The 72,089-nt window shown below is 32.0% G+C and overlaps 1 protein-coding gene and 5 long non-coding RNA genes across 9 annotated transcripts; 2 read left to right on the top strand and 4 right to left on the bottom strand.

The window, feature by feature from the left end:
• Positions 1 to 1,288: 1,288 nt before the first annotated feature.
• Positions 1,289 to 26,628, bottom strand: LOC139429782 (uncharacterized). 3 transcript variants are annotated; one of them, XR_011640364.1, is made up of 3 exons: positions 26,519 to 26,628; positions 26,127 to 26,448; positions 1,289 to 1,460 (listed from the first exon to the last, which is right to left on the bottom strand). It is a non-coding gene; the product is annotated as an uncharacterized lncRNA (long non-coding RNA). The 3 variants fall into 3 exon arrangements; XR_011640365.1 differs by lacking the exon at positions 1,289 to 1,460 and adding an exon at positions 15,456 to 15,580; XR_011640366.1 differs by lacking the exon at positions 1,289 to 1,460 and adding an exon at positions 15,456 to 15,586.
• A 10,821-nt stretch (positions 26,629 to 37,449) lies between these two features.
• Positions 37,450 to 37,798, top strand: LOC139429874 (uncharacterized). Its single transcript, XR_011640458.1, has 2 exons — positions 37,450 to 37,626; positions 37,726 to 37,798. It is a non-coding gene; the product is annotated as an uncharacterized lncRNA (long non-coding RNA).
• A 16,401-nt stretch (positions 37,799 to 54,199) lies between these two features.
• On the bottom strand, positions 54,200 to 54,908 carry LOC139429862 (uncharacterized). The gene is made up of 3 exons (XR_011640446.1): positions 54,690 to 54,908; positions 54,508 to 54,630; positions 54,200 to 54,338 (listed from the first exon to the last, which is right to left on the bottom strand). It is a non-coding gene; the product is annotated as an uncharacterized lncRNA (long non-coding RNA).
• Positions 54,909 to 59,514: 4,606 nt separating this feature from the next.
• On the bottom strand, positions 59,515 to 60,679 carry LOC139429866 (uncharacterized). Of its 2 annotated transcripts, XM_071196143.1 has the most exons (4): positions 60,533 to 60,679; positions 60,265 to 60,472; positions 60,077 to 60,214; positions 59,950 to 60,012 (listed from the first exon to the last, which is right to left on the bottom strand). In XM_071196143.1, the coding sequence occupies exons 1-4, from the start codon at positions 60,538 to 60,540 to the stop codon at positions 59,959 to 59,961; spliced, it is 408 nt and encodes a 135-aa protein (XP_071052244.1). In that variant the 5' UTR covers positions 60,541 to 60,679; the 3' UTR covers positions 59,950 to 59,958. The 2 variants fall into 2 exon arrangements, with proteins under 2 accessions (XP_071052243.1, XP_071052244.1); XM_071196142.1 differs by having other exon boundaries at positions 59,515 to 60,214.
• A 4,953-nt stretch (positions 60,680 to 65,632) lies between these two features.
• LOC111427645 (uncharacterized) lies at positions 65,633 to 66,141 on the top strand. Its single transcript, XR_002707965.2, has 3 exons — positions 65,633 to 65,787; positions 65,849 to 65,899; positions 65,954 to 66,141. It is a non-coding gene; the product is annotated as an uncharacterized lncRNA (long non-coding RNA).
• Positions 66,142 to 66,569: 428 nt separating this feature from the next.
• Positions 66,570 to 67,287, bottom strand: LOC111427085 (uncharacterized). The gene is made up of 3 exons (XR_011640406.1): positions 67,088 to 67,287; positions 66,800 to 67,037; positions 66,570 to 66,742 (listed from the first exon to the last, which is right to left on the bottom strand). It is a non-coding gene; the product is annotated as an uncharacterized lncRNA (long non-coding RNA).
• Between the last annotated feature and the right edge of the window lie 4,802 nt (positions 67,288 to 72,089).

Below are 72,089 nucleotides of genomic sequence, written 5' to 3' on the forward strand. Positions count from 1 at the left end.
AGTGCAAAAATGATTTTCATTTGTGTGAAATCCAATTTCGTAAGTTTGCAATTGAATTTCATAACTGCGAAATTGATCTGGAAATGGTATAGACGTTATTCTCTTACAAAATCTGTGTGTGATTCCAGTGCTATTGAGAACGTTACTAATATCCTGATCAGGAATTTCTAAGTCGACCGATAACAAAACAGCTGAATAAGAGGCCGAAGGATTTTTTTTGATATATTGTGGATATATTGAAGTCTTTAATAATATTTTTTTGACGTAGGTTTGAAAGGATTACCTTTTTGTTTTCAGATTTTACAATGAATCCGTTTTTTGTTTTAAAAATTCAGAGACATTCAGATATCAGACATTTGAATTCTTGACAAGGGTTCACAGGTATTAAAGGAGAATACAGTATTGTATAATTTTGTTTGTTTAAAACGTTCAGGAACTTTTGGTTTTTTATTAGTTCGTATAGTTACGGTACAGTATGAGGTTGTGAATTTAACGGGTTTTGTGGAATTTTAAATCCTTTATTTGTTTCGCTCAATATTTGTTTCTTTGCCGGCCTATTTTTGGTTGGCGAGTTTTTTTTGGGTCGACTACGTTTTCGTTGTGACCTGAATTCATCCTTTTCCGATTCGGACCGGGATGAAAAAGTTTTTTGGGAAGACATTTCTAAAACGAATAACGCAAATATCTCACTTATTACCAAAGATAATTATAGTAGAATTAAAACATTGTATGGGCTACTTTTTATTAAGAATTCAGTGGCGTGGTACAATTTTTTTCCCATCTTTTATTTTCGAGATTTTGGATACAAAAAATTACATAAAGTAATTAATTAAAAATAATTAAACATTAAAAATAAAATTATTAGTTTCTTGGTTATTTTATGTTTTGAACGCTTCGAATTTCCTAAAATAATATTGAAAATTCATTAAATTATTATACAGAGTGGTCCGTTACTAATGGGACACAGCTACAATGAATTCCTTATATTAAATTATTACGATTTAACCCAATTTATGTTAGTCCAATAATACAGAAGATACAGATGGGTAAAGTTTATACTTTATTTTAGTTTTTCTTTAATAATCTTGCTATTGCTTAAATTAATACTACAGTATTAATACTAGAGTAATTGACAGTGAAAATTATTAAAGAAAACTTGTAAGTTATTATAAGTTAATAATTTATTATTATATAAGTTATTATTAACTTTTCATAGGGATTATAAAGGTATTTTGAAATTAACTAATTAACAAAACTGACTAAAACACTCCAATTAAACTCATTTAAATGTTTGTGAAAATTTATTAACATTTTTCAAGAATACAATTTTTCAGGAATTTTTTCAAGCTAGTTCAACAAACGGCAAAGCTTCCTAATTAAGTTTAATAATTTATATTACAAAACGGGTTTATTTAATAATAGCCGACAATTAGCCGTTTTCCAAATCCAGATCATATCGTCTAAAATGTATTAAAATGCAATTAAAAACTAGAAATTATATCTACTATCCGTGCCCAAAAGGAAAGGTAAAGTTTTTTATTTTTTACGTCTTCGTGATTTTTTTTCTAAAAAAGCTATCTGACAAAAAACATTCAACTTATTTCTTGATATTTGACATAGTTTCGCGGAAATTCGCGGTTTAATAGGTCGAAAACGACTCACAGTAGTCAATTTCACGAATTTAGGACAATATTTACACCTCGAAAACCCAACAAGCTACGGCAATGAATTTCGTATGTAGCTGTTAGTAACAAAACTTAAGATTTGTATCAAGTTCGAGTCATATTCGTCAACAGGAGGTGGTACTTTATTTGAAACTAGTACTATTAAACTTGTTGTTTAAAGCGAGTTAAACAAATAAAATATTGTGTAAGCTATTAAAATAATGAGAAAGATTCATATCATAAATTTCACTCGAACTGTGTAACCAAAAGTGGTTCCTTATCTGACCACCATCTATCATTTTTTATATAAACTAGCATTTTTACTAGATACTAGATATTTATTTTATAACGTAGAATGTTGTGCTGATTCTGAAACTGTCTTCAGTTTTTCTCTATCACGTGCAGTTTTCGAAATATACCCAAAAATGTGGAAAATCGTAAATTTAAAAAAATAGTAACGGTTCATGTTCAGTATATTTTTTATTTTGCATAGTGTGCTTCTGTAGCTATATAAACATGAAAGTAGAGATCCAGACGAACATTTTGAGGTATTGATGGCATAAATTGGACTCTCCGTTATTTTGCTACATTTTTTTATCACTTAGGCCCACTACTACCACTCATAGTTAAAGTCTCTGATAGCGTTATCTATCAGATAGCTTAAAAATTGGTTACTACCATTGTATATATCTTATAGATACCGCTATCCAAGGGATAACTTTTGAAATATCTGTAACCCGTGGATTGGGTGTCGGATAAGTTGCTATCTAAGGGATAACTGAGGATACCTAACCTCAAATAGGATTTATACTGACGTATAAAATTCGAGCATTTTACTATTTCAGTTAAAATAAGAAAAATAATGTAAACTTAAATAACAAACTATTAATAATTAACATTAGATAAAATCATCATGGATAATTTCTTCAACATTGGAGATGAAGAACAAATTTTTGAAGAAATCAAAAGCGAAAGGATAATAAGGAGTAGAGTTGACCATTTAAATATTCATTCAGATGTTCTATAATAAAACCTTCATCCATGACGTAAGTAATTTGTTGATTCCTATTATTTAATGTAAATTCATCATAATTTTAGTAATAATGCTGTACAGTCGTGTTCACGGGAAATGCGCAGTCAAGGTCAAGCGCTGTTATGAGATCCGACATGCCGCTGGCTAACCTGGACCGCCACAAGTCCCTTCTCCACGAGCTTCGTGTGCGCTCGGCTTAGCCCGTTTAGCCAGCGGCATGTCGGATCTCACAACAGCGCTTGACCTTAAGTGCGCATTTCCAGTGAACACGACTGTACCTTCTTCAAACCGTTTGTTGCTGACTCTTCGGTTTTATGCAATAGGTAACATGTTGCTATCCATAGCAGATTTTGCAGGAATGAGTGTACTATTGGCATCAAAAATTTTTATGACGCGAGGTCATGTACCGATTGATAAGATTTACATCGGGTGCAATAGCAGGAATAGAATCGACAAAATGATTATTAATATCATTAACGCGTTTGAGGTAATCGGGGACACTGTTAGTTTTGGATTTCGAGTGGATATTCAGAGTTTTAAACACTTTCCAAAGTTCATTCCGATTAGTTGCCCGAATTCTTGTATTAATGTACGACTTCTTTTCATTAATAACTGCCGTATTAGTGAGGTTACGCAATTGCTTATAATAATTAAAATGTTCAGGATTACGGGTACGTTTGAATCGTCTCTTAGCAGAATCTCTCATACTCATCATAAGCTTTAGATTATCCGTCAACCACGGAGCAGAAGGCTTTGAGAAACACCTATGCGAAGTTAACCCCCAATTTTTCTAGCCCCAAATTAGATAGGATTTTGCATGTATAGTATTTTGATTATAACAAGAGAACCAGTCAACCGATTTCGATAAACAATGTCTCATTCGAAAGCTCAATCCTTGGCCAATACGAAAGTGTAATTGCCTGATTCGAAATCTCTTTCAACTCGAATAAAACGTCAAAATAATGCGAAGGTACACGAAAATAACACAAAAATGACCTTTTTTAAGTGGTGATAACTCGTAAACGATGTACCCGATGATCAAGATCTATACGTCATTCGATTCGTCATAGTTTCTTCTATCGAAATCACAAAATGCCCGATTTCCATCAACATCTCGATCGAAAGTATGATCTACAATGAATACGAAGGTGGAAATGCCCGATTTCAAAATTTACTAATTACCTGCGTACGGCTATTGAAATGATTCCGTGAATCTGCCGACTGGAAGTCTAGCTCCCAAAGTCGATTGAGATATACACTTAGTCACAAAAGTCTTCGTACAGGTGAAAAAACAACAAAATAATCGATTATTTATAAATTTTGCTACATTTCGTTATCGAAATGTATAATATAAAACAGTTAATAACGTTTTATGGACAAAATAAAGTATATTCTATTTAAATAAATAAATAAGTTAAAAAAATATCGTTTTTTGATGTCATGAAAATGTTCGTACACTGATACGACACTGATCTTGCTTCATTATGATGATTTGCCGATTGTTAATTTTCGGTTCACTTCGTTTAACTTTGGTATATCGTAAATTTTGACTTGTTAAGACGTGTTCAGTGCGACAATTGCATCACATTTACAACATCAATTTACAATGAGCGCCCATAGAAAAGAAACTAGTGAAGAATTAAGAAATTTAATTGTTAAATTCAAAAACGAAGGGAAATCGTTGAGCACAATCTCAAAACATGTTAATAAACCACGATCTACAGTGCAATATATCATAAAAAACTTCAAAACTAATAATAATGTGAGTAATAAACAGGCAGGTCGCCCTTCGAAGTTAAACTCACCGGACAAACGAAATATTATTCGTAAAGTATTAAAAGAACCAACTTTGAGTGGTCCAATATTTTTTAATTTTTGTTATTTATCTATATTTAAAAAATACAGATTTATTTTTGGATTCAAACCATTAGCTATAACACTTAAATTAAATAAATAAAAAGTGAGTAATAATATTACTATTTTTATATTATAAAAAATGAGTATTGAGGTATAACGAATATCTGCGTATTTAAGATATTATCATACAAATGTTGTAGCACTTCGAATTTCAATTCTTATCCCTTCTATGACTTTAATTCCGAATAACTCACTAGTATACATGATGTTTCTAAATTGATGCGAAACACCCTGTATACTAGTGAGTATACAAATTGAAATAGTATACAAATTTAAATTGATGCGAAATTGATGCGTTAAAGAAAACAGGAAACACGAAAGGATATCCACCCAGAATGTATTCGTCGGCTGTTACGGAAGCATGGTTTTAATGGAAAACATATGCGGAAACACGGTATTGTTTAGTGATGAATCTAAATTTAATATTTTTGGATCGGATGGACGGGGTAAAATATGGAGAAAACCGAATACTGACTTCAAACTCGAGCATCTCTTACCTACACAGGAAAAAATATAGAGTAAAAATCAACTCTAAAACATGGTTCAGATCGGTCCAATTTATTTAGAGTTATTTTTTTGCACTATACAGGATGGTCCGTTACTAATGGGACACAGAGCAACAGTGAATTCCTTACATTAAATTATTACGATTTAACCCAATTTATGTTAGTCCAATTGTTAATAACAACGAAGATACAGATGGTTAAAGTTAATACTTTATTTTCGTTTTTCTTTAATAATTTCGTTGTCTCTTACATTATGAACATGAAAATTGGTACATTATCATTTTTTAATACAATAAATAATAATTTGGTGTTAGTTTTGATTTATCTTTCAGATGGCGCTGTCTACCTTAAAAAACCACCCTTAAAGTAGTCATATCTTTTTCATCGTTAAAATTTTTACAACTCACATAACATAAAACAGTTTCTCAGACATTTTTACATAAATTTGGTATACCTATCAATATTCTCTAAAGTTCTCCGTTCCCGAGATAATCACTGTTTAAGGGCACTTTGCAAAATTTAATATCTCAGTAACATCAGTTGGCGTTGACAAAGTTTTTATTTAGTCAAACACTAGACAATCAGTTTGACATTCAGTTTCATTTTACGCTCAGTATTATTGTAATCAATGTATTTGTTACTTTGAAATAATGCCCCGGCATAATTTTTTTTCTAACACGGAAATGCGTGATATGGTGTGCATATACGCTCAAGAAAAGTTTAATGGAAGGGAAGCGTGCAGAAGATATTTATTAAAATACCCCAACAGAAGACAACCAAATCACAAGTTATTTAAAAATTTGTATGACCGCTTAGGTGAGACTGGTTCATTTCGTCCTAAATGAAATACAGGTCGTCCAAAAAAGATTTCCGTTGATGAAGAAGATGAAGTTTTAGTACGAGTTAGTAACAACCCAAAAGTTAGCTCTAGACTATTAGAATTTGCTAATTTTATCAAAAATCGGCAAAATTCTGACCCATCGTTTATTGCCAACATTTTATTTACTGACGAGGCGACATTCACTCGTAGTGGGGTTTTTAATTTTAAAAATTATCATGTTTGGGAAACTGAAAACCCACACATGACACGGCAACGGCATTTTCAACATAAATTTAAAATAAATGTTTGGTGTGGGTCCGCGGGAATTACCAAATAATTTGAACGGCCACAATTATTTACAGTTTTTGCAAAACCAAGTAGACGATATGTTGGCTGAGTTACCATTAAATATTTGGACTGTCATGTGGTTTATGCAAGATGGAGCACCACCCCATTTTTCCAGGCAAGTGCGAGATTATCTCGATATGAATTTTTCACGAAGATGGATTGGCCGAGGTAGTCATTACACTTGGCCACCACGAAGTCCCGATTGTAATCCTATGGATTTTTGCGTATGGGGATTTGTAAAATCCCTTGTTTACAAAGGCAATCCTGAAACTCGTGAGGAACTGTGGCAAAAAATTGTAAAGGCAGTGGATATCATTAGGAATGAACAAATATTATTTAACATAAGAAGATCATTTTCTAAACGGATTGGAAAATGCATTGAAGCTAACGGTGGTCACTTTGAACACTTACTCTAATGCAGTTCATTTTAATTGTTATTATTGTTTCCTCTTTTTGTTCGATGTTATTATTATTAAAATGTTTAAATAAATTATAGTCGTTATTAAAATCGATTTTTAATATAGTAATTATGTTAATATTTTTGTAACATCAACTTATGTTTGTGGATAGTTAAATTATATCTGAAAGATAGATCAGAACTATACTAATTTATCATTTATCATCTTAAAAAGTAATAATATAAAAATTTTAATGTTCATAATTTAAGAAAAAGCGAAATTATTAAAAAAACAACGAAATTAAAGTATTAACTTTAACCAACTCTATCTTCGTTATTATTAACAATTGGACTAAGATAAATTGAATTAAATCGTAATAATTTTACGATTTAACCCAATTTATCTTAGTCCAATTGTAAATAAAGACTTTTTCACCGCCAACTAATGTTTATTGAGCATAGTGAAATTTTGCAATGTGCGCTTAAACAGTGATTATCTCGGGAACGGAGAACTTTAGAGAATATTGATAGGTATACCAAATTTATGTAAAAATGTCTGAGAAACTGTTTTATGTTATGTGAGTTGTAAAAATTTTAACGATGAAAAAGATATGAGTGCTTTAAGGGTGGTTTTTTAAGGTCGACAGCGCCATCTGAAAAAGAAATCAAAACTAATACCAATTTATTATTTATCGTCTAAAAAAATACTAATGTACCAATTTTCATGTTCATAATGTAAGAGACAACGAAATTATTAAAGAAAAACGAAAATAAAGTATTAACTTTAACCATCTGTATCTTCGTTATTATTAACAATTGGACTAAGATAAATTGGGTTAAATCGTAATAATTATATGTAAGGAATTCACTGTTGCTCTGTGTCCCATTAGTAACGGACCATCCTGTATAGTGTAGGTGAATAGATTAAAAATTCACACTAAATAGTGAGAAGATGGTGTTTATTAAATAGTGTAAAATCGTTACTCTATAACAGTGTATTATATGTAATCTAACTAGATATTGTCGTGACTCTAATTAGATACATTTCTAATCTAATCAGTGTAAATTATTAAAAATTCGCTCTAATTTTACTCTATTAATTGACAAAATATCACTAAATAGTGTGTATCTTTCACTTATTAGTGTTAATTTTTAATAGGAAGTGGAATATTTTTAGGGAAGTTTTACGTTTGTAATAAAAATCAAAATTATAAAATATTTCTTTTTATTTTTACTTGTAATACAGGGTGATTCATTAGCTCTATGACAAACTTTGGCAAATGAAAGGTGATGCGATTCTAAGGAAAAAATGTTATATGAATATGGGTCCGATTCATTTTGGTTAAAGAGTTACAAGCCTTTGAAAATTTTACACAGTTTAATATTCAAATGAAAATGTAACATAAAAAATAAGTTTAAAAATTACAAAAATTGTTCGAAATGTCCGCCTTCAGCTTGAATGCACGCCTCACATCGACGAAGTAAAGATTCTATCACACGACGTATGATATTTGGATTATTCCGTATGCTATTAGCTGCATCTTGAATTCTGTCCGTAGTTGCTGACGGGTAGTAATTTCTACATGCTACACAAGCTGCTTCATGTGTCCCCAGAAATAATAATCCAGCGGATTTAGATCTGGGGATCGTGGTGGCCAGACTACTGGACCTCCATTGCCAATCCATTTGTTTGGAAAATGTTCATGTAACCAAGCGATGACTTCTCTTCCTCGATGTGGTGGTGCACCATCGTGCTGATACCACATATTTTGAACGATGTTAAGTGGTACGTCGTCGATAAAATCGAAAAGGTTATGTCCCAAGAAATTTCTGTACATATTTGCATTTAAGCGTTCATTTATCACCCTTACAGGTAGCAAAGAATTGTTAAAAATGCCACCCCAAACGTTTACACTAAACCGTTGCTGAAATCTTCCTGGTCTAATTGCATGTGGATTTTGCAAGGACCACACATGTTCGTTATGATAATTATTTATGCCGTCCCTAGTGAAACACGCTCCATCAGACCACAGAACTTGGGAAATGAAGTTATTATTTTGAGCATGTTGCTGAATAATCCAGTGGCAAAATGCTAAGCGTTGCTCAGTATCTCCAGGTAATGCTTGAACATTTTGGCGATGAAACGGATGTAACATTTCTCGATTCAATACACGCCATACAAAACTTCGGCTATACGTCGAGTACTAATTGAAGGGTCGTCAAGTACTAAATCAATAACACGTTCTTCATTTTGTACATTCACATCATGGGGACGAACGGAATGTAGTGGAGCGGGGTTACTTGTTTCTCTCAGTCTGCGAAATGATGCACTAAACACTGTATGGGCAGGTTGATGTCTATTTGGAAACCTACGAAGGTATTCTCTTGCTGCTTGCCGAGCGTTTCCGTTACAAAGCCCGTATACAAAAATAATATCTGCATATTCTTCAGTCGTAAATACATGCATTTTCGTTTTCGATCAAAACTCTGACAATTATAAACTTTGAAACACACAGAATAGAGTAAATTGAAATGTTTGACATAAAGAACTCAGTTTTGTTATCACAGCCAACTCTGTATTTGTGTTTCATAATTATTGTTGCGATTGTTGCAAATCTTTACTTCGTCGATGTGAGGCGTGCATTCAAGCTGAAGGCGAACATTTCGAACAATTTTTGTAATTTTTAAACTTATTTTTTATGTTACATTTTCATTTGCCTATTAAACTGTGTAAAATTTTCTAAGGCTTGTAACTCTTTAACCAAAATGAATCGGACCCATATTCATATAACATTTTTTCCTTAGAATCGCATCACCTTTCACCTGCCAAAGTTTGTCATAGAGCTAATGAATCACCCTGTATATTGTTATAACTTAAATTTAAAAAAATTAAATTCTGTTTATATACATATACAGGGTGGTTCACTTTTTAATCGGGAAACTTTACTAGGATGTAGTACTTGCCAAAATAACATAAATTTTTTATATAAACATAGGGTCGCAACTCATTTATTTTCGAGCTATGAGCGATCAAAGTTGAGAAAAAAATTTACATTTTGTTTTGTATTTCGGCTGTAAGTAAACCGTAGAATTTGAAACTTTGTACGTATGTATTACTGGTTAAGACCTTATTTTCAAGCATACCTTAAACTTCCGCAGCGCCCTCTAAGGGGATGAAATTCATCACCCCCTTGATTTTTTTTATAATAACTTTTTAACGTTGTGGAATATTAACATAAAAAAATATGGGTTGTAAAGCTCATTCTTTTGTGGTACTTTTTTGTCTCTTTAGTATTTTCCTTAAAGTTAATAGTTTCCGTGTAAAAAAATAAAATACCGTGCCATGTACCGCTATGTGCCGTCATGTTTAGCTAAAATTATTCTAAAAGTTGGCTCTGAGAACTTGTAAGTTTCATTTACAGTGAATCCTCATAATTATTGCTGGTTATTAATAATTTTTGACGGTTATTGAGCAAGAGTATCAATTTTTAATATTGTTTAAAACAACGTAGTTTGTACCTTATTTATGGTTTTTCTTATGAAAATCTCAATTAATTGGTGGTATTTAGTTAGTACTAGATCCTAGTAAGTGCACAACTTCCATAGCCACCTACAAAGAAAAAAAAAATTTTATAATAGCAGCAAATTTCAAATTCTATTTTTGGTTTAACTTTGAAAAGCTCGAAAACAAAAGAGTTGCGACCCTATGTTTATATCAAAAACTTTTATTATTTTGGCAAGTACTACGTCCTAGTAAAGTTTCCCGATTAAAAACTGAACCACCCTGTATAACATATATAATACTTAATTCATTTTAAAGTTTCCACCGAGTCACCATCAAAACTGCATCTAATGACTCTTCTCTAAGTTTCCTATATGTATAGTTGCACATACTTACCAATCTTCACAAGGAACTCGTATGTAAAATCTTCCGGAAGTTCCACTAATTTCACATCATGAATGTTTTATTTTGGCAAACATAATTAAAATTAAAATAATCGTTCTTTCTTTTTATATCGCGTAAATCAGGTCTCGAGACGCTATCGAGTTCCGACTCGTTTAGTAGATGATCGTTAAATTTTAGCTGTATCACACCACATGTTGATCACGTGGTACCGACGAGTAATCCCGAGCAAAATAGTGCGGTGCCTACGAAGTACCCGAAGGAAAAGTACATGTCTATATAGTGTAAAATTTAATGTTTTATATATTACATAACTTCACTAACATAAGTAAAAAAGAACTCTCCTTTAGAGAAATGTAAAAACTACTCTATTAAGTGAATAATATATCGTCGGTATACAAGAGAATGTGACCAAGTCCAAAATTTTAGATTTTTAGGTTTCAATGCTCATGTACCGGAAATTCAATATTATTTTTCTGGAAAAAATGAACAAGTCCAAAAATGCCATAATAATGCTTATAATTTCAAATTCCATAATGACCAAGTCCATTTTGTAAAAACCTGTACAGGAGAAAATGACTAAGTGGACTTAGTCATGTTTTCTTGTCAATATTTTTATCTCTAGGATTTGTCTTAAATTAAGATAGCCATACATTATGCTTAACGAAAAAAAAACGAGAGAAAAGCTACAGAAATATGATGTGACAGACAGGGAAAACAGAGTGACGTTTGAAGTTTAAACAGTTTATCATAACAATAATTATTACTTAAATCAAAATAAAATTGTGTTCTATGTTATTAGACTTAATCTTTGGTAACTATCTACACGTATTACAATAATTTTGTTTTTCGGATATTTAGTTTTAAAAAATAATAAGCTAATGTAATAATACCTTATTTTAGTGGCAAAATGAGTTGTTCGAAAAATTATTATAACAACGCACAAGAAATTATTAATGATCTTAGGGATGTTCCGGTAGAATTTGCTACTAATTCTAGTAATACAAGCCCTACGACTTTAATAATAAATGAACCGCTAGTAAATCCTACGCAAGTTATAGCAAAACGCAGATGGGTAATAAAAAATCCTCAAGGAACAAAACGTGAGAACAACAAGTTATTAAAAAAATCGTGTTTAGCGTATATTAATACTAAAGGCAAACAAATGCCTGCAAAGTCCCCTAGAAATGTAAATTGTGACAATTGCCGCTACAAATGTACAGAAGTATTTCCTGCAGATCGTCGACAAGATATCTGTAAACAGTATCACAGTCTATCCTATGACAGACAAAAGGACTTTATAATTAATACCGTTGCAACTTCTGAATGCCGAAGAAAACGAACGAGGGACTCTAGTAGACCTGCAAAAAATGTCTCTAAAATGTATACATTTGTTAAAAACGGAGAAAAGAAAAGAATTTGTAAAAATTTTTACTTAATAACCTTGTCGATAAGTCATGGACCGGTTGATTCTGCTATAATGAACATAGACACAAATGGAATAAATCATTCAATTCAAGATCGACGAGGAAAAAGTTTCCCAGGAAATAAGACTAAACCTGTCATTTTGAATGAGGTGAAGAGACATATAGAATCATTTCCTGTGATGGAATCACACTATTGTAGACGTGGAACTACACGGAAGTATCTTGACTCTACCTTATCCAGTCTTAAAAAGTATGAATTGTACAAAGATTTACAGATCAGCAATCAAAAGGATTTTGTTTCTCCAATAACATATAGGAGGGTGTTTTGTACGCAGTATAACTTATCTTTCTTCAATCCAAAGAAAGATCAATGTTTGCTGTGTGTTAAAGAAGCTAAATCTATTGAAAAATCAGAAGAATTTCTTTCTCACATAAAGCGAAGGGATGATGCTAATAGAGCAAAAGATTTAGATAAACAAAGAGCAATTCATGACAAAACTTTTGTATCAGTAAGTTTTGACTTACAGAGTGTCCTGCAAATTCCATGCTCCGATGTATCACCTCTTTACTACAGTCGAAAGCTATGTGCATACAATTTAGCAATTTATGAAGCAGCTCCACCAAATAAGGGATATTGTTACCTTTGGTCCGAAGTTGATGGCCAACGAGGAAGTTGTGAAATAGGTACAGCTTTATTGAAGTGGTTTAAAACTTTACCTGATACTGTCAAAGAAGTGTCACTTTAGCGACACGTGTGGCGGCCAAAACCGAAATAAATACATTGCGGCTCTTTTGTTGTTTGTAGTCAACCAGTTACCTATAGAGATTATTACTCACAACTTTTTAGAAAAAGGTCACTCGCACATGGAGGCCGATTCGATGCATTGAAAGTGCAAAAAAATACATTCCTGTATTTTGTCTTAATGATTGGAAGACAATTATGACACTAGCAAGATCCAAGAGAGGCAAAATTAAAACTTCTGGTGCCTACATTGTAGAGCAAATGACTTACCGTGACATTATTGACTTGAAAGCACTCAATACATCTGTACTACAAAATACAATTCGGGATGAAGGAGGAGAAAAAATAGAATGGTTAAAGATCAAACAATTAAGGTACGAAAAAGAGAAAAAAAAGTTTATAATGTTCCGATACAACATACAACTATGATGAAGAGTATAAAATATTTAACATTAAAGGCAAAGCAAAAGGTAGGCCTAGTAATAATATTCCAAAAGAAACTGAGTTAAAGAAATGTTATACTGAACCCTTGCCTATATCGATCAAGAAGAAAAACGATTTAATTCAACTTTGCCGTAAGGGGGTAATTCCGATCGAATACCATGAAAGACAAGTGTCCAGAACCCTCACACAATGAATATAGTGATGAAGACCTATGAAGTTGAAACTAGTTACTACTACTTGTTTAATTATAGTCTTTTTTAAGTTTAAATACATATTCTAGAATCTGCATTGTTCATAGAAACCATTACAAACCTATGCAGTAGACTTTTTTAATTTAAAATACATATTCTAAAAACTATATTATTTATAAAAATCATTATAAACTAATCTCACGTAAAATAATTGATTTTATAATAAGAAGCAAAAATTAGAATACTAATAACTCAAAACCACTATCTGTGGACTTAGTCACTTTCTCTTGTATACTGCCGATATGAACTCTATATTAATATTAAATATAGTGTACATTAGAGTTATTTTTACCATGTGATATTACAATTTTTACTCTAATTCTTTTTACCAACTACTCTAAAATTTTTACACGACACAATTTTTTCCTGTGTACTGTGAAACACGATGGTGGATCAATTATGGTTTGGGGATGCATGGCGGCGGCTGGGGTAGGGAATTTGGTTTTTATTGATGGAATTATGGACCATTTTTATTATCTTAACGTATTAAAGGAAAATTTGCGTGCCAGCGTTGATAAACTAAATATAGGAAGGATATGGATATTTCAGCTATATTTCAGATCCTAAACATTCAGCGAAGATAGTTAAGGAATGGCTGTTGTATAATGTTCCAAAGCAATTCAATTCCCCACCTCAGTCCCCTGACCTAAATCCCATAGAACACTTATGGAACGAAATTGAAAGAAGAGTGAGAAAAAATAGGATAATGAGCACAGCCTCCCTTAAAGAAGCGATTTTGAAAGAATGGGAGAATATTACGCCCGATGTTACTAGAAACTTAGTATCGTTGATGAAAAACCGTTTAAAAACTGTTTTAGAGCAGAAAGGTGGACCGACACGATACTAGTTATTTATTTAATAGGAATTTTTCTTCAATTATTTTGTTAATAATTCGTTGTACAAACACTTTCGCGTGATCAGAAAAAGTAATTTATGTTTGTTATCTTTTTTAATTCTTACTAGAAGCATATATTTTAATTTTAAATCATTATTAATATGTAAAATGTTTCATAACAGTTATAAATAAATAATTATTTTGTTCATAAATACGAATTTCTAGCCTGTACGAAGACTTTCGTGACTAAGTGTAAAACATTAAAATCAGTCAAACCGTTCTCTAGTTATAGTCGATTTAGTTTAAATTAATTTTTTTATATTGGGGGATAGACTTTCTTTTGCAGGACATTGAAATTCGATTAGTGCGTTTTATTTTAGTAAAATGACGTAAGTTTTATTTGAAATGTTTCGAGAAAACGAGTAATTTTTTTATTGAAAGGTTGAGTTTTAAAACCAAAAAACGATTTAAAACCGCTTCGCCCCGTCGTCTTTACATTTTATGTTTATTCACCTCCAGTATTCCTTCTTCCCACAATAAATTAAGGAGGGGATGTTTGGAAGTTGATTCGCTAATAACGCATTTTAGTTGATATGCGGGCATTTAAGGGTGATAAAGTAGTTTAGAAAAAAAGACTTATTACTTAAATTAAGTGATAAATGCGTGCTATATTTATGCTAAGTGTTAGGTGATATTAGTGATGTGATATAGGACATCATGGGATTGCTATTTTATGGATGTTAAAAGGTATCGTATTAATTCATTTTTTTGTCACAATAAATTAGTTGATCGTTTCTTTCCAGCTGAGCTTCGAAGTAAAATCCAAAGAAAACAACATCAATTCGGTGAGTCGTTTTCAATTTTATTAATTGATCAAAACATATCGGGAAAATTCGCGATTTGAACTTTGTAATTTTTCCAGATAAAAACCGTTTGAACGCTACTCCTTGGATTTGTGCTTGAAAAACGGTACCATTCAATAAATTTTTGCATTTTGTGCTTGAAAAATTATAAAGCTTTAATCAATATTGTCAAAACATGAAATAATTTGAAATTGAGTGTAAACCACTCCAAATAATACTAGTATAATTCAAACTTTTTAATGGGGGAGTCTCTTTTTTAAATTATGTTCAAATTATGTGGTATTTCAATTTAATCTTTTGCATATTATGTTTTCATGATATATTTACTTATTTAAAAAGAATTGTTTATACAAAATAATCTTTACATTGTTTCTCAACCAAGTTGGTACGTGGATTGTCTAAGTTGCTGGTTGACATCCTTGAAATGATCTGAAACTCAAAAATCAAATTATGTTTTTTTCTATATATGTAGGTACTTGTGTTAAATTGGCACTAATCAGAATCAAAATGACATTAGTCAAAATCATATTGGCAATGTCAATTTCAAATTGGCATTAGTCAAAATCAAATTGACATTAATCAAAATTAAAATGGCATTAATCAATATCAAATTGGCAATAAACAATATCATATTGGCATTAATCAAAAGCAAATCGGCATTAAACAAAATCAAAATGACACTAGTCCATATCGTATTGGCACTTATGAATTTTAAATTGACATGGAAATAAAATTATATATCAGCATTAAATAAAATGAAATGGGCAAAAACATTTTATTGACTTACAAACACAGTAGATAACAATTATATTACTTAAGAAAGTAGGTAACGTTATGTTTTAAATAACACTCTTAAAAATTTATATCTTGCATATTCAATGGAGAAGGGATAAATCGTTGGATGTGGGCAATAAACATTGCGCAATTGGCAACAGTAATCTTGTCCATATTATTATGAACGGTGTTCTCTAATTTCTACATTCGATATTCTGTTTGAGTCAGATCATCCCGGTCAGCACCAGCCAAGATGTTATTTAGCTGTACAGCCATATCTGCTTTTACTTCTGCTTTTAATGCAGTCCACGCTTGTTCAATAGGATTAAACATAGGGCTGTACGGACTTAGTCGTAAAAGTGTGTGGTGTTCAAATTCGTTTTCTGCAAAAACCTCTTCAATAGTAGAGTGGCATGGAGCATTATCAATAACTAATACAACTCCAGTTTGGTAAAGGCCTTGCGCTCTTCTTAGGCATTGCCTCACAAATTCATTTGCTTCCGGCTTCTTGAAAGAGCCCCGACGTAGTTCGGAATGAATTAGCCCCATGTTTCCAATGCATCCTATTAGGTGAATATTCGACCCTCTGCAACCTGCAGACACTGTTGTGCAGCGAGTCCCTTTTTTTGAACGACCCTGAGTCCGCGATATGAACAAATTAAAGTTTGTCTCGTCCATGTATATGATAGGTATATTTTGTGCTTGAAGATCCAATAAATTTTCTACATAAATACTCCTGCTTGTTTTCGTTTGAATACTATTCGCGTTCTCTGGTTCTCTACGAGCAGTCTTCATCATCCATTATCCTACATTTATCGTATTATCATACATCAATCCATTGAGAAGCTGTCGAACGCATTCGTTGGAGTCATTGAGTGCAAAATCTTCACGGATTTTTTCACTCAGTCCTTTAAGTGTAATTTTAGGATTTTCTTCGACTGAACGTTCCATGAATTGACGGTGCTCATCAGTTATTTTAGCTCTACGTTTACCTCCTCGCCGCTTTTCCGGTTGTTCTTGGTTGTTAACCCATCGATACGCGGTTCTTTTTTGGCACCTGTAGTACGTTTGCAAGATTACGCCAGTCACCATTGGCATTATACAAAGCGCAAATCTGTGTCCTCAGATTTGCAGCAACATTTTTCTTTAAATAAGGCATCTCGTGTGAATATAATAGTTGAAATCTCGCAATAAATTACCATAAACTTGACAATAACCGATAAGTTAACAATTGTTTGACACCGATTTATATATTTAATTTTCATGCCATCTTGATATTGTTTGGTGCCAATATGATATGGACTAATGTCATTTTGATTTTGTTTAATGCCAATTCGCTTTTGATTAGTGCTAAATTTGTTGATTAATGCCAATATGGTATTGTTTATTGCCAATTTGATATTGACTAATGCCATTTTAATTTTGATTATTGTCAATTTGATTTTGACTAATGTCAATTTGAAATTGACATTGCCAATTTGATTTTGACTAATGTCATTTTGATTCTGATTAGTGCCTATTTGTGCTTGAAAAGGTATAGAACTAAGCAAAAAAAATGTTATTGGCAAATTGGCGCCTAGTCAAATTAAGATAATCGATTTTGTTCTTCAAATCGATAAGTTTATCTCAAAAAGAAATCATGTGTATATCGTATCAGTTTCTCTATAGATCATACGATAGAAAGATACTATTTGAAAGTGCAGTTCAAATTTTAAGTCAATCGAATGAGTAGTTTTTTAGGAATCGTGTTACTAGATGTAAAAAGGATGTTTCGAGAAAAATGCACTTACAGTTTCATGTAATACAATGTTATGCGTGTATACACCTTGTTAATTTAATGTTTATAACTTCTACATTCAGCCAGACGCAAGCTTTTCATTTGCGATAATAACAATAATAATAAGCTTAATTTCCATCTTAACAAAAATGCACAGAAAACGTCAAATAATATTCAAACAGTCTGATTTAATCTACTGTAATGGTTCCAGAAAAAAAATCATTTATCGAATACAAGTTTCGTTCTAAAAGATGTTGTTTGAGATAGCTTTTGAATCCCGTGGATGGCTTTATTTTCAAACTATTAGGTAGATGGTTGAAGAATCATTTGAAGTTCGAAAACTGCTCTCAAACATTTCTTCTGCGCTATGAAGATACGACTTAAATCAACCGAATGACCCCAGAAAATGACCCCATACCGCAGTCGCGACTCAACACATGCGTAATACGCACTTGTAGCCGCTTGCACTGATACTACGCGCGAAATAGTTCTCAATTCATAGCACGCCCGATTTATCTTGATAGCTAAATCGTTAATATGCTGTTTCCATGAAAGATTCACATCAATTTTAACACCCAAGAACATCACCTCTTCTGCACGGGTAAGTTGTTTGCCATTGAATTGCAAATTGATGTCACAGTTGGTCGCTGCAGCACTCCCAATCATCATAATGTTTGTTTTTTCAATATTAAGTTGAAGGTTGTTGTTAGAAAACCAGTTATACAGTAAACTGAGGTTATTTTGTATTTGTGCTGACAATTGCTGTTTCGTTTTCGCAGTTGATACTGTAGTAGAGTCATCCGCGAATAATATTAGTAAATCATCAATTACTCCAGGAAGATCATTGATAATATCGATCCTTGCGGCACTCATTGTAGAACCCGTACCCATTTTGATGCTAGTTCATTTCCCTTTTGATCATAAGCGATAACACACTGTTCCCTGTCTGAGAGGTAAGATCTGAACCACTCTAGCGCAATACCTCGAATTCCCATCTTCATTAAAAGGGTGTCGTGACGAACACTATCAAACGCTTTGGTTAGATCCATCATTATGCAACCGGTAAGTTCGTTATTGTTTATTCCAGTTAGAATTTTTTCCATCAACTGAAAAATTGCTCTGGTTGTAGATCTACCCTCAATATAGCCATTTTGTGACTCATTCAGTATTTGATTTTTGTAAATGTAGCTTTTAAGTCTCATCAGTACTATCTTTTCAAAAACCTTCGCAACATTAGGTATTAAAGCGATTGGCCTATAATTCGAAAAGTCTGATTTGTCACCTTTTTTATACAATGGCTTTACTAAGGTTCTTTTCAGGTGGTGTGGATAAGTTGCAGAAGCAAATGACAGGTTTATAATACTACTTAAAGGTTCAGCAAGATAATCGACGCAAGCTTTAGAACAGAGATCGGAACTTCGTCGTAACCAACTGCAGACGTATTATTTAAAGACATTATGACTGATTTTATTTCACTAGGATCAGTCAGATAAAACGCAAATGATCTGTTTACGTCGATATTTGTTTTTATAGTGTTGTGTACTTGTACATTAATCATTTTATCAACCGCTATATTGGCAAAACAAATATTTATTGCATTCAACAGTTCATTATTACTTTTGTAATTGTGTTGAAAATCACATAAATCGAGATCTTCAGATTGCTTATTTTGTCTGAGCGTATTGATGGTATTCCATGTAGCCCTTACTTTATTTTTAGCTGTTTCTATAAAATTGGTGAAAACAGTTCTTTTTGATATCGCTATTTCGTTTCGAACATGTCGGGAGTAAATATTGCAATATTCTTTATCAATTTTACCCATTAACATTCCTTCATATAGTTGACGCTTCACACGCGTTTTGTTTTATATTTCTTTTGTTAACCATTTATTAGTAGCCGATTTAACATTGGTTTTAATTAACTTTTTCTCTGATTTTTTAATTATGCAATTATGTATTACATCTATGAACTTGTCATATAACTCGTCAGTCTCTTTATAGCTACTTAAAAAATTCCCATCAATTATATGTATTTCAGCATGTATTTCTGAGAGAATTGTATTGCCAAATATACGTTTTTTTTAGCATTTTTACTTGTGTGTTGCCATCTATAGTTGTTATTGGAAAAGATATCTTCTGCGCTGTATGATCGGAAAGAGTTGAAATGATTACTTCACTGTTACAACTTTCTATGTTCACATAAATATTGTCAATAAGTGAGCTGGAATATTCAGTTATCCGTGTTGGTTTGTTGATAGTTGGTCTAAGATTGTGTCGGTTAAGCATATCTAACAATCTGAGAGTATTAGTATTTCTATTTTCTAGATTTATATTTAAATCACCAGTTAATAATAATTTAGTTTTCAATGTTTGCGGTGAACATTCTAATAGTATGTTCTCTAAAATGTTAAAAAAAGTCTTCTATATCCGATTTTGGTGATCGGTGTTGTAATAATAACCATTACCAGCAGTTTAGTCTTGTTTGATTATCGTATTGATCGTAGAAGAGTTTTTTTTAAACAATTATAAAATAATGTTAGATACTATACACTAGTGAATTTCGGTACATTTTATTGTTCTTTAATGTTCTAATCCTAAACTATCACTTGTAAAGTCGATGCGAAGTAATTTTAAAGATTCGATATTAGATAACCTCAATTTAATTTTTTCAAAATTATTTATTTAAATCTTTATCTACCCGGATCATACCTATTTATTAGAACGATAAACTTAACTTGGTTAACAAAGAAAATAATTAATATTTGTATGGAATAATGAAATTTGGATGAAAATTTACAAAATTAGTTTGAACATATTGGAAAATTTATAGTTGAGATCAGAAGAAAATGAATGGATATTTGAAAATTGTTTTAAAAGAGCATCAAAACTACGAAATATCACGCATAATTATAAATAATTTTAAAAATTTAAATAATAATTTGACAAATTGAATTAGAGACATTTCAAATGTCAAAGTTGGCTACATTGAAAAAACTAAGACACAAATTCCAAATCCATAAATTTAACCAATCAGGAGAGGTTATTTGGAAATTTAACATCCGAAAAACGGAATTTATCAACAAAAAGAGTGTGCTTCCTGTTGTCTAAAGAAACACACACATTTTTTTTGCTCTGCTGAAAATTATTTAAATCAACGTGTTAACGAGTTTAAAAAAATATATCCGTTCCTGTTTAACTCTGAAAAAAAACAATTCATCTTGTTCCTATTAAAGAAGAATATCCGTTCCTGTTCAATAATTTCGAAGAAACGATTAAATTCGCTCCTGATCAAGTAAAGCAATTGGTTCCGTTTCTGGTAGAAACCATCATCACTAGTGAAGAGAAAAATTGGTTCTCAATCCTGAAGCCAACCATCACCTGTCACGAAGAAAATATTATTCTGAGTTTGACCTCCAAGGTTCCCATAGAAACTAATTGGCTAAGTTATTTTTTTTTATAATTTATTGTTTTTGTTGATACATTTTTTAAAGAAAAAAACTCTTCTTACCTTCAATAAGAGAAGTTCTTGATAAATTCAATATAATTTTTGAGATTACTATTAAAATTTCCTAATTAATTTAATATTTGACGAGTTGTTATACATATCTGAGTTGATAAATATTACTTCGAATCAACTAATTTAGAATATTTATTTATATAATCAGTATATTTTGTTAATTTTGTCGACAACATCTCAATTTGATTGCACCTTAAGTTGTGTACAGGGTGGGCAAATTTGGGTGTTATTATAGGCTATCTCAGAAACTATAAGAGATACAAAAAAAGTAGGTGCCATGTCCCGGTCTCTTTTTCCGAGACTAATCCAATCGCGTAAAGACCAAATCTCTATCTTCTTTTGTTTTTAAGTTATCGCCAAAAAGTCAAATTCTAGTGATTTCAAAAAATGCTCATATTTCGTTTATTTTTCAAATTAGAGAAATGGGGTTAATGCATTCTTAAGACACTTTTTTGAGTAGAATTTTTGAGATATAACATAAAGTTGTATTTTTTTAAATACAAACTATACTTTATTATGATATTACTGAAAAGAGCATATTTTTAGCTTTCCAATGATGTATCGCACGCATGATGTTTCTGCGGAAAATAAGCGTTATTTTTCAATTTTTAAAATATTAAAGATTAAAATTCAAATTTTTAATTATAGTAGGCGAGGAAAACGCTAAATACTACTTAGTTACTATAGCAACGTGAGTTTACTTGTCATTTCATTCATGAATTTTGCGAAACAAGTTTCCCGTTTAAGAAGTTCCGCATTATCTTTAAATAAAACGATAAAATTAAATATAGAATATATTGGAGTCCGCTTTGAAGATGATACATAAGTCTTCATATCCCCATTCAAACGGTGTTTCTCCGAAAGTCCGCTCCCAGTTTATGATTCCTAATTTTCCTCTATCTCACTCAATTTCAAAAGAAAAGATTGCTGATATCAAAAAACTTCTACATCTTATGTTTGGGGAAAACTGGGAAAATACTACCGAAGATTTCATTCATTGATACCGAACTGTTCTAATCTTACAACCAGTAAGTTGAGTAGAAGAAGATGACAGTTTATGACTGTTTAGTTCCTGAAGTTGTCCATATTTAATTATTCATTAATTAATACATTTCTTGTATTTTTAATAAACAAACTTTAAATGCTAATCATTTTTTATTGGTAAACAAAGTCAGGGATAAGATGCTGAGAAATTTAAATTAACTATTCAAAGTTTTTATTCGTTGGTACAAAACCAACTTATCCTGAATAATGGTACAAAACCAACTTTATTCTGTCATATTCGTGCAAAACCATATATTATAGCCACTAGGTAGTATTTACTGTCCGGACACGCCTACTATAATCAAAATTTTGAACATTAGCGCTTACTATTTTCGAATTGAAAATTAACGCTTATTTTCTGCAAATACACCATACATGCGATACATCATTGGAAAGCTAAAAATATGCTCTTTTCTTTAACATCATAATCAAGTATAGTTTGTATTTAAAAAAACACAACTTTGTGTTATATCTCAAAAATCATCAAGTATATTTAAAACTTTTCAACGGCAGTATATTCTACTTAAAAAAGTGTCTTAAGAACGTATCAACCCCATTTCTCTAATTTCAAAAATAAACGAAATATGAGCATTTTTTAAAATCACGAAAATTTGTCTTTTTGGCTATAACTTAAAAACAAAAGAAGATAGAGGTTTGGTGTTTGCGGGATTGGCTTAGTCTCGAAAAAAGAGACCGGGACATGGCACCTACTTTTTTCGTATCTCTTATAGTTTCTGAGATAGCCTATAATAACACCCAAATTTGCCCACCCTGTACATGTTTGTCTTGACAGTATTACCAGAACCTGCCTTAACCCTGAGATAATTCGACAATTCTGTTTAAATATTTAATTTTTTTTTCAATTTAATAAAAAACAAATTATTATAAAATTTAGTAATGTTGTTTTCATTAAAATAATTCTTCTCAAAAGAAGAGGGACTATTTGCAGTCCATTTGGAAAAACATTACAGTATATACAGATAATCGTTACTTTTTGTACATTTAATTTTATAGCACTACATTCAATAACAAATTCTTTACTTTTGTCTTTTATATTCATCAGCTCCGTGTACTTGAGATCGTTACGTACTAGTATACAGCTGCCCCCATGTTGATTATTTACCCTTGAAAATGTTGAAGCCACTTTATAACCATCCACTAGTATTACTTCATCAGCTTTCAACCAATGTTCAGTCAAAGTTATTACATTTACAGTGGTATCTAAGGATTCTATGAAAACAAGCAGTTCATCAATTTTATTCCGAATACTCTGAATGTTCTGATGAATCACTGTGAAAATCATTGGATTGTTTGATTCGTTGGTAGTAGTTATGGTATTAATATAATTAGTAAAAGTAGGAGCAGTTGTTATAGATACATCATGTTCTTCTATGTTGATACGTACTCCTGATGGTCATAGCGTTGGTTTTTTTGTTTCATTTTGATATTCTATAGGTACTGATGTTATCGATATATGTCTTAAATTGTTGAAAAAGCGGATTTTCTCCTTCCAACTCATCCGAGTTTGAGGTTATATCTTTAGTACAATTACAGCAGATCCATGTTTTAATAGATCCGTCTTCTTTCATGGTGTTGAACTTTCCGACACTCACTTGTACACATTCTAGGTGGTAATTGTGACCACAATTTCCGCGACAAGCGATATAATCAGAATTTCTTTGTATGTTTTTAAAACAAAGCGCACATTCAATCGCCATGTTGAAATTTATATATATAACATTAAAATCGGTCAAACCGTTCTTTAGTTATAGCGAATTTAATCAAAATTAATTTTTTCGTATTGGGGACTAGACTTCCAGTCGGTAGATACGTGGAGTCATTTAAATAACCGTACGTAGGTAATTAGTAAATTTTGAAATCGGGCATTTCCGCCTTCGTATTCATTGTAGATCATACTTTCGATCGAGATGTTGATGACTAAAATTGATCAATGACTTATTTGATTAATTAATTTTTTTGTGTTTTAATCAAAATCCTTATATTGTATTCAAAATTGGTTGCTGGGCGATTTAGATAAAAATAAGGCAGATGGTACAATAAAAAAATTGCATATTTTGCATATTTTTACAATTTTTTTGATTGTTGCATAAATTGGCCTTTTACTGGCCAATTACTTGGCAATTACTATTTACTTGGCCTTTGATTGTTGCTTAATAAAATAAATATAATGACTGCGTGATTTTTAAATATGCGAATATACGCGTACCTTTTAGTTTAAAGCACAATACAGGATATTTTTGATTACGGGTTGGTTTCTCGTTTACAACGATTAACAGAAACATGCGGGGAATCCCTAGCGCTGTTGAGTTTAAGTTCAAGGAAATCCCCAACCATAGTTACTGTGGCTATGTTCAGTGTGAGTGAACATTAATCTACCAATCTATAACAACAATGCCTAAAGTGATATCGTGTCTTGTGTCCCAGTGGGTAAAAAGTTATCCCGAGCTAAATTTAAATAATGAGGAATTATTTTGTAAAACTTGAGCCAAAAATCATGTCGTAGCGTTTTAGCCATAGATTTAAGTTAAAAATTAGAGTTTTCAGAGGAGTTGCCAATGGTTTGTTCCGAAATTGTATTTCTCATAGACTTTTACACTAGGTTAGTTTGAAAATCCATGTTGCAAGTTTACAAATTTTGAGAATGGAAATTGAAACTTCTTACTTGCTTTTTGAAATTTATTTTAACGGTACCAGTTTCGGTACTGAGTTTTTCCCGAAACTGGTACCGTTAAAATAAATTTTAAAAAGCAAGTAAGAACTTTCAATTTCCATTCTCAAAATTTTATACTAGGAGTTAAAAAAATGGAAAACTGTTAAATTAAAACTAAATAAAACTATATTATAGAATTAAATTTTTTTTCTGTTAGAGTATCTATGGTTAATTTATTTAATTATTCTTTTTTAAGATAACGTGTGAGAGGAAGTCCCAAATAGAACAACATGCGAAAAGTGCAAAACATATACAAAAATGTGGCAGAAATAGATTGATAACAGCTATAAGAAAGGTATATGTTTGCATATTTCCACATATTTTTGCATATTTTTTGCATATTTTGAATAAAAAGCTTGCATATTTATGCGCATATTTCCTATAATTTGACTGCATAAAAATCCGAGCTCTAGTTATCACCACTTAAAAAAGGTCATTTTTGTGTTGTTTTCGTGTACCTTCGCATTATTTTGGCGTTTTAGCGGAATTCGAAAGGGATTTCGAATCGGGCATTTCCACTTTCGTATTGGCCAAGGATTGAGCTTTCGAATGAGACATTGTTTATCGAAATCGGTTGACTGGTTCTCTTGTTATAATCAAAATAGTATACATGTAAAATCCTATCTAATTGGGGGCTAGAAAAATTGGGGGCTAACTTCGCATAGGTTTGAGAAACGGAGAATTTTAGTAGGTGCAAACCAATCAAATATTGTTGTGATTAAATTCGAAAAATTAGAAACCTTATCATCTACATTATCAATATCGTAAATCTCCCATAAAGGTAAACTTTCAAGAGCACATCTAAATATAACAAGATCAAACCCCGAGTAATCCCGCAGTGCTCTGAAAATTGGTCGCACATTGTCCTCTTAAATTTGAGAAATTGTGCGGCTGGGTAAACACGGTACAATGCGGTTAAAAAATATGTCATACAATTGCGTTTATCGGATCCCGTTATCAGTTTTTCAAAGTTATGTTACGTAGAAATGTTCAATGATTAGAACGAACTTTGCCACAATTGTTTTTATCGAGCGGTTGCGAAGATATCGATCTCTAAAATGAGGGGCCTTTACTTTTGGCACGGATAGTAAGTAATCATTATTTGTTGTTGACTTATTATTAGGAAATCTTACCACTGCTATTTGTTCGAAGAAGCTCCACCACGATAATTAATAACGACCCGCTCGGTTATTGTTGTTTGAATCCGCTTATTGTTATTGTTATATTTTCTGTCTATAACTTTTTCCAACGCAACTGGAATTCCTGACTTGATGCACGAAGCGACTGTACGCTTGGTAGGCTGAGAATTGTAGGAGACTATTTGTTTAGAGTCGGGCATGTCTACGAGATGTAAATTATTGTTTTAGAAATAACAAACTTTTGTAGTATTTGAATTCGGGTATGTTTTGCCAAATTGGTCTTTCAACTTTTTCCGTTTAACTTTGCAATCCTTTTCTATAAAAGTAAAAAATATTAGTTCTTTGTAGCAATATAAAAATTATTTTATAAATATGTTTATACACACCTGGTAACTGACAGAAGTTTGCTGTGGTATGACTAATGAATGATTAGTAGTTGACACAACATACGCTTATGTACCTACCGTATGCTTCATATGTAACTCCCCTCCTGTCTAATTTGGAGATAAAACTAACCGTTTTTGCGCAATTTCTAAATGATACTCCCTCCCATAAATCATTGGTCATTGAGTACACCGTTAAAAATACGGAGTTAAATTTAACTCCGTTTTAACTACATTTGGTCGTTCCCTTGCGACCATCCGTATCCGTAGTTACACAGTCTATTCAGATTTCTAGCACTTCCGGTTATACCGGAAGTCGCCACCTACTCTATTTTTTTAAATGGAACACCCTGTATATTTTTACATATTTGGATTTGTCTGTTTTGAAGGTTTATAAATAACTTTACTTTTTGCAATTTGAACCAGCAATTCTCGAGTTATTCGAATTTTTCTAAAAAAATTTGTTCCAGCGGACATTTATTCAAAAATCATAGAGCACTCAATTTTTGAGATATCAATTTAGGATTCAGAACATGCTTAAACAACATGATGGAGTATGTTTTGGTGCCGAGAACGGCTGTGTAGATCGTTTGGTCACTTTACTATGATACGTTAACTTTTCGAAATTTGGAAGCATCATAACTTCATTTTTTTAAATGGCACCCCCCATATTTTATTACTTAGTCGTCTTCGGCGTCTCATTTTACATCTTTTATATTGCATTTGTCCTATGCCGAACATTAATAGTTTGAGAAATAATTAGGGTTTTTTGAAAAATGCTCATATCATATGGATATTAACCTAGTGTGCCATGGAAAACAAATGTTTAATGACTTATTGATAAACGTCAAAGTCTAATTTAGGTTGTTTGATGCTTGTGAGTCTAAAACCAGTTAAAATGGATATTAATAACGTAAATAATGTTTATACAAATGAAGAAATCCATAATTTATTTTTGTGCATGAAAAGTGCGACAAAGTTCTTAGTAGAACTTGCAGAATGTTTAATGAAAATTATCCACATTTATCTCCGATGACAAAAGGTAAATTTAGAGGAATAGAAGCAAATTTTTTGCATTTTGGACGAATTAATCACGTGTTAAACTGACCAAAAAATGTAGTAGATAATGCAACGGAACAGGTGAATACCTTGGCTTATTTCGAGCCCAGTCCCAACACCTCAATTCGAGCTGCCAAAGAAGATCTGGGAATCATACTACGAACTTTGTCGCTCTTTTCATGCAAAAAAAATAAATTAAGAATTTCTTGATTTGTGTAAATATTACTTTCGTTATTGTTATCGATTTTAACTCGTTTCAGTACTAATATTAAGGGACATAACAGATAATTATTAGCTCACATGCATCAAGTGACGTAAACAAGTGAGTCTTTGACAAGAACTCATTGAGAAGGCTTGTTTTTCATGGCACACTAGGCTAAATATCCATATGATATGTGTGCATTTTTCAAAAAACCCTAATTATCTCCCAAACTATTAATATTAGATGTGGGTCATATGGGATATAAAAGATGTAGAATGAGGCACCGAAGACGACTAAAAAATAAAATATGGGGGGTGCCATTTAAAAAAATGAAGTTATGGTACTTTCAAATATTGAAAAGTTAACGTGCCATAGTAAAGTGATCAAACGTTCTAGACCGCAGTTCTCGGCACCAAAACATACTCCATCATGTTGCTTAAGCATGTTCTCAATCCTAAATTGATATCCCAAAAATTGAGTGTTTTCTGATTTTTTGAACAAATGTCTGCTGGAGCAGATTTTTCTAGAAAAATTCGAATAACTCGAGAACGACCGAATCAAATTGCAAAAAGTAAAGTTATTTATAAACCTTGAAAACAGATAAATCCAAATATGTAAAAATATACAGGGTGTTCCATTTAAAAAAATAAAGTTGGTGGCGACTTCCGGTGTAACCGGAAGTGCAAGAAATCTGAAAATATTTTAGACGAAGAGATTGTAATTGATAATACTTAAGTCTGAATTCTCAAATTTTTATTTTCGCCAGAACCCCAGAAACGTCTAATGACCGGTCTCGCTGAGACGCCTGTATAGTGTAGGTGAATAGACTAAAATTTTACACTAAATAGTGAGAAGATGGTGTTTATTTAATAATGTAAAATCGTTACTCTAATTAGATACATTTCTAATCTAATCAGTGTAAAATTAGCACTGTAAATTATTAAAGATTCGTTCTAATTTTACTCAATTAATTGACAAAATATCACTAAATAGTGTGTATCTTTCACTTATTACTGTTAATTTTTAATAGGACGTATAGAGCATTTTTAGGGAAGTTTTAGGTGAGTGCGGGAAGTTAGCCCCCCTTTTTTTGATTTTTAAATTTTTTATTGTTGTTCTAGATTGTTCTAGAGTTGTTCTAGAGTTGTTCTACATTGTTCCAAAGCGGCAAATCGAAAAAATAAGAACTCCGCGAGAAACTCGAAAAAACGGGTTTTTAGGCTAGCCCCCCATTTTTGGAAAAATCAAATTTTCTTTGTTGTTCTAGTTGTTGCTCTAGAAAATCAAAATTATGGGATACAGCATTACGAAGTTATAACTAAAAATAGGTTTGGCCGCGGAAATGTCTAGTTGATTGCTGTGACGATAGTTTTTCTATTATCAATTCCATATTACAAATACAGGTGTCCCGTTAAGCGTACGGAGCGGCTGTATCTCGACAACGGTAAGGCCTAGAGGTTTGGGAAAAAAATCTTTATAAGCAAAGTGTCCAAGAGAAATAGCTGGAAATTATTTTGAAGTTCGTAATTCGACCGCTAGAGGGCGTAACTGCCATTGAGAAACATAAAATTGCCGCTATCTCAGAAACTTAGACGATGAGCTACTATAATTTTGACAACATCATTTAATAGCTTGGATAATGCCGCATCGCTTTTATTTTGCGATATTTCTCATTATTGTCATAATAAGGGAGGGGGAGGCCAATGCATTTTCATATGATTACATTTTAATATCTCCTGGACCATTCAACCGATTTGAATATTTTTGGTATTGTTTGAAAGAGCATTTTATGCTCTTTTTAAAGATATTTTCAATAAGACTGTTTGCTTTAAAACAAATAAGCTAGAGGGCGTTATCTGCAGCGATTACATATTTTTGTGATTTTTTAAGAAAAGTTAAATGGAACGATACTATTTACTTCACAGATTCTTGGTCACCTTAAAATTTGCTAATTTTAGTGAAAACCGCATCTCGATATCGCCACCCGTTCTCGAATTATAGAAGAAAATGTTAAAAACTCGAGTGCTATCAATCGGATCCAGTTACCTCATCGATAAAAACAAATCACATAACCACGGTAACTGTAAACATGTCATTTACTAACGCCGAAGCGTATTATAGAGTGTATGATGATTTATTTTCAATGTTTCGAATGCGATGCAACTGCATGGCAAACATATGCAATGCAATTACGACAAAGAAAGACATTTTTCTCTAGAAGTGTTTTTAAGATTGATTTAGCGTTTACGGAAAACTGGCAACGTGTAGCCCATTCAGACATCTCTATGAATTTGTAAATCATATTGGTGCGTAATGTGATCCCACATAATCTGGGAAAACAATTGTCCACAAGATTCCTCAAGAGAATAATATCTCCACCACGTTGTTTTACATCAGGCCTTAACATATACCGATTATGATAACAGACTGAACTATTATCGTTAACTTTTAAATATGATTTGGACAAATCCAAACCTTTTATCACAAATGCTATGGATGCATGAAGCATCTGTCCACAAGCTGGTGTAAACTAGCATAATATGCATTCTTGGTTCGAGCAAAACCCACATTGCTTTCACCCCTTTATCTATTGCGTAGACGAAACGACCTGACTTTTCATGAAAAACCAATAACCAGGGAGAATATGACAAAACTCTAAATACCAGTAGAAACGTGTCCAGGGCCGAGACTTAAGCTTTTAAGTTTTTTTTCGTCGAAACTAGATTAAATAAATGCATCGAGGTTTATGGAAGGCATTTCGCACATTAGTGAGCTATTTTTGCCAAAAATTTAAGTTATTCTAAGTGTTTTGGTTTATTTTGTTTTATTATCATTGTTGATGTTTCATTGATCCGTTAACTTTTAAACACGCCTCAAAAGTAGTTTTGAAGCAGTTCTAGGCTTGGATAAAGTGTGATGAAGGGTCTAGATAATAAAATTTTTGTGCTCTCTTATTTGTTTCCTAAGATAACTTGATCCGATTAAAATATACGAATTTTTAACATTCTTCTATAATTCGAGAATGGATGGAGATATCGAGATGCGGTTTTCACTATTATTTAGCAAATTTTATAGTGATTAAGGGTCTGTGAAGAAAACAGTACCGTTCCATTTAACGTTTTTTCAAAAATCACAAAAATATGTAACCGCTGCAGATAACGCCCTCTAGCTTATTGGTTTTAAACCAAGCGGTCTTACTGAAAATATCTTTTAAAATGCCTCCCCCTCCCTTATTATGACAGATATGAGAAATATCGCAAAACAAAAGCGATGCGGTATTATCCAAGCTACTAAATGATGTTGTCAAAGTTATAGCTCATCGTCTAACTTTCTGAAATAGCGGGAATTTTATGTTTCTCTATGGCAGTTACGTCCGCTAGGGGTCGAATTACGAACTTCAAAATAATTTCCAGCTATTTGTCTTGCCCACTTTGCTTATAAGGATTTTTTTCCCAAACCTCTAGGCCTTACCGTTGTCGAGATACAGCCGCTCCGTACGCTTAACGGGACACCTGTATATACTTATTATAGCTAACGCAATCTGGAACAGCTATTATTTTCACTAGAACAACTCTGTAAAGGGCACTTTACTCTTTGAAAATTAAAGTTTTTGGAAGTTTCAGACAGTAATTCTTGTGTCAGCGGTTTTATATTACACAATAAGAATTAAAAAACATAGACCAATCTAAAATAACTCAAACTTTGCCGATTGAAATTGTTCTAGATGTGTTTTATGTTTAACACGGATATTAATTTTGCAAAATCACATATTTTTTGTTGCTCTAAATTGTTCTTGTTGTTCTAGGTACTTAAAATGTTTATTTAATCACTGCTTTAGTTCTTTTAAAGTTTCATATTAAAAATTAGTACTTACAACAATTAAAACAATTCAGAACAGCTGTTATTTTCAATGAAAAAATCTTAAATTTGAGTTGTTGTGATATCGGATAGGTTTTGTTGAATCAGCACCTTTAATATAATAATAGTTTTAGAAAATTAAAAAATATGGAATAATCTGACCATCTAATTTCCTAAAAATCACCTTTCTCTTTAAACTTATAATAATAAAACATAAGTTGCGATTTAAAGAGTATTTTATTTTGTAAAACAAGGTAATAAATTAATAAATAAACTAAACTAACAAAACTAGGTTAGGCTGCCAAAATGTCTAGTTGATTGCTGTGACCATAGTTTTTCTATTTTCAGTTCCATATCACAAATATATACTTATTATACCTAAGCAATCTGGAACAGCTAATATTTTCACTAATACTTTTTAAAAATTAAAATGTTTGTAAGTTTCAGTTAGTAATTCTTTCATAAGTTCATAAGTAAGTTTCAAAAATATCTATTTCAATAAAAAATATATTGTTCAAAATACTTGCGGATTCGGCAGTATATTTCATAGTTTAGCATTTGCCCGTACACACAATTCATTTAGAAATCATGTTGAGAATGTTTGCAGAGATTGCTTTAGTTTCCTAAAATTATTTTTAAAAACCGGTTCTATTAAAGCAACATATAAAAAAAGAGCTGAACTATTAATAGGAATAAATTATTTTGGAAACCAGAATATTGCTGGCGTGATAATAGTGAAACCTTTTTCAAATATTGCGTTTCTTTGCACAGAACTATTTAAAGAAGAATTTAGTTATTGTAGGACTAAAAACTGCAATAATAGTTTAAACGTTACTTTCCATAAAAACATAATTTTACCAATCGATATTGACATCGTAACAATATTTGGCTATGCGCAGCTAAAGAAAGTAATAGAAAACTACATGCAAACTCTAAGCAACAATTGCAAAAAATGTGGTCTGTTTATAGAAACAACGAATGGAGAGAACAATAAAACAAAATTGAGTGATTTGCACGCAATTTGTCTTTGAATCTTTAAAATCTTTGAATGATGTAGGACACTACCCGGCATTTGTGCCCAACAATGCCAATTGGATATTATTTAATGACTTACGAAAAAAAACCGTACAAGTTGAAAAAGCTACTGAAATAAATGCACAAATGTGCAACCGTATTATTCCATGATATTAGTTTATTTACATAATTTAGTTTATTTAGTTATAGTTTACCTTACACTGAGAAAAACCGTTATTCCCTTCCTTCCTTTTCTTAAAAAACAACCAATACCTATATGCAACGTTATTTTTCTGGTATAAAAATTAGCGACCTCTTCGCATCTTTTTCCATTACTTCTTTCTTTCCTTTTCTCAGTCTACTTTTAAAAGGTCAGGGGCGTATTTCGGATTATTAATTTTTAAAATAAAACAATATTTATAATTAAAACTGCAACTTCGTTATGGCACCGACCTGTTATTTGCTAAATTGATAACGATAACTAAATGATGGTATGATACATATTAATAACTTACCAATATTACAAACAGGTGACTTACAGATACCACTTGCTTGATTAATAAAGAAAAATGGCAGGCGCCAGTTGAATCGACTTGTCGTCTTGATGGCGGCGCGTCCCTTTGTCAGGGCTAGCTGCATTATACAGGGTGTATCTGAATGACTGCAACAAACTTCAAGGGGTGATTCTTTAGGGAATTTTAAGGGTACTTTGATATATGAACCATTGGCGAGTTCGGGTCCCCTAAGGAGCTACACCCCTCCAAAAATGGCTGAAAATTTTGGTTTAATTTGTTTTTCTCAAAAACCATAAACGCTAGGAAAATGAAATTTGGGGAATATGTTTAACTCATAATAGGGCATGTTTTGACCATACTTGTACTTTTAACCTACCCTTCTAAACTACTAAACGTAACCACCCCCTTCACATTTTTGCTAATATTTTTTTTATAGATAATAAATACATTAAAAAAATTTTATCTAGGTAGATGAAAGTATCCTAAAACTTTTTTGTCTCTCTAAAATTTTTCCAAAAACGACTAATTTTTGAGAAAAAAAAAATAATAAAGCAAACACTGCCCGTTAAACAACGGGGTTGTCGATCAAAGATGGAATGAATTTTTAATGAAAAAATCTTAGTAGGCTTTGGAAAGTTTGTCAGAAATATTTTTGACGTTTAAATGTCAGTGTTTTTCTTATTATTATTATTGTTTTTCAAATTAATTTTTAAATAAAGTTCTATCGCACTTACGCTCGTTCACTCGACGTTTCAAAATTTTAAATAAAACAATAATATAATAGTACGAAAACCACTGACATTTAAACGTCAAAAATATTTCTGACAAAGATTGCAAAGCCTACTAAGATTTTTTCATTAAAAATTCATTCCAACTTTCGATTAACAACCCTACAGCTTAACAGTTAGTGTTTGCTTAATTATTTTTTTTCTCAGAAATTATTAAATTTTCGAAGAACATCAAAGAGACAAAAAAGTTTTAGAATAGTTTTATCTATTTAACTGAAATTTTTCCAATGTATTTATCATCTTCATAAAAAAAATCTAGGCATAAATTGAACGGGGGTGGTTACGTTTAGTAGTTTAGAAGGGTAGGTTGAAAGTACAAATAGGGTCGAAACGTGCCCTATTATGAGTTAAACATATTCCCCAAATTTCATTTTCCTAGCGTTTATGGTTTTTGAGAAAAAACAATTAAACCAAAATTTTCCGCCATTTTTGGAGGGGTGTAGCTCCGTAGGGGAGCCGAAGTCGCCCATGGTTCATATATGAAAGTACCCTTAAAATTCACTAAAGAATCACCCCTTGAAGTTTGTTGCAGTCATTCAGATACATCCTGTATAGCGCAATCTTAAAAAAATGTTTTGAAAGTTCCAGTTAAATAACAAAATTCAAAGCACGTATTTTTAATTTATAATACGGTATTAACAACTTACCTTAATTTATTTAGTTTATGCCTTAGTTTAAACTTCACTCTTACGCGAGCAGAAATGAATAAACGTTTTCCATAAAAACTGTCGCACATATTTCGGAATATGTTTGTTGTAAATATTAAGTATCTTTACTATTTTTAATTATTTAAGCAATCTGTACTTTTTAAAGAGATTGAGAATTTGCTTAACCCGAAATGAGTAAATGTTTTCTATAAAAACATTCGCATTTATTTCGAAATATATTCGTCCTAAATATTAATTGTCTTTAAAGTTTAAAAAAAAGAACAAACCATACTTTTTAAAATAATCATGAAATATCTTACTTCAAAATGAGTAAACATTTTCCATCAAAACTTTATCACTTATTTTGAAATATGTCCGTTGTTGATATTAAGTGTCTTGCTATTATAAATGAACTAACCGTACCTTTTAAAACAATCATAAAATATTTTACCCCAAAATAAGTAAACATTTTCGATAAAAACTTTCTGACTTACTTCAAAATATATTCATAGTAGTATTAAGTGTCTTACCTATTTTAAAGCAAAAAACCTCACTTTTTAGAATAATCATAACATTTTTTAAATTGAACTAATAAGTATTCATCTTAAACGTTTTCGCACTAAATTCAAGAATTTTTCGTTAACTACGCCACCATTTTAATTTAAAGATGATTTTTTCTCTCAGTGTAGAATAAGTTATTGTACTGATATAGTTATTATTATAAGTTTAAAGAGAAAGGTGATTTTTAGGAAATTAGATGGTCAAATTATTCCATATTTTTTAATTTTCTAAAACTATTATTATATTAAAGGTTGGGTTCACTGATTCAACAAAACCTGTCCGATATCACAACAACTCAAATTTACGGTTTTTCTAGTGAAAATAACAGCTGTTCTGAATTGTTTTAATTGTTGTAAGTACTAATTTTTAATATGAAACTTTAAAAGAACTAAAGCCGCAGTGATTAAATAAACATTTTAAGTACCTAGAACAACAAGAACTATTTAGAGCAACAAAAAATATGTGATTTTGCAAAATTAATGTCCGTGTTAAACGTAAAACACATCTAGAACAATTTGAATCGGCAAAGTTTGAGTTATTTTAGATTGTTCTATGTTTTTTAATTCTTATTGTGTAATATAAAACCGCTGGCACAAGAATTGCTCTTTAGAGAGTTGTTTTAGTGAAAATAATAGCTGTTCCAGATTGCGTTAGCTATAATAAGTATATATTTGTAATATGGAATTGATAATAGAAAAATAGAAAAAAGTATGGTCACAGCAATCAACTATACCTTTTCAAGCTCAAATAGGCACTAATCAGAATCAAAATGACATTAGTCAAAATCAAATTGGCAATGTCAATTTCAAATTGGCATTAGTCAAAATCAAATTGACAATAATCAAAATTAAAATGGCATTAGTCAATATCAAATTGGCAATAAACAATATCATATTGGCATTAATCAACAAATTTAGCACTAATCAAAAGCAAATTGGCATTAAACAAAATCAAAATGACATTAGTCCATATCATATTGGCACCAAACAATATCAAGATGGCATGAAAAATAAATGTATAAATCGGTGTCAAACAATTGTTAACTTATCCGTTATTGTCAAGTTTATGGTAATTTATTGCGAGATTTCAACTATTATATTGACACGAGATGCCTTATTTAAAGCAGCATTTGCAAATCTGAGGACACAGATTTGCGCTTTGTATAATGCCAATGGTGACTGGCGTAATCTTGCAAACGTACTACAGGTGCCAAAAAGAACCGCGTATCGATGGGTTAACAACCAAGAACAACCGGAAAAGCGGCGAGGAGGTAAACGTAGAGCTAAAATAACTGATGAGCACCGTCAATTCATGGAACGTTCAATCGAAGTAAATCCTAAAATTACTCTTAAAGGACTGAGTGAAAAAATCCGTGAAGATTTTGCACTCAATGTCTCCAACGAATGCGTTCGACAGCATCTCAATGGATTGATGTTTACTTTGACGATTGCTCGTAGAGAATCAGAGAACGCGAATAGTATTCAAACGAAAACAAGCAGGAGTATTTATGTAGAAAATTTATTGGATCTTCAAGCACAAAATATACCTATCATATACGATGATATGGACGAGACAATCTTTAATTTGTTCATATCGCGGACTCAGGGTCGTTCCGACAACAGTGTCTGCAGGTTGCAGAGGGTCGAATATTCACCTAATAGGATGCATTGGAAACATGGGGCTAATTCATTCCGAACTACGTCTAATTTGTGAGGCAATGCCTAAGAAGAGCGCAAGGCCTTTACCAAACTGGAGTTGCATTAGTTATTGATAATGCTCCATGCCACTCTACTATTGAAGAGGTTTTTGCAGAAAACGAATTTGAACACCACACACTTTTACGACTAATTGTAAGTCCGTACAGCCCTATGTTTAATCCTATTGAACAAGCGTGGTCTGCATTAAAAGCAGGAGTAAAAGCAGATATGGCTGTACAGCTAAATAACATCTTGGCTGGTGCTGACCGGGATCATCTGACTCAAACAGAATATCGAATGCAGAAATTAGAGAACACCGTTCATAATAATATGGACAGGATTACTGTTGCCAATTGCGCAATGTTTATTGCCCACATCCAACGATTTATCCCTTCTGCATTGAATATGCAAGATATAAATTTTTAAGAGTGTTATTTAAAACATAACGTTACCTACTTTCTTAAGTAATATAATTGTTATCTACTGTGTTTGTAAATCAATAAAGTGTTTTTGCCTATTTCATTTTATTTAATGCTGATATTTAATTTTATTTCCATGTCAATTTAAAATTTATAAGTGCCAATATGACCTATTGAGACCTAAATAAACCCGCATATATATATATAAAAATCCCTTTAAACCGTAATTACTCCAAATAATTGACTTAAATTGGATAAAGAAAAATATTTTTGGTCTACTTCCCCTACTGGTACAATGTTTTTAAGGAAATCCATCAAAATAGAACATCTGTACATTTCAACTGATTGACGGTAAAATTAAAAAAGAATTTTTATTATAATTATGTTTCATATGCTTACCTCTCGCGGAACGATTTATTATATAATGCAATGTATTTATGTGTTTCTCAGTCGTGCCTGAAGAAGATTGTTAAATCGAAACATGTCGCACTGAAACAAATCTAAATAAAGAATTTTCATCGTTTCTATGAGATTTATTGAATTAATACTTACGATGAACACCGAATCCACTTTAACAAAAATATGATATGGACTAATGTCGTTTTGATTTCGTTTAATGCCGATTTGCTTTTGATTAGTGTGATTAGTGTGTTGTTTAAATTTGTTGATTAATGCCAATATGATATTGTTTATTGCCAATTTGATATTGACTAATGCCATTTTAATTTTGATTATTGTCAATTTGATTTTGACTAATGCCAATTTAAAATTGACGTTGCCAATATGATTTTGACTAATGTCATTTTGATTCTGATTAGTGCCAATTTGTGCTTGAAAAGGTATAGACATTTCGGCGGCCAAACCTATTTTTAGTTATAACTTCGTAATGCTGTATCCCATAATTTTGATTTTCTAGAACAATAACTAGAACAACTAGAACAACCCAGAACAACAAAGAAAATTTGATTTTTCCAAAAATGGGGGGCTAGTCAAAAAACCTGTTTTTTCAGTTTTCTCGCGGAGTTTTTATTTTTTCGATTTGCCGCTTTGGAACAATGTAGAACAACTCTAGAACAATCTAGAACAACAATAAAAAATTTAAAAATCAAAAAATGGGGGGCTAACTTTCCGCACTCCCAGATAGAAGGAAATATCCACCCATATATTGTTTATATTTTCTAACCGTTAATTGAAATAACACCTCTACAAATACTATTCGCTCCTTTTGTGTAGTAAAAGTGTTTTCAGATATAATTTACACCTTAATTTTAGTTAAAATAACTCGCTTTTTTAGTTAAAAGTATCCTACCGGATTAATTTTAGTGAGGTATCTAGGTTTAGAGGACTATTATCAGGGTTGGACGTAAATAAAAACATTTCTAACATTTTTTACAAAAAACATTTTTATTGGCATCTTTAACGAAAATAACATAAACAAATTAAGACTGTTTTGTAAATAAATAGGGCGCGTTGACAACAAAAAGAAAAGTTTCAACCTTATGGCTATCATAAAAGGAATAATAATTAGTACCCTTAAATTATCTTACAGATATTTTTTCCATTCTTAGTCTTACTTAGAACAAAACCACTAAAACCAAATAAGTACAGAAGTTTTCCGAAGATAAATAAAATATTAATTACCTATTGTATTTCAACAAACATTTTTATTATCTAAACGAAAATATTTTAGAATATACAGGTTAAATAAATATGTTTATTATAAACATATCTAACCACTTATACTGCTATACAAAGTGTTACTGTGTTTTGCACATCTTCAATTTTTAGAAATTTATCGAATTCGGTGATTCAGAAAATGTTTTAACAAAATGTTAAATATGTTTAAAACCAACATATCTATCAGAAAATCCCATTATAACAATAAATAAAAGAAATTAATCGATCGTAATTGATAATAATTAATAATATTAATTTTTTAATATTCGTGAGACGATCTTTTTTATAAAAAGAAACTATTTTATAATAATATTTCGATCGTTTTTTTCGATCTTCATCAGAGTATAATTAAAATACAAAAGCAACTAAAAATAACAATCTTAAATAAAAGTTAATTACTTACAAATTATGTTTCTTAAGAAAATAACATAAATGAAACTATAAAACGTTTATAACAATAAATTGGAGATGTAAAAAGTTTATGAAAAATAAAACGTGAAAAGTAACAACAACTATATTGAAATAAACAAATCAGTACTCGTCTATAGTAGAAACCACGAGAGCTGGCAGTGATTTGACGTTTAAAAATGGTATGAATCAAGATATGGACGTACGACTTAGATTATTTCACCACATGCATTTAAATGTATGTTAGGTTAGTAATGGAGGTTATATGTCAAACATTGTCAAATTTAGGAGAGGTTATGCAGCGAAAAAGCGTTAATATTAATTTATAATAAAATTTATATAATTATTTATTTATTTATCGAATACTTTAAAAGTTTATTTACAGGTCGCAAGGGATTAACCCTTTGTGTCCCGACGGTACTTTAAAGTACCGGTCTTCTCTTTTGACACTTTTAGGTTATTCGAAAATGTAAGTTTTGTTTCAACATTTTTTTTTTCTATATATTTCCAATCCAACCCAACAATTATTATACATCATTTTAAAGAGAAAGCTTTGAGCTTTAATTTAAAATAAGTTTCATTCCTTAATTTCAATAAATACGGCTTCCAGGAATTTTTAAATTAGCATCTTTTTTTGACACTCTTAGGTTATACGAAAATGTAAGTTTTATTTCAACTTTTTTTTTCTCTGTATTTTTCCAATCCAACCCAACAATTATTATACATCATTTTAAAGAGAAAGCTTTGAGCTTTAATTTAAAATAAGTTTCATTCCTTAATTTCAATAAATACGGCTTCCAGGAATTTTTAAATTAGCATCTTTGTTGACACTTTTAGGTTATTCGAAAATGTAAGTTTTGTTTCAAAATTTTTTTTCTCTATATTTTTCCAATCCAACCCAACAATTATTATACATCATTTTAAAGAGAAAGCTTTAAGCTTTAATTTAGAATAAGTCTCATTCTTTAATTTCAATAAAAACGGCTTCCAGGAATTTTTAAATTAGCATCTTTTTTGACACTCTTAGGTTATACGAAAATGTAAGTTTTGTTTCAATATGTTTTTTGTCAATATTTTTCCAATTCAACCCAACAATTATTATACATCATTTTAAAAAGAAAGCTTTGAGCTTTAATTTAGAATAAGTCTCATTCTTTAATTTCAATAAATACGGCTTCCAGGAATTTTTAAATTAGCATCCTTTTTGATACTTTTAGGTTATACGAAAATGTTAGTTTTAACTCAATACTCTTTTTCTCAATATTTTTCTAATTCAACCGATCGATTGTTATACATCGATTTAAACAGAAAGCTTTAAGCTTCAATTTAAAATAAGTTTTATTTCTCAATTTCAATAAACACGGTTTCCAGGAATTTTTGAATTAGCATTTTTTTTTACATTTAGACTATGCGAAAATAGGGGGATTGCAAAATTTTATTCCAAAGGCCTTTACTGAGTGTATTTTGATAGCGTTTTAATTCTGTCTGATTCTGTTACAAAGTTTCAAAATGTTTGACTTCTTGGGACACAAAGAGTTAAGTAAGTTTTATTTAAACAGTGGTTCATAATTTATTCATTAATTATTAATTTATTTCATTTTTGGCTTGTGAAAACACCAACAGATTCACAAGACGTTTTGATTTGAGGTTATAATTATAGAGTTACATCCCTTAGAAGAACAGACGTACTTTTTCGACGTGGTTATTTGAATTGTACGGCAGACATATTAAACTAATGCTATCTCTTTCTAACACATATTACTCTCTAGCGGTTTGTGAATTTTAATTTATTACGTATGGCATTTGTAAGAGTGGAAAACGATGATTTACTGCCAGCTCTTGTGGCGTCTACTATATCATATTACTTCACAAATAAATTCATTTATTTTTATCTATTTGAAAAAGATATGAATAAATGTTACTTAAATTTTCTGTATCTAACTTGAAATTTACAATATTATTTTCAGCGTTAATATGTAACATTTCAAGGAATAATCTATTATGATAATTTGATTCCTTGTCCAAAATTATTGTGTTTTCAAAATCAAAAATATGGTTATGATCAACAGCATGTTTTGAGAGAGCACATGATGTTTTCTTTAATTTAGTGTCACTTTTGTGTTTATTACTAATATTCCTTTAATAAATCAGCAGAATTGGCTCTACACAACTTAGTTGGTAGAGTATCCAGGACGCCGCAGGATAAAGAAATCTTGGTTTGTGCGTTTCTGGATATAGAGGGAGCGTTCAACAACGCAATACCACAATCTCTTGAAAGAGCTGCTTTGGTCCCTCCTAGTTGACGATCTGATTACGATAGTCGAAGCCGTTGGTGTGGCTTAAATACAAGCTTATGCTTATGACATTGTCATTATGGTCAAAGAAACCTGTTTGCCGAGGATATCTAAAGTCCTCCAGGTGACCCTAGATACCATTTCCGCTTGGTGTAAGGGAGAGAACCTCTCAATAAACCCGCTAAAGACAATTGTTGTGCCCTTCACCAGGAAGCGAAAGTTGGATGGACTAATCCGCCCAACTATCCAAGGTGAAGAAACTCCTTTCTCAAAGGAAGTCAAATATCTAGGAGTAATCCTAGACAAAACCCTGTCATGGAATGGACATTTGCAGAGAGTTTTGCACAAAGTTTTTATCCCTATAAACTCCTACAACTGTAACCAACATAAACAAGCAAACTTCCGTTTTCTTTTTAGCCGTATCTACAACATCCCACTTAACACAGATAAAATAAAGACGGAGATCAGGAATATAGTCAAAATCGGTTTAAATAACGGATTCAACGTAAAGGAGATGCAAAATATATATAATAGAGTCCACATATCCAGGATTAATAACATTATATTCCCACACTTTAAGACAAAGACTAAACATATAGGTATCCCTTTCCACCCACTACTTGAGCAAAAACTAAAAAGAAACCTACTAAAGTTTAACATTACTACAGCTTTCTCCTCTGGTTTTAAGATTAGTAAACTGCTCATGAATAACAAACAAAAACCTAAACATGAAGAACTCAGCGGTATATATCAAATCAACTGTTCAGACTGCCCAAAAATATACATAGGGCAAACCGGTAGGAACATCTTAACCCGTTTCACAGAACACTCCTCTAAAGAAAACTCAGCTGTCTTTAAACATAAAAAAAACGTCACATAACATTCCTGCAGAAAACATAAAACTGCTGAAGAACCTTAAAAAATCGAGAGAGATGGACCTTTATGAAGAGTTACACATTAACATTAATAACAAAAAGAACATACTAATGAACGATTTCGTTGATACCAATAACAATAGACATTTTTTGAATTTCCTGTAAAAATAAAAATAACTGCCTTTTCACACATTTTCCCGATGAATAATATCAATTTAAAAACCTGTAACTCCCGCACATGCTCAATTGCACTCCACTTTTCTTATTCTATCGTGTTTTAACCTTCGATGTGATACCTGTTTTCTTCGTAAGATTGCCGCGTTGTGATTTTATTAAGAATTAAATATGTTTTACAAACGGTTTTGAATGTTCAATTCCATCAGACAACCTAATTTTTGACGGTAGATTACCTTTATTATATATTTTATAATTTTAACTCCAATTCTTTATGTAATACTTATATGTCATTTCCTCATGTTTTTTCTTAAATTTTAATCGTGCCAAAGAAGAAGAATTGTTAGATTCGAAACATATGTATAGCACTGATTTAATAAAGAAATTTATACATCGATTCAACTTATGAACTTTTATTCTATTACCCCTTAAAGACTGTACTGGCTCTATGTGACTGTGGTTAGACCTATGATCACATACGGAGCAGCAGCCTGGTATAGGAAAGTCTGACAGACTTCAGTTATCAGTAAACTTTCACGAATTCAACGAGTAGCTGGATTGGCAATCTCTGGTGTGATAGGCACAACGCCAACTCTAGCGATGGAGGTTCTGCTTGGCCTATCTCCTCTGCATTTGCATATAGAGAAAATGGCTAGAACAACCATTTACAGATTTAAGCAATATGCTCAAAACTGTTCCGACATGTCCTACCAATGGGCTGCGGAAGACATTATAAGCACTGATACTGTGCTATCAATGCCGTCAGATTTGGCGGTATCACTATCAGTGATTAATGCTCGATACCAGATTGTACTGCCTGAGCGGCAGTCCTAGATCGAAAATGACAATTCTCTGGTGCAGGCAGACATTTGCTTGTACACAGATGGATCAAAAGCGCCTGATGGGGTAGGAGCAGGAGTATACTGCCAGACACCTCGAATTAAGCAAGCTTACAGCCTGGGTACGTACTGTACTGTATTCCAGCCGGAAGTATTTGCTATTGACATGGGTGCTAAAATCCTTCTTGAAAGAGGGATGAAGAACATGACAGTACGAATTTTCTCAGACAGTCAAGCCGCTCTCCAGGCGCTGCAAGCCGTGAAAACGGTGTCGGCTCTGGTTAATGATTGTAAGAGAACATTAAACACACTGAGTTGTGATAACAGGGTCCCGGGTCACTCTGGGGTTGCTGGCAAAGAAGCGGCAGATAAGCTAGCACGAGATGGCAGCGCTGAAGCGTTTGTGGGGCCGGAACCAGCAGTTGGTGTATCATTTGCGATGGCCAAATATAGGATTGGACTGTGGGCTGAAGAGAGACTTCGCCTACTGTTGACTAGTTCTCCTAGAATGATACATGCTAAGGTGTTTATTAACATCGCCACTGTCAAACCCGGGATTATTTTAGGACTTGCTAGTAGTAGCATAAAAGTTCTAATGGGTGTTTTTACTGGGCACTGACGATTAAAAGCACACCTCAACTTGTTGGGTTTAGCCGACGATGTTGAATGCCGACTATGTGCGGAGGAAGCAGAGACGGTTGAGCATGTTTTTTTGCCACTACGCTGCCGTTAACCGTATCAGATTGTCGATTTTTGGGTCGCAGTTTATCTCCTCAAAAGATCTGAATGACCTTTCGCCGAGCAAGGTATTAATGTTCGTTAAGAGCATTGGACTGCACGATGAAATTTGATAACCATATCTATCGGGGTACAATAGATCCTTAGGGTCGCGGTGCAAGGTTGGTTGGTCCGCCTACCCGATATGTATTCTATGTAATGTAATGTAATGTAATGGGATGTAAAAGATGTAAAATGAGACACTAAAGACCACTAAGTAATAAAATATGGGGGGTGCCATTTAAAAAAATTAAGTTATGGTACTTCCAAGTTTCGAAAAGGTAACGTGCCATAGTAAAGTGACCAAACGCTCTAAACAGCCGTACTCGGCACCAAAACATACTCCATCATGTTGCTTAAGCATATTCTGAATCCTAAATTGATATCCCAAATATCGAGTGTTCTCTGATTTTTTTACAAATGTCTGCTGGAGCAGATTTTTCTAGCAAAATTCGAATAACTCGAGAGTTATTCATAAACCTTGAAAACACACAAATCCAAGTATACTGAGGGAAATATATTCTTGAACGAAGATTATTATTCTTGGCACAAGCTTATCATATTCTTGTACATCCACAAGAAGATCATTTTGTGAAGTGAAGAAAAACCACATATTCTCGAAAAGTATACAAATATTCTTGAGAATCAAGAAAACGAATTTTTAGTGAAAGTAAATTAATCATCTTGAAAAAGAGTATCTTACTGTTTCGTTAACAATCCCATTTTCGTATCGAGAATAAATTTCTTATGTCAGGAATAACGTATCTTTCTTTTTAGAAAAACTTATTCATTGAGTATTATAAATTATTGACGCAGGAATGAATTTTTTGATACAAAGAATTGATATTCTTCGATGCTAAGAATATGAGATAATATTTCTATTCTTAAAACAAAAAAATATTTTTGTTTTAAGAGTATCTTATACTTGTTTCTAAGAAATACATTTTTCTTGACAATCAAGAATAATTTCCCTCAGTGTAGGTGGCGAGTTCCGGTATAACTGGAAGTGCTAGAAATCTGAAAATATTTTAGTCGAAGAGAACGTAATTGATAATACTTAAGTCTGAATTTTCAAATTTTTGTTTTGGCCAGAACCCTGTAAAGTTCTAATGGACGATCGTCGTGGATGACCCTGTATAGTTGTCACTTTTCACGTTTTATTTTTCATAAACTTTTTACATCTCCAATTTATTGTTATAAATGTTTTATGGTTTCATTTATGTTATTTCCTTAAGAAACATAATTTGTAAGTAATTAACTTTTATTGTAAGATTGTTATTTTTAGTTGCTTTTGTATTTTAGTTATACTCTGATAAAAAGATCGTTTCACGAATAATTTTTTAATATTATTATCAATTACGATCGATTAATTTCTTTTATTTATAATTATTACATCTTCCATTATTACTGGAGATTGAGTTACGCGAGCAAACCAAAAAGTATTATTTAATTCATTTCTGCACCCAAACAAATAATTCGTTATAGCAATGTGAATGGTCATCAAAATCAGTCGAATGCACAAATTATTGACGCAATGTAGGTACCTATATTTTTTTGTCTGCAGTACAATAAACTTAATCATAATTTTTTTCATCGAGCGGTTTCGAAGATAGTAAAAATTCGTTGAAACAATAATTTTTGTAACGTCATGTTCAATAAATCGGATTTCGTAGTATTAAGAAACGCGTTATCTAATCATAAAAAGACGGTTACAATTTTTTCATTGTATTGATGAAAATTTCATTGTGACGATAGATAACTTTATGTAATATTAACAATTTAAAAACTTAATGTACTATGGTTTAATTAAATTGTTTTGGAGATAACGTCACTCGTTCGCGAAATTCAAGTAGGTTTTGATTTGATTTTTTCATTTCCGTTCACCGACCTAATCGGGATCTGGAGTCAAACGGGACGTGGTTCGATCAAGGTCTAAAAAGATCTTTTAGGTTTATTCTAGTTTTTTTATTATTGAATTATTATTATTATTATTATTATGTTCCACCATTTATTCTTATATTCAACGTTTAACGTTTCATTATTCGTTTTACAGGAGTCTCACGTAATTACTTAGTTCATTAGAACTTTTTTAGGTTCCACTATTCGAGGTTTGAATTTTGGTAACATTCCAAATTTTCGATCTAAAATACTTTCAAGATGGCCGTTATTTTAAATTGAAATAGTTTTTATTACACCTTTTACTTGAATCTACATATATCTGAGAATCTGGAATACTCACATAGCATTACAATTAATGGAGCCGTTAAAATGTTTTCGATTTGCGTGGTTTTTATCTACAAAGATTGCTAAACACTTGATAACAATCACTTTCAACACATCGATAGAGCGAATCAGAATTTAAATAGTGATTTCTTTTAAAATGGAAAATAAGCAACTTAGTGCATTAATTTTTTTTTCCGTCGACTGTGTATTTATATGATTTATAAATGTATACAAAATCATTCATTAATGACACCTATTAATAAACGATTTTCTATTAATAAACGATTTTAAGAAAGTCCGACCGAACTAAATAGTAGTCAATTTAATAAATATTCTCCAATGAAATTTGTAATACCGACCCAACCGACCACTATATCTATTCGGTAAGACCATAGATAACTTATATAGATGTGACATTTACGTAAAATTTTTGTACACAGCACCAGCGCTCCGAACGGCTCGGACCAATACTAATATTAAATAGCGGGTAACGTGATAAATCTTAAATATAAAATTTTCTAATTTTGTTGTGTGGAATTAAATAAAAAAAATAAAGACATTTGTGGATTTTAATAATCTTTTTATTAAAATTATTATCATAACCATAAAGTCTTATTTTAATATAAAAGAACAATAACTATAAACTATGTGTAATAATCTAATGATTAATGATACACTGTTAAAAATTTTACGAAGTGATTTAACTCTTTCGATATAAGATGAAATATTACCGCGAAAAAGTGGTAAATTTAACTAAATTCTAATAGGTTTGAAATCTGTTTCTAATAGGTTCAACACATTTGAATGTCAAAATAACTTTGTTAAAAGATGTTAAAAATACGGTGTTAATCTGTTTATTCCTCACAGTGTAATTTTACACTTTATAACACCTTATACCCCTTTCCATTTTGTAGCATTAAATGTAATGCCAATATTTTGTCTCAAGTGTATAACGCCTCCCCTGCAACCTTCTTCCTTCGTTGTCATATTGGCTCAAAAAAAAGGATTGTTTTAGTCTGTCTAAACTTGAAATTGACTGCTTAAAAAGTTGTCTCTTTGGTAATAATTTTCTTTTATTTCTTTAGGATGTTATACTCTGGCGCTGGAATTTCCTCTTATACATCACTGCTTTCCTGTATAAATGTTGGGCTTTTATTTATTTATTTATTTTACTTCCGACATTACAGGGTTGCCCCTAATTACAAATTTCAGAACTTAAGTCTACTAGTACATAATATAACCAACAAAAATAACAAAACAACCAAGATCAAGCATAAATGTTAATTAACCCATCACAGAACGCGCGGAGGATATATTGAACCAAAACATTAAAAAATGAATAGAATTACATCACAAATTACAGAATTCAATGACAAAAATCAAGTTTGGCTACTGGGTGGCTGCAGCACTTATTAAAGGTGTCAAATGTTGTTTAAACGATCTAATACCAATGCCAAACAGAGGTATGAAGGAAGAAGCCGACAGTGTGTTGTACAGGGTGTCCCAATTTCGATGTCCGCATAGGCTATCTCCGAAACTAAAAGAGATAGGAAAAAAAGTAGCTTACATGTCATGATCTCGTTTTTCGAGGAAATGCTAATGCCGAAAACTCCGAACAGCTATCGTCTTTTGTTTTCGCCCTATCGGCAAAAACTGAAAATTTTGCGAAAACGACAATAGCGAATATCTCACTTATTATCAAAGATGGAGTATTATAAATAAAACATTATATGGGCAACTTTTTACGAAGAACGCAGTGGCGTAGGTAGAATTTTTTTCCCATCTTTTATTTTCGAGATTTTAGACGTAACTTTATTTTTTAAATGGAAACCATAGTTGGCTATGACTTAAAATAATTTTTTATTTTCTTCTGATAACAAATATATATAGTTTGTGGGGTATATTTCTTATAGTTATTGAATAATTAATAAAAATTCATTTTGTTCCATCTAAATCTAAGGCACGCAACTTTTGTAACAAAAGGATACGATTTCCCCCCTCCACTTGTTCTCAGTGGCTTCCTAGAAAACAAATCCAGAAAACTAGCCAATGAGAACAAGTGGAGGGGGGAAATCGTATCGTTTTGTTACAAAAGTTTCGTGCCCTAGTGATAATCATACATACTATGATGGAATATAATGTATCAATTTTTTTTGTTCTTTCTAAAACTATTGTATGTATTTAAAACTTAATGTTGTTATGGTGATAACCATACTATGAGGGAAAGCATTGTTTCCAATTATTGGCAAAGTTTGTAGCAAGGACAGTAGAATCTAACAGGACTGCTACATCCATTGTATTTTTGTACTCGACTACGGGTTGGTTGCCCGCACTCTACGTCACACTATTTGCCACGCCTGGTAGATAACTGTCTATATTTTTAGAGGTTATATGATAGACATTAATACGTCTAAAAACATAAAACTTCAAAACTAATATGAATACGTCTAGGATATAACCTCTAAAAACACACAGCAAACGCATAGACCATAACAACAGCTGGGCGTGGAAAATGGTGTGACGTAGTTTGCGGGTAGGCTGTCACAACAATGGATGTAGCAGTCCTGTTTGATTCTATTGTCCTTGAGTTTGTAGTAGTATTTAAAAATTCACTAACAACTCTGGCATTATGTGCTGGTGCTCCGTCATATTGAAAATATATCATTTATATTATCATTAAGTTTTTATGGTAGATACTATATGTCAAAATTCTATTATCTAAAAGGGCACACCATATATTGAACCCCAATCTTTTTTGAATACTCAGAGACTTCATCGGTCCAGATAATATTTTGAACAAACAGCAGATTATTTAATTTTTTTAAATATCATCTACAAAATTCTAATCTTCGATTGACATCTCCGGCACGTAAATAATGAGTTAGTCCCGCTTTGTATGGTTTATACTTATTTTTCTTTCATATTCGGGAGCAGCGGCTTTTGGGTCAAACGTCTTGTTGCAATTTCTCCTGCAGGTCATTTTGGTATCTTTTTGTATGTGGTTTGGGGAAGGACCAAATATCTATTAAATTTTCTGCTAACCGGCTGAAGGTTCTTACGTGCGGTTGTCTTCTTTCCGGATATCTTGTGAAATACAATTCTGCGGCTAACGTCGCATTCTTATCTGATAACATATAACATTCCATCATGTTACATTTTTCATAATTTTCGAAATTCATTGTAAAGTTTTATTCAGTTTTGTTATACTTTGACACTTAACATGCTGGTGCATCGTACCAGCACATAATGCCAGAGTTGTTATCGAATTTTTAAATACAAACTTTGACAATTATTTGATACATTATGTTCCATCATAGTATGCATGGTAATCACCATAGCAACATTAACTTTTAAATACATACATTAGTTTTAGATAGAACAAAATGAATTTTTGTTAATTATTCAATAAGTATAAGAAATATACCCCACAAACTATATATATTTGTTATCAGAAGAAAATAACAAATTATTTTAAGTCATAGCCAACTATGGTTTCCATTTAAAAAAATAAAGTTACGTCTAAAATCTCGAAAATAAAAGATGGGAAAAAAATTCTACCTACGCCACTGAATTCTTCGTAAAAAGTTGCCCATATAATGTTTTATTTATAATACTCCATCTATGATAATAAGTGAGATATTCGCGATTGTCGTTTTTGCAAAATTTTCAGTTTTTGCCGATAGGGCGAAAACAAAAGACGATAGCTGTTCGGAGTTTTCGGCATTAGCATTTTCTCGAAAAACGAGATCATGACATGTAAGCTACTTTTTTTCTATCTCTTTTAGTTTCAGAGATAGCCTATGCGGACATCGAAATTGGGACACCCTGTACAGTGAAAGGATTCTAATAAGAGGAGAATTTCGTCTCAGTTCAGTTGAAAACCGAGGAATATAGAAAAGATTCTTTAGCCTACCACAATATGCAGGCGCATAGAAACCAACATTTTCTAATATTAATGGAGCATTTACACTATTATTCAACATTTTATACAGAAAACAGAGTGATATAATTTTTCTTCTGAGAGACAACCTGGTGATCTTAAATAATTTGCGTGCAAATTCGTACGATCTAAAACCAATGAAAACACGGAATTTTTTGTAGTAGAGATACCTAATGAATTTATTTTGAATAGTTTCTATTAAATTAGAATAAAGAATTGACCCGGGATTCCATACTATTACCGCATATTCCAGCTTAGATCGCACTAAAGAATTGAACAGTAATTGCAGCGTCTGTAAATTTGAGAAACTGTACCCATTTCTAATGACAAATCCTAAGAGACGCAAAGCTGTGGTTGCTGTGGCTTTAATATGTTCAGCAAAGCATAAACCAGGCGAAAACAACACACCCAAGTCTCTCTTTTTAACAACACACCTCAAATTCACATTATTTATTTTATATACAAATTCTATCGGCCTCTTCCTCAATGTATACGTCATTGACTCACATTTAGACACATTAAAATGGAGCTTGTTGAGCCGACACCAATTAAATACGTTATCTAAATCAGACTGTAAGGACCGGCAGTCAGTTAAGTCGTGTACAGTTGTGAATATCTTCAGATCGTCCGCAAAGAGTAAGCATCTGGTTGAGTTAATTACCAGGGGCAAATCATTTATAAATAACAAAAATAACAAAGGTCCCAGATCCCCAACATATCTGATACTGCGTTTTTATAAGAGACGTAATAAAATCTGTTGGACAAATATGAAACAAAAAAATTAAGAGTAGAATAAGAAAACCCGTGTTGTGCCAGCTTGTGCAAAAGCGTATCATGATCCACCCTATCGAACGCTTTTGCAAAATCCGTGTAGATAACATCCACTTGAGCTCTATCATCCAATGCTTTGGAAACGTAATCCGTAAGGATAGTTAAGTTGGTCTCCACAGAGCGACCAGGAATAAATCCATGCTGATTAACATTCAACGAAAGTTTTACTTGATTGAAAATCCTGCGATAAATCAATTGTTCGAAAAGTTTAGCAAAACAGGAGATTACCGATATAGGTCTATAATTTCCTACATCACCAGAGGGGCCAGATTTGTGAATCGGAGTCACTCTTGCGACCTTCCAAACATTTGGAAATGTATTCGTCACAAGTGATAAATTAAAAATTATGTATAATGGCATTACAAAGGCGTCTTTGCAGCCCTTCACAATGTAAGAGGGAATACCATCTGGTCCCTCTGTACGTTTAGATTTAAGCTTATTTATGGCATCACCAATTTCATTCATTGAGAAGGATTCCAAGTTGAACAAATCGAATGAGTTATTGTTGATAATGTCATCATAGAACGAAAGAGAATAATTCGACGTTGAACCATAAACGGACTTAAAATGATTTGCAAAAGCAGATGCGATATCTTCGCTAGAAGCAAGAGGGACTCCGTCGGAACAAAACTGACTCTGGTTAAAGTTATCCCTTTTGCTACCAATAAAATTCCAAAATGCCTTCGGATCAGCTACAATATTATTTTCAACATCTCGTGTATAATTATTGTAAGCTATTGCAGTGTCCCGCTTGACCCTGGCCCTCAGTTCTCTGTATTTATCCAAATGGTACGTGGAATCTTTTCTGTGTTTAAAATGGAAATTCTTAGCCTTAATATCTTTTATTATACATTGATTAAACCACACTGGATATTTACGAGCCCCAACCTGCTTTTTCGGGACACAATCAGCTAAGATATCATATAGAATATCATAAAATACAGCAACTGCATCATCCACATTATCATACGTACTCAAAAAAGAAAAATCCGTATCAGTTAAACGTCGATATAAAAGCATGAAATCCGCATTCTTATAGTCCTTCATGTAATGTGTTGGTAAAGTTAATTTATTTGCCGGTTTGCAAGATAATTTGATTTCTAGACAAGGGTGGTAAAGATCTTCCACCACAAATGGCAAGTCAAAAAGGCCAACATCAAGCGCAACATCTGACAAAACTAAATCCAATGTTTTTCCCTGTATGTTTGTTACACTGTTGTGCGAGTTGCAATTACAAAAACTAAGAAAGTCGCCAATTACATTGTATTTCACACTGTTGACAGCAAAAAAATCAAAGCCGGACTCGTTCACCAAAGGCAAATTAAAATCACCTAGAATTATAAACTTGGCATCATGCGACATATATAAATTACTCATAAGCTCGGCAAACTCCTGATACACCTCCACACCGCTAGCTGGCCTAATGTAAACCACCACAAAGATAATAGAAATATTAAAGAAATGCGTCCTGGCCGCAACAATCTCCAAACCAGTATCCAACGGAATCTGAGATGATAAAAATTTTGAGCTAATAGCCAGCAGTACACCGCCACCCAGTGAACCATACCTACGATCAATTCTGTATACATTGTATCGAGAATCAATTACTTCAGCATTATAAATTGACTCATTTAACCAAGTCTCGGTAAGACAAATAGCTGAAAAATTGTGATTAAGCACATTTAATAAGAAAGAAGTTGTTTTAGATCGCAATCCCCGCACATTCTGATAATAAATCAACAATTGTTTCATTAAATGAAAATTAATTAAACGATACGATCAAAATAAAACAAAAATACTGTTGGTTTAAAAAATATGAACTATATAGTAGTAGAAAAGAAAAAAAAACTACAGTAGTAAAAAATAATAACAAATTTGTAACAATATAAAGAAAACAATTATTATGTGAAAATAATAATAAGTTGTACAGTATTCACTCCGCAAAAAGTAGAAAAGAAAAAAGAAGAAAAACTATTCATAAGTTTAGCAAGATCAATCTCACTTATAAAAGTATTACAGACCTACAGAAAGTAATGAATACAACATTATGTTCATTATAAAAAAAAGAACAAACAAATAGAATATCGATTACAATAATTTATCTAAATCACCTAAACTTGATATTCCAATCTTCTTACCATTAAGACGAGCAAAAATTCTACCATCAGAGGTCCATACAGATTTTATATCTAATTTGGTGACCGCCTTTTGATATAATTTATATCGAGTCGCCGTAAGGTCTTCTGTAACTCGAACGCGGGACCCCTTTAGCAACTTCCGCTTTTGAAGAATCAATTGTCGATCTTTATAGAAAACAAAACGCACGATTACGCTTTGTTTACCATTTACCAGCTTTCCAACATGATGACATCGATCGATATTAATAGTGTCAATGGGGACTTCTAATTTTTCATTAAAAAGACGTAGAACATTAGTTTTCACTTCATTATTCGGACAGTGGTCCATACCGCTAATTCTTACCGACGTACGTCGGGAGTACTGCTCCAAAGCATCGCAACGTTCGACTGTTTCTTCGTTCCGATCCTCCAGTTCAACAACCAATCGTTCGAGTCTCTTGTTATCCTCCTTTAACTCAGTTACGCACTCTTCAAGTTTGGCAATTTTTTCTTTGAAAACTCGATCCACCTCTTTTGCAATATTTTCACTTAATAAACGCAAAAATGTTTGGTCATTTATAATCTCTAACATGCAGGATTTAATAATATCCTTCTTCTCAGAGGCGAATCGAGTTCTATCACCTGCCATTCCTCGAATTATTCACTAATCAGAAAATAAACTAATAATAAATCTCGTAAACAAGTCGTCTTTAGGCGGAGCGAAATAAACGTACACCTCACGCATCAGACATTTTTCTACTTATTTTGGTGATAAGTCGTCTTGTTTGTGGACACCAACTTCCTCCAATAAACTCTCCCTTTGTTTAGCTGTCAAAAAATATCCAATAATGATCTCGATTAACGCTGTTTCCCCATTAAGCGGGGTTACCCAGTAATATGAAATCAAACTTTAAAAATATTATACTACATTCTTTTGTAATAAAAGGGAAATTAAACGTTTTTTGAATGATGTTTCGTTTATTAATAAATAACTCTTATTAAGAGTTATATGCCATTATAGGTAATTTAACCAGAGCTTTTCAAAATAAACGATTTATAAAACACATAATTTCTTACCTGAAGTCTCCAATGAGATTGCACTGGTGGATGTTGAAGCAACCTAAAGTCCCATATCTGCATATGGAGTAGTGGGCGTGTTATTCGAAGCACTTGAAGTACTGACTTCTAAGTAATGATATCCTACATGTGAAAAAAAATGCCTCAGTCCTAACAACATTTTGATAATTTTATACACATACTGGCAAATTTAATGATGGTACTACTCCTTTCAACAATTTGTCGTTACGTCCAACATCCTCTCGTCGAAAAGGCTTATCACAAACCCGAAAATTATTATAAACCCTCAAGTGTTCACACTGAAGCAGGTTTTCTCGCACACAACATAAAACCCATCTTTGATATATTTCTGGATACATTTGTGGGTTTGGAAATCGGTAGAAACTTCCATACCTTTGTACGCATCCTTTTTACACTAATGGCGCAACTTTTTGACATTTTCTGCTACAAGAAAATAAGATGCATATATATTTATTTTACAAATAAAAACGGTTCCATAATCAATGTTTAAATTTCAGACGTTTTTTATGAGCATTAGTTTCCATATTATTTTAAGGGCAACTTATATTTAAAAATTTATTATGCAACTGGAGATCATAATATAATATGAAATAAATAAAAAAAAGTATATCAAATGTACTTACCACGAATAAAATTTCGTAAATTTCTTTTTGTAATTCGCTACGGTAATGGAAGCTATAACAGTACTCAAACGGGTGCTGTAATGAAATTTTAGTAACATTTTATGGAATCAGTTCAAGTTGGTGACATTGGGTCATTAATTTTTCTAGTTGTCAATGTGACAATTTTTGTCTATGGATGTTTAAACACGTTCTTAGCATCAAATACAAGGTCCACAATGATGAGGACATTGACTCTGAGCAATTTCTCTTATTTTGGGAAGTGTACATCAAAAATTTTTTTCAGGTGAATATATTTTGTGTTTTGACAGTTTCTAATTGTCAATTCAAAGTTTCTCTTTTCAAGTGTTCCGGTGTTACCAACTGCTACATACCTATTTCCCTACATTGCCAAAATTTATTTTATTTTTGTTAAAAAAAAGTATAAAAACGCGAATTACAAAAAATAGCATAAAAAACACGTTTCATAAGACTTAAAGCACTCATTCATTAAAAAACTCGTGGCTTCGCCACTCGTTTTTCAACTTGAATTCGTGCATTTCAAGCGTGTCTTACGAAACTTGTTTTTTAATATACTATTAAAATTTACTATCAAATACAAAACCGCATCAAAACACTAACCAACTTGACAATCAACTTAGAAAACAGTAGAAAAACAAATTGACGAAACGATTACTTAAATCCTAAAATATTTATTAATTTAAACTGCCAAGATAAAGTAGATATCTACATAATATAATGCAATATAACGCCATCTATCCCGTCGGCCCGATACTAAAAATGACGTCACTTTGTACGAACACGACGTTAATAAGTGCCAGGGGTATGGGTAAGACTACAAAAATAAATTATGACACATTAAAAGTGAGGTTATTTTGCCCGTGACAGAATTGGGAGATTTTTCAACGATGGATTTTCTCTATTTTGTTGAAAAGACGGTCAACGGAAAAATATTGTAACTAACGGTACGTTCACACACATACTGTTTACAGGACCGTTTTTTGCGGATCCGATTTTATTTCTGCGAAGACGTATATATCATGCACCAGTCACTCGTATTCATAGATAAGATATAATATATTTGTTATATAGATGGGCAACTATAAACGTTTGATTGAAATGCGCAATTAGTTTTGGATACTGTCACCTACAGCGCTGAAATCATTGGCAGGCGGGAAATATAAATTAAATTTGTTATTTGAAAGGTTTATCGATGATTTTTTACGAAAGCATTGCTTGGCGACAAAACTTTACAAACTGTGCAAAACTTTAAACACATTAAATTTTGTCGTTTACAATGTTTTACAAAAAAACATCAAAAAAACATGACTAGGTATTAAATTATTATTTGGTACAGGGTTTATTAAAAAGTCTTTAAATGACTAACAAAGACTTTATTCTTTAATTTTTTTATTATTATTTTTACCACATCGTTTCGTTTTAATTTTATTGCATTTATCCAATGCTGCTTCCGCATCAATCGAGGTGTACTTATTATAAAGCAACAACAACAAATCGCTTTTTCTTCAAATCGCTAGCAACTCTTCCACTGTACACAATACAACGCAATCAAAAATAGTATGTCAAACCTGGTCAAACCAGTCAAACTGACAACTCAAAAAATTGCCAAAATGGGTTCTGTAATCGAAAGCAACGCCATAAGTGACAGTATCCAGAATTAAACGTATGTTCCCAACTTCATTAATACGAGCATGCACCAGTCACTCGTATTAATGAAGTTGGCTTTTTCTTCAAATCGCTAGCAACTCTTCCACTGTACACAATACAACGCAATCAAAAATATTAGTATGTCAAACCTGGTCAAACCAGTCAAACTAACAACACAAAAAATTGCCAAAATGGGTTCTGTAATCGAAAGCAACGCCATAAGTGACAGTATCCAGAATTAAACATGCACCAGTCACTCGTATTAATGAAGTTGGGAACATATGTACGTTTAATTCTGGATACTGTCACTTATGGCGTTGCTTTCGATTACAGAACCCATTTTGGCAATTTTTTGTGTTGTTAGTTTGACTGGTTTGACCAGGTTTGACATACTAATATTTTTGATTGCGTTGTATTGTGTACAGTGGAAGAGTTGCTAGCGATTTGAAGAAAAAGCGATTTGTTGTTGTTGCTTTATAATAAGTACACCTCGATTGATGCGGAAGCAGCATTAGATAAATGCAATAAAATTAAAAGGAAACGATGTGGTAAAAATAATAATAAAAAAATTAAAGAATAAAGTCTTTGTTATTCATTTAAAGACTTTTTAATAAACCCTGTACCAAATAATAATTTAATACCTAGTCATGTTTTTTTGATGTTTTTTTGTAAAACATTGTAAACGACAAAATTTAATGTGTTTAAAGTTTTGCACAGTTTGTAAAGTTTTGTCGCCAAGCAATGCTTTCGTAAAAAATCATCGATAAACCTTTCAAATAACAAATTTAATTTATATTTCCCGCCTGCCAATGATTTCAGCGCTGTAGGTGACAGTATCCAAAACTAATTGCGCATTTCAATCAAACGTTTATAGTTGCCCATCTATATAACAAATATATTATATCTTATCTATGGTATATATTTAAATGGGCGCGTTCAAATACATGACAGTATACCGGATCCAGTAAAAAATACTGATCATCACATCCAGTAGTGACGGATCGGAGAAAGAACGGTCCTGTAATATCGGGCCGCTGTGTGAACGTACCGTAACTCGTATATTAAAATGCGATTAATTATCTCAATAATTAACGCGTTCGCTTCGCTTCGCTCGCTCACGCGTTAAAATATCTCGATAATTAATCGCCTTCATTAATAGACTTATTGGTTAAATAACTATTATCTACGACTGCTCGGATAAGTCATTACCGCACTCATTTGAGGCGATTTGAGTTACGTAATGTGTTCATTACCGCACTGGTTTCATTACGTAACGTATTTTTAGCCCAATACAAACGAGCAACAATACAAAAGAAAAAGTGCTACCTATTTAAAGAGAAACAATACTATTTATTATAAACATTAACAGGCCTATTTTGTAACTCTCAACGACGTCGTTACGAGTCGTTTGTCGTTTATGAACGACAATTCGTATTTTGTAACTTCTAACCACATCGTTGCCTAAAGACTTTGAGGTTAGGTTTGGTCGTTAGGTAACGATACTGAGATAGCAGTCGTTTGTATGTCGTTTATGTGATTAGCAGAAAGAATCAAGTTATTTTATTCCGGATCAAAGATATATTGTGAGGTGATGGATGCAGAAAGAAGATAAAAAACGTGAGACTACCTACATATACATTTAATTATATCATAATTTTATGTATTAATTATGTATTATTTTATGTTATTAATGTATATTAGGAATGAAAATAAATTGTATATGCGACGATTGAGAGATGTGAGCAACCCATTTGAAACGCCAGATGACATTTTTCGAAAATTGTATAGATTTCCAGTAAATTTGGCCCATGAATTTTTTCTTGAGCTGAGTCCTTTTCTTGAAGCCGGTACAAGAATTACAAGAATACCGACAACATTACGATTTATTGTAGCATTACATTTTTATGCTCAAGGAAGCTATCAAAAATCTGCAGGAACAGACAACCGTTGCTCAATGTCTCAGTCACCTGTCAGCAAATGCATAAAAAGTATCACTGACGTAATATTACACCATTTTTCGGGAAGATATCTTAAATTTCCAACAACTTTAGAGGAAATTACTGCAATAAAGAATGGGTTTTCCCAAAACTTTAATTTTCCTGGGGTAATAGGAGTTATAGATGGAACTCACATCGCAATTGTACCTCCAGTATTTGGTAGATTTCCACCACGTGCGGTTTTCTTGAATCGTAAAAATTATTATAGTATTAATTGTCAAATAATTTGCGATTCAGATTTGAAAATATTGGCACTTTGTCCTAAATATCCGGGAAGTGTCCACAATTCAGCAATATGGATGATGAGCAATATTTATAGGGAACTAACAAGTCGTTACAGAAATGGAGAAAGGAGTTCTTGGTTGCTGGGGGACTCAGAATATCCATTACAGCCCTTCTTACTGACACCTGTGTTGAATACAGTAGAAGGTACACCTGAAGGACAGTACAATAGAACTTTATGTTTGACAAGAAGTTGTGTTGAGAGATGCATCGGAGTTTGGAAGGCAACACGTTCAGGTGCCTTGTAAAGGACAGAACGTTACACTATAGCCCAAGTAGTGCAGCAAAAATAACTATAGCTTGTGCAACTTTATATAACATTCTTAAAATTGCAAATGTAGATGTTGCTAATGAAGCACCTGATGAAAATGAAGATGAATTGTGTGATTAGGAATTATTTTCAATAAATTTAGTTGCAATAGTTTTAAACATTTTTTATTTAAAAAAACTAAAACAAAAATATTCATTAAGAAAAAACCATATCACAAAAAAAACTAAAATAAAAATATTCATTAGAAAATAACTGATATCACAAAAAATTAAGATTAAATTACACCTAGAATTCGCTATACTGCCGGGGCAAAAGGTCATAAGTCTATTTTTTTTAAATATGCGTTATTCTTCATATTGTACAATTGTATCAACATGAAGAATTCAAATTTGCCTCAAACACCATATAAAAAAAAATAGATTTATGACCTTTTGCCCTGGCAGTAGCGAATTAGTCTTCATCTTCTATGTTTACATTATATTTTAGCTCCATCTTTAGCCTCATGAGCTGCACCTCTTGTTTTTTAACTCTACTAATTGTTTAAAATTTAAGTTTATTTCCTCAAGGGTATTAGAATCAGTTTTTTTTTTCTTTAAAGAGTTTGAAAGTTTTTGCTGCTCTTTATTTTTTTCTTGATCCACAGCAACTGCAATATTTTCATTATTATTTATTCCTATTTCTGGCACACCTTCCATTCCTTCTATAACAACCTCGCCTGTCAGATATAGTAGTTTTTTTTCAATTTCGGAAAGTTCGCGTTCTGGTGCACCTTTATTTCCTGTCTCAGTATAGCTGTTTTTAATTATCCTTGCCCTTTTACGGACTTGGCTTTTCCAATCTACGAAAACCTAAAATAAAATAATAAACACTTATTCCAGAACATTATATAATTATTTACTCTCTTCCATTCATTTAAGGATTTCTGAGGTCCGCCACTAGAATTTAAACTATTAACTAAGTCCTCCCAACATTTGGTGAGCGCATTTGGGTGATCAGGAGTAACTTTGTTCTCTCTAAAATATTTATTTGTTTCCAACATATTGATGTATAGTTCGTATTGGTTTTGAGTGGTTCTCACTCTACGTCTTTTTGCTGGTGTCTCTAATCTAAAATATATTTTTTTAATAACAAAAACATTTTGCTTTATTACAATATTTTGTATTTACCCGGCCATTCTTTAAATATATTCTATTATAATTATAGTATTATAATTTTTATTTTTTTTTTATTTTGATATTTGCGAGAACACAGGCTGTGACACAGGTACACAGGTTTTAGGTTGATTGAGGTTATGTTGTTAGTTCAAACCATGTTCAAATCACAGAACAGTAGTATAGAGAAGTGCGCACTCTGTGTTAAAATAAGAGCAACACTACCCCCTCCAGATTCGTATGGCACACCCGCGGGAAATTTGATTTCTATATACTTTCCTTTCACTTCTCTATTTTCCTAAATTGAATTCTTTATTTCAAAAACCACCAAAAAGTGCCATTTTAAAATATTTGGCATTTTTTAGTTGGCTTTAGAAATAAAAATTCAATTTATTTCATGTTGTAGTTTTTATGTATTGAGAAATAATAACACAAAACACGTTATGTTGGGAATTTAAAATTTATATTAAAACAAAAATTTAAATACAAAAATAACATATATTGTTTTTAAAAAATATATGAATAAATAAACAAATATAAATACAATATAATACAACAAAAACTTAAAAATCATTTTAAACAAAATATAAAAAAAAACTTAACCATCTTTGATAAAATAATACTTCTTGGTAAAAATAAATCTTGTATTCTTCTTCCATGTATATTGCACCCATGCTCACATAAAACAAAATAAACTGTTAGGAACATTCTTAATGCTTTTTTTTTTTTAACTTTCTCTTGTTGACTTCGTTAATATTCTTATCTTTTAAATATTTATATACATTTAAACGAATACATTTATCCATAATCAAACATTTAATATCATGAATTTGACAAAATTGATAAGAATTAAAGAAGTCTACATTAGAATTTTTAAATGTGCTCTCAATTGGGCTTAAGTGACCATACTTATCAAGAAATTGATACATTCTTTCATGGACTGCATCCACCATCTTAATAAGCTCGTCACTTGCATAATTTAAATGTGTCTCATTGTTATACTCCTTGAAAGAAGTAAACAAATGATTCTCGTTACATTCTGCAGAATATAAATTTTCTCGGCACGTATCACAGTCCGGAATATGTATATTTTTCAGAAAATAACCAGCCACATAAGCCGTTGCTTGATTATCTTCTATACTTGGGTTTAGTTCGATATCTGAGAAAACAGGATTTGAATCCATTTTATCACTAGAATGAAAATCCTCTGGAAAATGTACTAACAAATCTTGTAGGTTCCCCAAAGACTCACAATAATCGTCTTGACAATTCCGTCCCCTACTTAAGGGTACAGAAAAGTTGTTAACGACAAGAGTCTTTAAGGCAGCTACAAATTGATGACATGTAGGATTAGTGTTAAAAAAGCCATGTTGGCGCACTTGACAAAATAAATTTTCCAGCGGATCTTGATTCAGTGATCTTAAAGAAAGAAACAAGACGCCTTTTTCACTTAAATGATTCCAAAGGAAAATAACTGATCGTATGGTAGTCTGCCAACCTTTAAGAAATCTAACTGACTTTGTACAGTCCCTACCGTTCCGATCAATCATTTGCCATTTGGTGATTTTAGGTAACAAATTGGACCAGAACTGTAAATGTGGGGAATCTTTTGATAACGCGCACCGAAACTCTTTACCATTTTTTGGATATCGAACCCACCCATTCAGCGAATCAAACAATTGATCCATCAAATGAACAAATTCGGCAGTAGCTAAAGATTCAGCAGGTAAATCTTTAGTTACATGAAATGTTTCTATTGATGCAGTAACTGTGTGACTCAACTGAGCAGCAGCCACTTTCACCTTCATTTTAATATAACTATTATCAAAATTGAAATACTCTGATTTTAGTTTTGGCAACTGTTTGTAGGTTCTACGCTGCTGATCTAAATTGAAGGCAGACTGAATATGTACAAACTTTGCGCGCTTATTGCTTTCATACGCAATATCATATCGCAACAACGCATTTCGTGTATTCTTTAGTAAATGTGGCACGTCATAGATTGTACATATTTTTTCTCCGTTTACTTCAAACACATAATCGTCGTTACCACAAAGTAATTTACATGCAGCCACATTAGTAGACCCCTGATCACAAACAGTTGCGACCACCTTCAGCCCAATTGCTTGCAAATTACTAATTATTTTTACAATTAATTGCTTTAGGGAAGTAGCTGCTATTGTATTTTGAACAAAATAATAAGCAACAACTTGCTTATAATTTTTTTGAACCCCTCTGATCATGAAAACCAATGCATGATTTGCCATTTTGTTATTGGTTCCGAGTTCACCCAGATCTTCGAATCCCGAAATTCTTTTTTCATGAGCCTCATAATGAAGCCCACTACTAAGTTGAACTTCGTCGAAAATGAGGGTGCAATACTTGTCAACATCATTCATGTTCCTAACCTGACGTTTAAGATAATCCATAACATTTGGATTTATACCGGTACGAAAAGACATGTTGGACAACAGGCCTTTTAAAAGTCTTATTGATGGTAATTCAAAATGAGCTTGTAGATAACGATATAATCGTGGGCTTCTTTTGTAGATAGATAAAGCAAATGCTTTATCTTCCATAGTCCACCTTTTACCTGACGGAGCTCTACTAGAATTGCGTAATTGAGAATTAATAAATTCCTTTGTTACAGAATTCAAAGTAGATTCGATGAACTCAAATCGGCCCTCGTCATATAGTTTCCTAACAAAGCTCACATCAGCTTTAGCGCTTTTCAGCTGTGATCTTAACTTTGACAATTTCGATTGTATATTACGATGAATTTTAACATTATCACGCGGGTCTAAATTTTCTTTTGAAACTCCTGTTGTTTCAAATGGTTCAATTGGTTCAAATGGACCAACATTAGTTCAAATGTGTACTATTCGATATGAAAACATTTATTTTTGTCGTTACAGTTCAAATTCCTAACGACCGAATTACAAAATACGGTTTTTACAAAAAGTCGTTAGAGATTGGAGTCGTTGGGCGAACGATGTCGTTAAGTAACGACAATTACAAAATAAACCTGTAAGTGTAATGTTGTTGTTATGTCATTGAAACTGACATTAATTCAAAATTGTCAACAATAATTTCCAAATATTTTTATAAATGTCAAAATTGATTTTTAAGTAATTTTTAGCAGTCGTAGATAAAATGTTGTATACCACACGTGGGCTAAAGCATAATTACAGTACTCGTGTGATTACACGACTTGGTCTGCGACCTCGTCGTGCAATTCTTCACACTCATATAGTAAATATGTTTCTAGCCCACTTGTAATATAAATAACTATTACAAATGAAATATATCATTAAGGCCCACTTTTACCACCTCCTGATAAATTTATCCGATAGATAAATCCAATTCTTAGCCAATGAGAGCGCTTAAAACCGCCGTAACCATGGCAACTATCCTCTAGATAGTTTATCAGGAGGATGGTAAAAGTGGGCCTAAGTCAACTAAAAAGAAACATGAAAAATTTTTTATTATTAATAAATGCGATAATGGAAAAAAGTTAGTTATTTTTTTACTTTTTAAGAAGGAGTATAATGGAGTATATAATATGTCAATTTGATCATTAAGGAGGTTAATATATATGTTTTTACATTTTTTGTGGCTATCAATTATTAATGACCCATAATCTTTTAAATATCAAAATCGATGTAAGTGATCAATTTTGACATTTAGATGATTATGAAGTAGTTTCAGAAAATGGAGCCATCTAGAATAGATCTTTGTTATGGATTATGGTTTTTTGGTTCAAAATGAACAATTTTCGTGCAAAACATTTTTCTCTATCGCATGATTTATGAATGTAAGTGGTCGATTTTGATATTTAGAAGATTATGGGTTAGTTTGCAGAAAATGCAGCCATCTATAAGAAACACTAGGACGCCATTAATGCTAATGGTAATCCATAAACATAATACAGCTAGTACGGAGAGACGAAGACAATTCCTACGAAATATATCCTTGCAGTTGGTCGATGGCCATCTTTGTCAAGGAACCACAACATGAAACAACATCTCAAGATGAAAACACTACAAAACGAGGTCGCTGTAGCTCAAAGACCTGCAGCGAATGGCTCACTTAGTGAATCATATTCGCTAATTCGTTGCTTGACTGTTGCCTTCATTCGTCAATAGTTACTATGAATCATGTTGTGTGGTGTTCTTACTTAAGTTACTGTATTGTCGACTCCGAGACATGCAACGAACAGCTCACATGTCGAATCATATTAATCGATTCGCTATTGTATTGTAATGATCAACTTATTTATGATGCCAGATTCCTCGAGAGAGGAGAAAAAGAATTTTCGTGTTAACGCATCGACGACTTATTCTATTCTATTCTCCTTTTACATGTTAATAAACCTATTTAACCTACTTACTAATATTGCTGACTTATCTAAAATACTAAAGTGAATGTACTCGACTCCAACACGTATTGCTATTTAATTTGTCAATAATAAAATGTATAATAAAATGAATAACAACTCATGTGTCCAGTACAGTATACTATTATGACTCGCAACATGGATTACCAAAGATTGTCTAAATTTGTTCAAAACAGTCAAAAATGATCAAAATGTGGCTAAAATTATCACAAGATTGTCTAAACTCTTTTGCATCGCCTTCGAATTTACTTTTAATTATTTTTAATAAAAATGAATTTATGACATTATTTTGATTGTGAAGGTCGCCATGGACATGACTCCTCGCAAAGGCTCCAAATTTTAGTTAATTTTTCTAAAATGTTCTGAATTCCGTGCTTATATTGTCTAAGTTAATTTCTTTTATTGTGGGCTAGAATTTCTGGCAGTGTTATTCTAAGAGATGTAAGTACAAGGTTAACAAGAAGGAAGATAAGCACGGCGTCTGTCGTTTTATGATTTTGATAGAAAAACTACGGTGACTCGAATGATGTTGATCTTGATAGAGTATTTACGAGCGGTAATTCAAAGTCATCGAACTAAAATACTATACATGTAAAATCTTATCTAATTGAGAGCTAACATCGTATAGGTACCTCTACACAGTTTACATTGTACATGGTTTATTTCATTAATACATCAACTACTTTCAATTTAATAGCATAACCGTGTTACAGTATAAGATAAGAAACAAAAATCATGAACTTGTTAGTATCTTAGTTGCCCAATAATATTATAATTGACCTTAACCGTCTATCAAGGTGATTAGAAGCAATATAAAGCGCAAGCAAATAGTTTTAACTTCATATTAGTCAATAACGTACACCAACGATGAAGGGTAAGATTTTATACATGTTTTATAATTTATGAAGATTCTAATTAAATAATAATACTTGTAGCTGTAGCTCTTTCTTTGCTTCTCTTGGCATTAATTGCCTATGCTGTTGCTAGTAAGTTCACTTTTTTTTTAACACCGAATTTTTTACAATATCGTATATTTTTAGTTCAATTCTTTCCACACCCTGAAGATTGTACATTATTCTATAAATGTGAAAATCCGGAGCTTACGGAATGCCCAGCTGGATTACATTTCAACCCAACTTTACAAGTTTGTGATTGGCCAGAACAAGCTGGTTGCGACGCTTAAAGTTATACTGACAAATGCATGACAAAAATAAATATATTAAATAAATATGTTGAATTTAATTCATCAAACCTTAATGTTGGTGTCCAAGACTTCCATGACCAAAAAATTTATATTAAATTGCAATTCTAAACGCAGACAAAAAAACCACCTCTATCAATTCATCAATATACCATCTAGAGCGATGTTTTTTTTTTGAATAACATGAAAACAACGCAATATTTTGTTTGGATTCAATCAATGTATTGAAATTTGAACTTGTACAATTTTTTAATCACATTCTGTAAGTGATATCTTGTAGGTGATTTAATCTTCCACGCTACCCAGGCGGGTTGGAAGATGGTTTCAGGATAAGATAAGGAAAAGAGTATTTCTGCTCCGAGGTTGAGAATGAATCTAAGCTCGCAAATGAAGTAGTCTTATCTTTCATCGCAACCATGCAAGACTGAAAGATTCTAAGGAATATAAAAACTTAATTTCTAATTTTGAAAGATATACTTTTTATTTCAATTTATCGTTACATTTCAAGGGCAAATAAGACGAGTGTTTATTGCAATATAAAGAAGTCTCATGCCAGTAATGATATCTCTAATTTCTCTTTCTCTATCTGAAGTCAATTTAGAAGAAGCGGTTAACACATAGACGGACTCTATAAAAAAAATGTATGAGTTATCTATGGTAGGTATTATATATTTTTTTAACAAACCTTCCCATCGAGGTATAAATAGTCCAACGTTTTTGCACGAATAAACAATTACGTATTCCTTAGGGACATATTTGACTATTTTCGGGTTTTCAATATTAAAATTACGTGGAATTAAGCCACCTCTATTGCAGTTAAAATAAATTGAACTGCCAGATCCTGCTGGGGAACATTCAAAACATTGACCGGTGAAGGGTCTTGTCGTTAAAACCATATAAATCAACTTATCGTTATTAATTGACTACAACGTATTAAAGTTAGATAGGTATTGAAATGTTTAAATTAACTTACTTGTTGTAAAGATGCGCTTGTATCATTGTAAGTTCGACAGCTATTAGGCCAGCCAAAAATTCGCTTTTGATGATGCTCATCATGATGTTGACTATTTTTAGTCGCATAACCAGATGTTATAAATAAATTAATAAAAAGTATTACCCACAACATGTTCGGATTTGTGTAAGTAGTTGTTTTGAAATCCGTTTTGGGTGTAATTTGAGGAAGGGATCGAAACGACTCTTTAAATAGGTGAGAACGAAGGATTTTCTTATCAAAAAGAATGTTTAACTATTTAGGATATTTTCGGGGTATTTTGTTAATACGTCAACGGCGATGATCAGTTTTCTTTTCGTTGAAATAAAAATGGTATTTTTCTGTTTAAATAAAATGCGTTTAAAACATTTTTGTTAACACTTTTCATTCTAACATTTTTTTTGTGAAAAGAAATTGTTGAACGTAAAGAAAAGTACAGAAAAATTAAAAAAAGAAAATATCATTATAGAAATTTAAATACAGGAATTTCCTGTTGATTTTTTATTTATATTATCAATACATTTGACGTTTCGATCTATTTTAAACAGTTCATCATCAGAAACCGCTCTAAAATAGGTTTAAATCAACGCCGACAACATTATCTTCATTACGGAAATCGTTAAAACAAATCGAACGTACTATCGGCCAAACCTTATTTACTACATGGCGTAAGGGACAGAAAACAAATCCCCCGCACGGTCGCTTTGCCGAGTTCGGCCGAAGAATCGAAGACTGGAGGGGCGTACTCATTTTCTCTCGAACCTTTGCTCTAGCCTTGTCGTCTCTTCAACCCTGAAGTGCCGGGCGCCCGATGCCAGCTTAAAGTCGAGCGCGCCTTGGATTCGAACAAAAATACACAATTTCGTTTTTACAATTCAAATAACTGTACCAATGTTATGACGTAGTCGATTTTAAAAATTCATAAAATAGTCAAATATATTCATTAAAATAAAATAATTGAACTTTAATAAGTGAAAAAAATTGTTTCTTAATTTTAAATACGTTTCTGTACTGTATATCTTCGTAAAGTTAAAGAATTTAGTTAAAATTCGATATAAAAATCGTCTCTTAATTTCCATTAGTAATATTTTTTTTCTAATCTCATTTAAAATGGCATTTTAACCGTTTAATATTATAGAAAGTCTCAATAATTTCAAGCCATTTACGACCATTAATGCGTTTACGCACCGTTTCTTCACATTTTTTTGCGTATTTTTCACATAAGGCTTTTGCGAATTTTTTTTTCTTGAGTTGATATATTTTTTTTGTAATAAGTCTTAAAATTTTACAATAATTTCTCACCTTCATCGTAAATGGGTAAACAATAAACTTTTTATTTTTTGTACACTTTAGTAATGTTAAAAAATTTATTATCTTATTCACATAAGGTAATATAAAATTTCTGTTGAAACTACCTGTAAACTGAATTTTATAGATTGTTATTTATGAGCATGATAATATTCCATATTATAATGAAAAACCATTTGATTTTGAGTATATAATTCATTTATTTACAAAGAAAATTTTATTAATAATAAAACATTTTATTATATATATATATATATTTTTTTTTTTGCTCAGAGGAGGGGAAAATGCCTTACGCACCCCGGCCTACTGATGGCGCCTATAGTTCGTGGGTCGGAAAAATCGTATTTCGGCCGGGAGTGTGGGACTACAATTAATTAGCACCTGCTACCCACTAAAAACCCCCCCTCTCTTCTCCCGGACCACCCGGATTTCTGCGGAAGTCGTTATATCCAGGATTCAATTGCAAGAAAAAAAATATTGATGGTTAATATTAATTTTATTAAAGTTGTCTCAACTTACCGGCTTTGGAAGGGACTCTTCATCCCGCGGGATGAAGAGTTTTATCTTTTTCGTCTTGAGGACCACAGCCAGGTATGCGCTTATTGTTTCTCACTTGGTTTTGTCGGTCAGCATTGAAAAAATTAAAAAGATTTCATCAAATATTAAGAACACTTTAATAATAAAAATTATACCTACTTAATAATGAATAAAATTTGTTATGTCAAAATTTAATAATGGGTGTATAACCCGTTATTATTTTGACATTCTTCTAATCGGGATGTCATTGAGCCGACCAATCGCTGACATAAATCCCCGCCACGAAGACTATCCCATTTCCGCATAACGTATTCTTCTAAAATAGCTCGGTCCCGAAATCGTTCGTCAAATTCTTATAATACTACCAATTATAATTATTTTGACAATGTAAATACACAATAGTTTAACTTTTAATAAAATAATTTTATGCTTTTGATCTGCCCATCAATTTTGTTTTTAGAAGGCAATAAAATCTATGTGAATTTGAAGTAAAATTTGCCCGATTTTTAATGAAACGGATGTATTTTAAGGAGCCTTGTAACTACTCTATGATGATGATATCTGACAAATTACTGCAATTACCACATGATGCCGGGCTTGGAGCGTTGGTTAAAGTTTCGCCCCCAGCATTTACTGCTCGGCATTATATTGGGGTTTTGGAAGAAATTTTTATTCCAAGTGTGAGGGCAGTATATCCTGAGGATGAGGTGGAGGTTCTGACATTTGTACAAGACAACAGCCTCATCCATTCCGCTCGGTTAGTCGAGGAGCGGTTTCAAGACAATAACAACGTAGAACGATTAAAATGGCCTCCACGCTCGCCCGATTTAAATCCCATTGAAGAGGTGTGGGGTTATATGGTACGCGGGTGGGAATTTGACGAACGATTTCGGGACCGAGCTATTTTAGAAGAATACGTTATGCGGAAATGGGATAGTCTTCGTGGCGGGGATTTATGTCAGCGATTGGTCGGCTCAATGACATCCCGATTAGAAGAATGTCAAAATAATAACGGGTTATACACCCATTATTAAATGTTGACATAACAAATTTTATTCATCATTAACTAGGTATAATTTTTATTATTAAACTGTTCTTAATATTTCATGAAATCTTTTTAATTTTTTCAATGCTGACCGACAAAACCAAGGGAGAAACAATAAGCGCATACCTGGCTGTGGTCCTCAAGACGAAAAAGATAAAACTCTTCATCCCGCGGGATGAAGAGTCCCTTCCAAAGCCGGTAAGTTGAGACAACCTTAATAAAATTAATATTAACCATCAATATTTTTTTTCTTGCAATTGAATCCTGGATATAACGACTTCCGCAGAAATCCGGGTGGTCCGGGAGAAGAGAGGGGGGTTTTTTAGTGGGTATCAGGGGCTAATTAATTGTAGTCCCACACTCCCGGCCGAAATACGATTTTTCCGACCCACGAACTATAGGCGCCATCAGTAGGCCGGGGTGCGTAAGGCATTTTCCCCTCCTCTGCGCAAAAAAAAAAAAAAATATATATATAAGTTATGAGTTACAGCCGGGAGGTTGTATTTTTAAAAAATAACTTATTTATTTGTTTCGTAATCGCGTACACCAAAAGACCCTTATGAAGTTACCTTAATGAATATTGAATTAACAATGATTTTTATTATTCGGAAACGAACCTTATTTATACTCTTTTCTTATCTGTTTACAAAAAAGAAGTAATATGAGAAAGTCATTCATTATAAAAATACTATTCTACGTCTTATTATTATTATTTGTTTATGACGGGGCACCTGCTACCACATAACTTATATAATAAAATGTTTTATTATAAATAAAATTTTCTTTGTAAATAAATGAATTATATACTCAAAATCAAATGGTTTTTCATTATAATATGGAATATTATCATGCTCATAAATAACAATCTATAAAATTCAGTTTACAGGTAGTTTCAACAGAAATTTTATATTACCTTATGTGAATAAGGTAATAAATTTTTTAACATTACTAAAGTGTACAAAAAATAAAAAGTTTATTGTTTACCCATTTACGATGAAGGTGAGAAATTATTGTAAAATTTTAAGACTTATTACAAAAAAAATATATCAACTCAAGAAAAAAAAATTCGCAAAAGCCTTATGTGAAAAATACGCAAAAAAATGTGAAGAAACGGTGCGTAAACGCATTAATGGTCGTAAATGGCTTGAAATTATTGAGACTTTCTATAATATTAAACGGTTAAAATGCCATTTTAAATGAGATTAGAAAAAAAATATTACTAATGGAAATTAAGAGACGATTTTTATATCGAATTTTAACTAAATTCTTTAACTTTACGAAGATATACAGTACAGAAACGTATTTAAAATTAAGAAACAATTTTTTTCACTTATTAAAGTTCAATTATTTTATTTTAATGAATATATTTGACTATTTTATGAATTTTTAAAATCGACTACGTCATAACATTGGTACAGTTATTTGAATTGTAAAAACGAAATTGTGTATTTTTGTTCAAATCCAAGGCGCGCTCGACTTTAAGCTGGCATCGGGCGCCCGGCACTTCAGGGTTGAAGAGACGACAAGGCTAGAGCAAAGGTTCGAGAGAAAATGAGTACGCCCCTCCAGTCTTCGATTCTTCGGCCGTACCCGGCAAAGCGACCGCGCGGGGGATTTGTTTTCTGTCCCTTACGCCATGTAGTAAATAAGGTTTGGCCGATAGTACATGGGTATATATTATCACAAAATCACAAACAAAAACAAAAAAGTATCTTTATCGAGTATCCTTATTAATTAAATTGTTAAACAGTTATATAAATATTATATAATCATCTATAATCATTAAAGAATTTAAATCCTCTTTAATCATAAAATAAATTCTAATTACATAAAAAGAAAATAATAATTTCAATTTTCGAGTTATAATAAAAATGTATGTAAATCAAAAACGTCAATTTCAAAATTTTTCGATTTTGTGTTTAATTATTAAATTATTAAACCAAAAATGCTACTTTAATGAGTTTAGACTTTTATAACTAAAAGTACAAAACAATTGGGATAAAACCATCTACGGATTATGTTTTTATGATATATTATGAACAATTTTTATTAATTTCATTCTCATCCACACCTTCTAATTTCTGAGAAAAAATA

This window comes from Onthophagus taurus, chromosome 5 (assembly GCF_036711975.1).
Source record: "Onthophagus taurus isolate NC chromosome 5, IU_Otau_3.0, whole genome shotgun sequence".
In the NCBI taxonomy this organism is placed as follows: Eukaryota; Metazoa; Arthropoda; class Insecta; order Coleoptera; family Scarabaeidae; genus Onthophagus; species Onthophagus taurus.

Excerpts from the sequence above, each read along its gene's own strand:
- LOC139429866 (XM_071196142.1), bottom strand. Across the intron at positions 60,215-60,264 it reads CCTTAAATGAATGGAAGAGA|GTTTTCGTAGATTGGAAAAG; the intron begins GTAAATAATTAT and ends ATTTTATTTTAG.